The sequence below is a fragment of the Glandiceps talaboti genome, chromosome 9 (assembly GCF_964340395.1).
Source record: "Glandiceps talaboti chromosome 9, keGlaTala1.1, whole genome shotgun sequence".
NCBI classification, from domain to species: Eukaryota; Metazoa; Hemichordata; class Enteropneusta; family Spengelidae; genus Glandiceps; species Glandiceps talaboti.
Window position 1 is genome coordinate 16,146,923 of NC_135557.1, and position 72,089 is coordinate 16,219,011.

A 72,089-nucleotide genomic window follows, 5' to 3' on the forward strand; every position below is an offset into this window, starting at 1 on the left:
GTTTTGACCAAAAATGAATTTTTTAACCCACATTGCTATGGGTGCAGTCATGGTTGCTAGGGATATTTGCATACTTTTTTGAATGTTTACTCACTTGCCTAGATGATGATGATGATGATGTTATTTTAGCAAAATATACTGGCATTTTGTTGTTGCTAAGGGCATGGTCATGGGTGCTCGGGCCAATTGTGTCAAAATGTTTTCAACAAAAATCTGCAGATTAACATTTCAAGAAACGTCTCACGAGATTTCAATTTCATTGACCAAGCACTTTTTGAGAGATCCAAGTTTTGACTAAAATTCACATTTTGTCATATAAACATCCCCAAATGCATCCCCGTTATATTTCAGCCCCATCTGATCAGTAGTTTTGATATTATTGGTTTTTGACTAAAAAGACACATTTTTGGACCTAATTTACATATCACTGATGAGATCATCATGTCATGAACAATTCTAAATCCTCACATCCCTAAGAACGTTCCCACAAAATGTCACACTCATCTTCTCAATAGTGTTTTGACCAAACATGAATTTTTTAACCCACATTACACACTTGTATTGCGATCAAATTGCTTTGAACAATTTCCAAACTAGACACCACAAGTGATGTGCACACGATCGGTCTGGTGGTTTAAGTCATCCACAGACAGACAGACAGACAGACAGACTGACTGACTGACTGACTGACTGACTGACTACCTGACTGACTGACTGACTGACAGACAGACAGACAGACAGACAGACAGACGGATATACACTGCACCAAGCCTATAGCAGTACTGAACCTTATCAGTTCAGTAGTGCTCAAATACTTGTATTTAGTGTATTTAGTATTTGAACTCCAGTGTACTATTAAAGGCCAGAAAAAATAAAAAAGCTTATTATTGGGTCCGACCCACCCATACTTTTGGCATTTCAATTTTATTTCATTTTAGTTTTTAGTTTCATGGGCAATATATCATCATGAGGGCTTAATATGTCAGTAAAATGGCTTCTGGAATACTATACACACTTGGTTTCCAAAGTATAAGGTGATTTATTTACATTTTCTGAGTAATGCATATGACCATATATATTTGAGTCAATACCAAATTATATAATATCTTACACAGTGGTTTACTTGGTTCTGATCATGCATGCAAGAATTAATTGAGATTAAACTAAACTGTTTCACATCAAACATGCACTAAAGGAATGAGTACAATGTACGACATATTGTAAAAGATAAACAAGAACAATCGACCTACGTACTCAATGTGATGGCTAGGTTGTTCGTTGAACAGCTTTTTTTTCTTTCTTTTTTTCTGGCCTCAGACAAAATAAAAAAATTAATAATATGTATGTTTCCTATAACCTGACTCTAGTTTAGCAGCCGACCATAAACATTCAACATTCAACATTTAAAACAAAACATTTAGAAATTCTTTGTCTTCTTGACCTTCATTCACGTCTGTTTTCTTTCCCCAGTGATGTCGACATGTATGTATATATTTAATCAAACTACCACAGAAGGGCTATTCTGACCGACATTTCGTTTCTTTTTTTGGGTCGGAGCAATATTTTTTTTTCAAAAATGAAAACAAATCAAATCAAATCAGCGGACACGCACAATTCTTTGTTTCGCCTAATTCATAGACATAATCTCCAATAATACTTTGTCTAAGCAGACTTGGCTAATGTTTGATATTTATGGTTTCTTGGGTAACGGAAAAAATTCCTATCCTGTAAAATCCTGTAACCTGGTTTTGCTCATATCAGGTATTTGAATTTATCTAGGTTAACCTTGCTATAGTGACATTCTCGCATTACTTGAGTTTCTAAAAATAAAACACTCAAAAGGATCCGTCAATGGGTATCCAGCTAGCTGCGAATATTAAACCAAATGTATGATTTGTATGACAGAATTGATTTTGCTTGTAATGTTGACCCCTGTAAAGTATCGATTGTCATGTGGTGATCATCTGGTATAATTATAAATACAGATAATTATTAGTGAATAAGTGGTATCTGCGGTTTAGTGTACATCATATAATTGTGATAGCTAACACACACACACACACACACACACACACACACACACACACACTATCAGCTGAATATCTGCATTTAGACCATTACACCGACAGTAACCTTTCCTCCTACTAAAGTACGGGATAGTTGTTTAACACAATGGTTGGCAATTAGCCACATTCGTTGGGTTTAACACGTAAAATCGGTTTAGTATCCAGGTATGATAAGAACGTTTCATCAACACTGACCTAATTGCTTAACACCTGACATCGTGTGTTACAAGAGATAAGGCCACTGAACCGTTGTCATCAACAACCACGCATGTAAAATGGCATGTTTATCTTGCTGTTTTTAGTAATGCCTGGGTTTGACAGGTCTGAACAAACATAGGTAGGCTGAATAATGTGAACAGTTCAACGATTGTACTGGTGTTGCTCTATATCTGAGTAGATTGGGGTCATTGGAGTGACCAAATGTGAGCTAACATCACATAAAATTCACAGATGTCATCTTTCGATATACAATTGTAATCTAGACATGCATGATTACTTTGACTTCACATTCATTTTTATAGCCATGATACCCTAAGAAACCCTTGCTAACCCTATAGTGTTCTTTACACATAATAGACACTACACGAATCCGTATTCCCGAGGAGGTGAAACATTGGAATCGTGTCACACAGTACAGCCGACAGGATTCAAATGTATTCAAGCCGTGTTTTGGGTCGGCACCTGAAAATCAGCACCTTAACGGCGATCGAGATTGAAACCTTTTACTGTACTATTTATGGATATGGGTATCTAGCTAGCTGCTGAAAAGTATATATTGTCATGTGATGATCATCTGAGTGTGTATAATTATAAATACAGATAATTAGTTAATAAGTGGTATCTTCTGTTTAGTGTACATCATATAATTGTTATATAGCTACTACACACACACACACACACACACACACACTATCAGCTAAATATCTGCATTTAGACTATGGGGGCCCGTTCTGGTCACAATTATGTAGTGTGCTAGAATTAATTTAATGTAGTCTAGAATTAATTTTTATAATGACTGCAATTAATATTATGCACTCCTTGAATTGATTAAATGTGTTTTAAATTAATTTCATGTCGAATAGAATAAATTTTTATATTAACTGCAATTAATATTATGTATTCCTTGAATTAATTAAATGTGTTTTGATTAATTTTATGCATTGTAATTAATTTCATGTATTCCTTGAATTAATTAAATGTGTTTCCGATTAATTTTATATACTGGTCTTAATTTTAGGTAGTCTAGAATTAATTTTATGTATTCCTGGAATTAATTTCATGTTGTCTAGTATTAATTTTGTGTATGTGCTGAATTAATTTTGTGTATGTTGCTGAATTAATTTTATGTATGTGCCGAATTAATTTTGTGTATGTGTCGAATTAATTTTGTGTATGTGCTGAATTAATTTTGTGATGTGTCGAATTAATTTTGGCCCTACAATCCTTTGCGCGAATTAATTTTGGCCCTACAATCCTTTGCGCGAGATTTCTTATCCAAAATGGCGGCCCACAGTGGTGCTCGGTGGCTTGTCATTCGAGAAAGGAATCAAGGAGGATTCTACCAATTTTTGCTCAATCTAAAATCAGTTGTTTGAGTTTTTCTGTCTCGCCTGAATTTAGGATCGACAGACGATCTATATGAAGTTAAGTTTCGAATGTTTGATGCCACAGGGACTTTGTCTTTGCTTTTGGATGACTTAGCGAGAGGAGGGCCCAATCCAACGTAGCTGCAATGTTTTGTGAGTTTTTTCGTCTGTTTTGGTGACTTTTTAAGTGGAAGTGTTTAACCCGCACCTAACGCTACAATTCCTAGTGGAGGAATTCCAATCAGCTGATGCGATGCGGATCTGCATCGCACGTATCAATCCCTATTTTCGCCAAAATATCGACGTACCTACGGAAAATCTGACATTTCCTAACCGCAACACTTCTTAGGAATCCCCCGCAGCACAATCGACGCCCCGATCTGCCCTTTCCCCCGTCAAAAACATGCGAAACTAGACAATTTTGAAAACTTTCGCGGCTACGAGATCTCGGCAAATGTATCGAGTGATAAACGACCTTCGTTTTCAAAATTGTCAAGTTTCGCATGTTCGGCGGCCGTTTTTGACGGGGGAAAGGGCAGATCGGGGCGTCGATTGTGCTGCGGGGGATTCCTAAGAAGTGTTGCGTAAACTGTTATTCCTTTCCTAAATGGTTTTATTCTTGTCTATGACCGTCCTAATACAGAACAATGACGTTATTATAGGGATTGGCGATATTCTTATAAAATCGGTAGCGATGTCATACCCCCCCCCCCACATGCATTATTACAACACAGTGTTGTATGTATGTAGGGGGTATGACATCGCTACCGTCGTACCGATTTCATAAGAATATCGCCAATCCCTATAATAACGTCATTGTTCTGTATTAGGACCGTCATAGACAAGAATAAAACCATTTAGGAAAGGAATAACTGTTTACAAGCGACTGTGGTCCAAGTTGTATCACAGGGGACCCAGGAACCGTGTGACAAACAAAACAAAACAAACAAATAAATAAACTATCAAATAAATGACAAATGAACAAATGAACGAAAGACAAGTATAGGGACAAACAAAATAATTAAATAAACCAGCAAATAAACATATACTCATCGGGGTATACTAGATATGTTTTTTTTTCTATACAGATAGTGATGGGTACACTATAGAAAATAAACATATCTAGTATACCCCCATGAGTATCTGTTCATTTGCTGGTTTATTTAATTATTTTATTTGTCCCTATACTTTTCGTTCGTTTGCTTGTTCATTTGTCATTTATTAGATAATTTATTTAATTATTTGTTTGTTTTGTTTGTCACACGGTTCCTGGGTCGCCTATGCTTGTATCGATGTTACGGCTGTAGCAAATTAATAAGTATCCGGTATCCGAGCTACAGCAACCAGAATTTTCCCTAATTCTATCTCAGCTGATAGCATGTTGCTCAAATACTAATATAAGTCAAAGATTGATGTAAACTTAGCAGTGCTACTTGTATAATATGGGAAGGTAGTCCCGTTGGATTATCATCCACATCTGCGGCCCAAAATGAACCACTGTTTTCAATGCCTACGCTACACGCACGACCGGTCGTACGACCAGATTTCGGTCGTGGATGTTCGTTATCATATATGCATAGGGCTACAGTAATAAATACCCGGATGTTCGTTTGACCTCGGACACTAAATTTATTCTAGATCGTCTGTCGATCCTAAATTCAGGGGAGACAGAAAAACTCGAACAACTGAGCAAAAATTGGCAGAATCCTCCTTGATTCCTTTCTCGAATGACAACCCGCGTACCCGCTGAGCACCACCGACTGCGAGCTGCGGGCCGCCATTTTGAATAAGAAATCTCGCGCAAAGGATTGTAGGGGCAAAATTAATTCGACACATACACAAAATTAATTCGTGACATACACAAAATAAATTCAGCACATACACAAAATTAATTCGGGACATGCACAAAATTAATTCAGCACATACAAAAAATTAATTCAGGACAAATAAAAATAATTCGGCACATACATATAAAAATAATTCGGCACATACATAAAATTAATTCGTGACATAAATAAAAATAGTTCGGCACATACATAAAAATAATTCGGCACATACATAAAATTAATTCGGGGCATACATAAAATTAATTCAAGACTACATAAAATTAAGACCGGTGTATAAAATTAATCAAAACACATTTAAGTAATTCAAGGAATACATAATATTAATTACAGCAGTAGTTTTATTATTAGTACATAATTGTGACCTGAACGGGCCCCCATATTTAGACCATTACACCGTGTAGACAGTAACTTTTCGTCCTACTAAGGTACGGGATAGTTGTTTAACACAATGGTTGGCAATTAGCCACATTCGTTGGGTTTAACACGTAAAATCGGTTTAGTATCCAGGTATGATAAGAACGTTTCATCAACACTGACCTAATTGCTTAACACCTGACATCGTGTGTTACAAGAGATAAGGCCACTGAACCGTTGTCATCAACAACCACGCATGTAAAATGGCATGTTTATCTTGCTGTTTTAGTAATCCCTGGGTTTGACATGTCTGAACAAACATAGGTAGGCATGGCAGAATTGATTTTGCCGGTAATGTTGACTCCTGTAAAGTATAGATTGTCATGTGATCATAATCTGAGTGTGTATAATTATAAATACAGATAATTAGTTAATAAGTGGTATCTTCTGTTTAGTGTACATCATATAATTGTGATATAGCTACCACACACACACACACACACACACACACTATCAGCTGAATATCTGTATTTACACCATTACACCGACAGTAACCTTTCCTCCTACTAAAGTACGGGATAGTTGTTTAACAATGGCTGGCAATTTGCCACAGAAACTGCGTTGTGTTTGACACGTAGCGTCGGTTCAATATCCAGGTATAATCAGAACGCTTCACCAACATGCTTAAAACGGGACATCGCATGTTACAAGAGATAAGGAAACTCAACTGTTGTCAACAACAACCATGCACGTAAAGGCAATGCTTATCTTGCTGTTTTTAGTAATCCCTGGATTTCGAATATGTCTGAACAAACATAAGTAGGCTGAATAATATGACCAGTTCAACGACTGTACTGGTGTTGCTCTGTATCTGAGTAGATTGGGGGTCATTGGAGTGACCAAATGTGAGCTAACATCACAGATTCACATAAAATTCAAAGATGTCATCTTTCGTATACAATTATAATCTAGACAGATGCATGATTACTTTGACTTCACATTCATTTTTATAGCCATGATACACCAAGCAATCATTGAATAAGGCTAACAAAGTTTTCAATTTGCACTGGAGAAAATTTCATGTTTCGTAGATTGAAGTTTCTCATAACCCACTGACCCTGTATTTCTTGAATGAGAACACAAGATTTTAAGACGATGCCCTCTATGGTCGTACTAGAACTTAAACACTTAAATTCGGGACGTTTAATAAATCAAATGGTTCATAGCCTCCCTCTGACTAAATTGTTTATATATTAGAAATGTAAACAAGAACTTTGTGTAGTTATATCAGTTTAACTATGACATTATGTGACCTTTGGGTAAGCTTGGTGTGTCACGTCATGTGACCAACCTAAACAATCATGGAGATCTGTCTATTCGTACACCGGAAAACCTTCATAAAATGATGGGTTTGGCTGTCGGTTGGCTAATGAAAGAAGAAAGAAAAAGAAGAAAGTGTGTATGTACATGTAGGTGACACTTTCAATTCATAGTCGTAGTTTCAATCGTCAGAATGCCTTGGAACTGACTTAAATAGGGCACTAAGGCCTATTTTTTAAATTAAAGGTCCCATATTTCGGCGATAGCTGATAATGTTCGCCCAGCAACACGTTGTTGGCATCTTACCATCAATGACAGTAATTTTTTTTTATCTTGCCGTAGATGGCGTTGACTTAAAACAAGCGACCTCTAAGTCGAAATAACTCCGCGCTGTTCTGTTCTGTTCTGTTTTGGTTGGTTGGTTGGTTGGTTGGTTGGTTGGTTGTTTTTGTTTTTTGATACATAACAGAAGTGGACAAGGTGAACTCATATGCTGTATTTGTTAAGCATTTTCTAGAAATAGTTTAACTATACTATGCTACAATTAAGATTAACTATAAAAAAAAATTGTAGTTCGCCATTCTCGAATAACATTCCAAAAACTTCCCTACAAAACATACTATATCACATCATAATTAGCTTATGGCTTAAAAAAATTTCATTCTTGTGACCACTGCGAATTCAGCAATAATTATGATTTCCACCTGTTACTGCATTATTTACGGATAAGCGTAACCGATTAACATTTAAAGTGTCTAATTAGCATTTTAACAATTTTCAATGAATAGACTGTGGTCTGATCGAAAAAACTTATGCTTCAGTTACAAACTAGTCCACTTTTAACACCAGGCTTTCGCTTTAAACTTGTCACTACACCACCTACGTAGACTATATTGACCACTAATTAACAGATAAGTAATTGTTCCATTTTTATATATTTGTGATGAAAAGTCTGTGTGTGTGTGTGTGTATGTGTGTGTGTGTCTGTCTGTCTGTCTGTCTGTCTGTCTGTCTGTCTGTCTGTTTGTTTGTATGTGTGTGTCACCATTTTCTAAAAAAACGACTATCTCAATTCAAACGAAATTTTGTAGACATGTTCCCTAGGGTAATAGTAAGAACTTATTAGGTTTTGGTAAATATCCTGTGGATATTGATGAGCAATTAATAGTTTTCGGTAATTAGACTATATCTCAAGAATGCACACTTCAAATTCATTATAACTTAGTATATACATTTGCGATACCTATGCGCATCTGTCCTGAAAATATTATATTAGCATTTAGTTTTGATAAGATACTGGCATAATTTCTGTAGGCCACAAAAAAGAAAAAAATGTTTCTAGTCAGGAAATTGGTAAAAATGGCGCCGGTGCATGGTGACACGATTTTGCGTGCTCTTAGTATTTTTCTTTTGGTATGGTTATTCATCATTCAATCATCGGGAATCTATACCTATGAACAAGAGGAACTCCTTGTGCTCTGTACCAGCAGTGATGAGCCGAGTGAGGATGGGCTACAAACTAATATCGCTGGGACTTACTGCTAGTTTAATCGCACACTGTTCAGCTTTTATCCAACTGCAGTCCACACTCTTAATGAATCAATTTAAGTTCTCTGTTAATGCATCAATCTCGTGTTAGGAGTCCTCTACAGAAAATTGTTTTTGTAATTTTTTCATTACACGCAAAATCAATGCACATTTCATTATATATGTATCAGTATATATATGACAATAAAACACATCAAACACATATCAAATGTTGTCTAAAGTGGTGCGACTGTATCACCATTTTCATAAAAAAGGACTGGCTCAATAGAGAACTTGCAACCCGCCATGTTGAATGTTGCAGCATGGGAAATGTGATAATAAATACTGATAAATTAGTATTGTAAACAATACTGTTACATTGTTTGCAACCACGTATGGTCAATTCATAGTTTACCCTGATTATTGTGGGAGGGTTTTTCATCGGTAGCTTCAGATTAGGTGTTAAGATAACCACAGATAATCCCATAGTCCTTTGCGTCTGAGCAGGTTCAGTCTGGATTGCAAGTTCCCTATTCGAACTAAATTAAGTACACGTGTTCCGTAGGGTAGTGGCAAGAACTGATTAGGTTTCGGTAAACATACCGTAAATATTAATGAGTAATTTACTTAATGGTTTTCGGTAACTTAGGCTAGATCTCAAGAATGCACGCTTCAAATTCAACATAAAGTGGTACATACATTTGCGATACCAAAGCACACCGTTTCTGAAAATATTATTGATGTAGCATTTACTTTTAATATGTCATTGGCATATTTTCAGTAGGCCACAAAAAAAGAAAAAAAATTGTTTCTAGTCAGGAAATGTTGTCTACAGTGGTGCGACGATGTAATTTTTTTTAACATTCTCAACAAATTTTACTCAATCTACTTATCATTGCAGTTACTGTTCTTTTTATTTAGTACTTTACAGCAAGTGTGTATGTGGGGCAGATGTCATAGGCTTGTTCATGATTAGTTCTGCAGTTGTCTTCACTGAAGTGGCAATTAATGTAGGGAGAGTTACTTTTGTGTTTTCCTTTTCATCTACAGACTGAATTTGCTGGACAAACATGAAAAACAAATTGACGCGGGAAGGGAGGGGGAGTGTTTAAGTGGTGAGCGCTGACCAGAAACAATTCTTCTACGGTGAGTGCTATGCTACAACATTCTATAAAGCTTCACATTACATGTTCTGGTTGGCCAAGAGATTGCTACAGCAAGGGGCAAACAACAACCAATGCGAAAAAACTTATTGCATATATTCTGTTGTATTCCAACAATTGTCAGTAGGAACGAAAATCTCAAAACTTTGCCCTTACGGAATCAGTTTAAATCTGATTAGTGAATATATCTTTGGTTAGTTGATGAAAAAAAATGTTCCAGTTGCAGCTAGTGCAGGTTTAAGCAACTGATAGTGTGTTATCCATTATATAAATGAGCTTAATGGGAGAGCTTGATGAAGTGTTTATACCGTGTATCAGCCAGTACATGTGTTAATAGCAGATTTCCGGGTTCAAATCCATGTTATGCGATAGAGCGCCCTCTGTCAACGAACAGAGTGTAGGGGAAGATTTTTATCAAGCTCTACAGGACTGGTCGCCCTTATCTTCTTAAATGGGCTTGACTTTGGTATTTTGCGCGAATATCGTTACTGTGCCCTGCCGTATAGAGAGACTATTACAAGTTAGTATATGTATGCGCTGGTTATGTACATATTCATTTCTATAAAAATGTCCATCTTAGTTGGGTCTTATTTGTTTCCTACGATTAGGTATAGAGGAATTTTATATCAGAACTAGGTGGTCATGAAAAATTGTTGTAGTATGTTCGGGCAAACAAAACACTAAAACAATTAAATGGAAGTCACTATGCCTTGTATAAGTTGGCTGAGGTACTACACAGAAAAACAAATCGTGATCGGATATATGGATAGTCACAATTATCATTTTCAATGCAAGTCGATGGAAAATTTTAGAATCCTATGCAAAAGACATTAACAGAAGAACTGTTCAATATCTTCATGTTTCTTATACTGGCAGTAAACTGATAAATAACTTGAATCATGCTGCATGTACTGAGTTTTTGCGGAAAATGTCAAAAGATTAAGTTAATTATCGGACGTACGTTGCAATCAGGGAGTCACCTGACATTCGTTGTTACTAACTATTCATAGAGGTGCATTGTTTTGTATGATATGCTGATTAGTGTGCCACTTTGTGGCACAAGTGAAATGAAATATTCAAACGACTCACTAGGTATATTGCTTTTAAAGTGGCAACAGCTTAGTTTGTAAACTTTTTACTCAAATGAAAATACTTACATAAAACCTCCATTAAACAATTCTAGTATAATATTAAGCCGATGCATATTTTCTATGACATTGCAGTTGTTTTCTGGCATTACTAGAACAGTTGGTGCATAGTAGGAATTTACTCGGCATTTTTCATACGTATAATGAATTACGTCATTGAATCTTTTGTACGTTAGATCTTAATACCAGGTTTGAGTTCTATCAATTGCAAGTGATGATTAGGTATGCTTCGGTAAGTAGAATTCTACGAGTAACTGTTACATATGCAGCAAATTGCATCTCAAAAGGTATAAACTCAACCTGTGTCCCTTTAATGTGAAGGAATGTGAAAACGTTTGTACACGACATACACTTTCGACATCGACACAAATGCCTTCAAAGTTTGTTTATATTTAGATCATGTGATATTAAGTGAGTGCTAAATGTATGTAAAAAGATTAAAATGAAGGGGTTATTTTTCTAGCAAAATATCCATTCAAAATAATTGTTTAGAAAGAAAATTCAAATAACCTGAAACCATGACTTCCTTCATTTATAACCCATGTGATCGAAGGGACAATAGGTATTGTTCAATAAGAAACACAGTTTATTATCAAGTCGTGTTGTTTGATTTTAAAATGACGAACAGATGCTATTAATAATAGTCATAACAGAACAACTCGATTTATTGATTCCCTTAAAATGATATCGAATAAAATTGAAGGGAAATCCACACCCATTCCATATATTGGAACATTTCCAGGAAAAGTTCAAGGTAAACAACATTAAAGAATGGAGCTTTAACTTGCCATGGTGCAGTCGTTTTAAATTAATTTATGGGTGACGTTGGGTTATTATGTTATCAAAATTCAAGGAACTGAACTAAACTAATTAAGATTTAAATCGTCATACGATGACCGTACCTCTGTAGCAATGTAACATTTCCAGATTTCCCTCCCAAATTTCGTAATCGAAAGTCTTGTCCTTGTATTTAAAAATTCAAAGTCTGATATCAGTATGACTTATAGACAACGTACGAAACGATATCATATTGAATGTTACCAATTTTTTGCACGATTATACAATGAATATTACAACCAGTGGGAGTCCTCAGACATGGACAACACCCAGATACAGTGATTTTCAACGTCTGAAACAGCGATTTTAGGTGGCCATGTATCTTTACTTACAGAAATGTTCTCTGGTCTAGCTTCATCATCTATATCTATACAAGTATAATATTTTAGATCTGATGAAAATTTTACAATTCTAGCATTATAGCAATCACATACGTAAATATTGTCCTTCCGGTCTACGTCTATCCCTGTGGGGCCACTCATTTGACCATTACATGTACCACCAAACGAAAACAGAAATGTCAAATCGCTATCGAATACATTAATACAATCATTACCATAGTCAGAAGTGAGAATTTGACGTTTGCTATTTACTACTACATACCAGCATTCTGCATTATTGAACTCAACTACATTCATGACTCTGTATACGATGTCTGGTGATTCTAAATCATAGCCAAGCCTTGTTAGTTTATCACCATTAATTGTTGTTACATATAGTGAATCAGCCATAAGACATATATCGAATGGTTTGATACCCAAAGAATCATCAACCATAATTCTTGTAGTTTGACTATGTTTATCATAAATGGTAATTTTTTCGTTGTACATGTCGGTGAGAAAGTACATATTATCATTCGATATTGATACATTCAACGGGTAAAATATTTCTTTAAACTGATTGTCAAATGTAATGTTATCAATGCACTCATATTTTGAGTCTAAAATAAATAGTTGATTAGGATGGTGATCTATAACGACCAGATGACCATCACATGTCCATGTGACACCCGTAGGAAAGGAAAACTGTTTTTTCCCTCGTCCAGTTTCTTTTTCCACTACCCATGGTGTCGATAATCCTATAGGAAAATTGGAAAATACAACTTTTGTTAATCAGACATATTTAACAATGTAGACAATTATAAAACACTACAATTAGAAAGCAAAACTGGTATTGTATGTTAAACACGACTGCTACTACATACAGTTAAAAAAAATCAACAGCTTTATCACTAGGAATGTGCAGGATATGAATATCATATTATATTAGGGATGAAATAATCCGTGCACACTTTTGGTAATAATACTATATAATAATAATAATAATAATAATAATAATAATAATAATAATAATAATAATAATAATAACATATACGATTATATAAGGCTACTAAACTCCATTTGTTGACTGACATTACAAATATTCGTGTCAATGATTCTGATTAGTATACAGAATATTAATATTTTGGAATTGAATTCATATTTCCACTAACACAAATTGTGAATAAAACAGTTATCATCAAATGCATCTTATGTATTATGTTGTTTATTATATACATAGACCCTCATATTTCCATGGTGTGACGTCAACATACAGTAATATGTAATCCATACATGTCATATTACTATATACTATATACTTTGAATTATTTGTAAACATCATCAACCTGTACAGTTATGATCTATTTTATTGTTTGAAAATATGGTTTCCTTTCTATTCATGGATTGCCGAACATCATACATCATCATCAGTGTAAACAGCGAACAAATACACCTCTATCGCTTTTCGAAATTTCTTACAGCCACTAACGTATGGCAAGCCGTTTTACTTATATATTTAATGATATCAGCAATGATTTTAACACATATTTAAAGGCCCGTATTTCAATCCCGGGTCACCGCATTAGGGACTACTCCACCCAGTACACAGCGTCTTATCTGAGCGGATTAACACTCACGTCACCGTGTCCACATATCAATGACAACGATCAAACATTTACTAATCCTGTTATGACAGACACTGTTTCTGCCTGAACCAAAATCATTTATAGTAACAACGGACATCGGAATCATTTCACTGCGTTGCTAGTCGTTGTGATACTCGAACTTATTATGTACAGGCTCGCAACGAAACGGCCATATACACATTGAGCTTGAAAGTTCGGCCGACACAGTATACAGCGACTGTGCAGTGTGCGCATTATACCATAGACAATGGATGGCAGTTGTCTACTGCATATAACACTTTTGACTCGACAGAGGTGGTAATTTTGTTTCATTGTAATGTGTCATAATTATGTAACACATATAGTTTTATAAATAAAAGAATGAATTTCACGAAAAAGAACCTATTGTATGTTTGTTCAAAGATCGGAATACAAATGTACCGGGGAGACAGCTGTGTTGACGTATCACACAACAATGCACTAGCGATGGCAAAGGAACTGTCTGAAGTAAATCGCTGTTTTGTTTATCGTTCATTGCAATGTCCCGAAAGGGTTGAACGGGCCAATTTTATAACTTTACCACTGTACAGTGAATCAAAATATGGAGCTTGGACGACAGCGTATGAATATAACGGGGTGTGCTGTACGCCGGGGATGTACGTACGTGGCAGGGTGGAGCCGAAGACAATTGCACTTACAGCTACACGACTTTTGCAATTGAAACTCATGATCCAAAAAATCTGTTTCGGCACCATTTTGAATAGTATTCTGCCTTCTTTCCTTGTATATTTTTGTCCAGACGCGTTACATTATTTTCTGTTGATGCAGCATGTACTATGTGTATCATAACACGGAAAGTCGGGTTGACGTCATGCTCAGTTTAGATTGAGATGATCGTCATACTGCCACTTCCAACGACATGGTGAAAAAGAATGCTTTGTTACATGTAATCAATTCAAAATAATACGCAGATAATAGGCGGAAAAAACCCCAAAATTTACTTCTTTAAAAAAAAGATTTACAGGTTCGTTATTATTTCGGGGGAGTTTGAATTTATTGTGTGATTTGGCACGCTAGGTATGTGTAACAGGGTGTATCGGCCAGCAACGACAGTGGTATCGATATCGGTGACGAGGCCTCGGCCATCAATGACAGTGGTATCGGGGACGATCTGCAAGATCAAAACAACGACATTGCTTTGCATCAAAACGAATGTCCGCACTGCCTTTGCTACCCGTGTGTCACAACATACCGACAAGACTTGCTTGGTATGGGCCAGGAACCTTGTGACGAAAATGTTTTGGTTCGCCATCGGCTCTACCGAAAGTATTGGAATATGCTCGACCGAAGAAATGCGTGGAACGATCCACGCTACTTACATAGGAAGCAGCAACTAATGCAGGCTGATGATGTTGCCATCAGTCGTAGGGAAGTGATGCCTAAATGCGTCACTTCGCAGGTACGGTCTCTTTATCAAAATTTACCCGGTGTGCCGTACAGAGGTCATAGCTGGGCGTAAGCTCGGTCTAACCGAACGGCTGAAAAACCACAAACCAAACGGCCCTTTTCAGGGCCACCACATCCTCCAAAAAGAGTGTACCTTACCTAAACTACACGTTCATGTTTTGCGTATGTCGGTGTTGTCATTTGTTAGCAATTTTATTCTAATTTGAGATCAAAACACCTTTCTAATTGGTTTTCTACTTGAAATGGTACTCCCATTACCAAAAAATAAAACCCAAACAGAAAGACAATCACACACACACACACACACACACACACACACACACACACACACACACACAGACAAACAAACACAAAATAGTCACATTTCTACCACTGTATACTTTTGCCTTGTCGCCGGACCGTACTTCTGATTTGATCATTACCGTTACGTTATTATGGTAGGTAGAGGTAAATAATCTAGCGAATTGATTATCGAGATACTACCAACCCCCCAGGGAGTTACGCAAACGTTTACACAGTATTTGAGTGACAGCTGTTTGGACGCTTCTAACCTAACATTTCGCCACATACCACATGACAACATACATCAAATTTCGCTCCCAGATCATCATAATTTACAAAACAATTCACACAGGCACCTCTTCTACATATTTATAATTCATTTTGGGATACATTTAGAGTAAATGCTCGGGAAATAGCCGTGATTTTGACAGTTTTCTTGGAGCTCCCAGGCGATGTTAGGAGTACGAGAGGCTTTGCATAAATGAGCGTCCCTACTGTAATCCTCCTTTTATAGTCGATACGGGCCTTTAATGATATCAGTAAATGATTTGATAATATCATCAAATATTTAGTGATATCAACAAATATTTGATAATATCAAATCATTTACTGATATCATTAGAGGACATCTAATGATATCATCAAATAGAGGACATTTAATAATATCATCAATTCATTTAATGATATCACCAATTCATTTAATGATATCATCAATTCATTTCATGATATCATCAATTCATTTAGTGATATCATCAATTCATTTAATGATATCATCAACTCATTTAATGATATCAATTCATTTAATGATATCATAAATTCATTTAATGATATCTTAAATTCATTTAGTGATACCATCAATTCATTTAATGATACCATCAATTCATTTAATGATATCATCAATTCATTTCATGATATCATCAATTCATTTAGTGATATCATCAATTCATTTAATGATATCATCAACTCATTTAATGATATCAATTCATTTAATGATATCATAAATTCATTTAATGATATCTTAAATTCATTTAGTGATACCATCAATTCATTTAATGACATCAATTCATTTAATGATATCATCAATTCATTTAATGATATCTTAAATTCATTTAGTGATATCATCAATTCATTTAATGATATCATCAATTCATTTAATGATATCATCAACTCATTTAATGATATCATCAATTCATTTAGTGATATCATCAATTCATTTAGTGATATCATCAATTCATTTAATGATGTCATCAACTCATTTAATGATATCAATTCATTTAATGATATCATAAATTCATTTAATGATATCTTAAATTCATTTAGTGATACCATCAATTCATTTAATGATATCAATTCATTTAATGATATCATAAATTCATTTAATGATATCTTAAATTCATTTAGTGATATCATCAATTCATTTAATGATATCATCAATTCATTTAATGATACCATCAATTCATTTAGTAATATCAATTCATTTAATGATATCAATTCATTTAGTAATATCAATTCATTTAATGATATCAATTCATTTAATAATATCAATTCATTTAATGATATCATCAATTCATTTAATGATATCATCAATTCATTTAATGATACCATCAATTCATTTAATGATATCACCAATTCATTTAGTGATACCATCAATCCATTTAATAATATCATCAATTCATTTAGTGATATCATCAATTCATTTAATAATATTATCAATTCATTTAGTGATATCATCAATTCATTTAATGATACCATCAATTCATTTAATGATATCATCAATTCATTTAGTGATATCATCAATTCATTTAATGATATCATCAATTCATTTAATGATATCATCAATTCATTTAGTGATATCATCAATTCATTTGATGATATCATCAATTCATTTAATGATATCATCAATTCATTTAGTGATATCATCAATTCATTTAATGATACCATCAATTCATTTAGTAATATCAATTCATTTAATGATATTATCAATTCATTTAATGATATCAATTCATTTAATGATATCATAAATTAATTTAATGATATCATCAATTCATTTAATGATATCACCAATTCATTTAATGATATCATCAATTCATTTCATGATATCATCAATTCATTTAGTGATATCATCAATTCATTTAATGATATCATCAACTCATTTAATGATATCAATTCATTTAATGATATCATAAATTCATTTAATGATATCTGAAATTCATTTAGTGATACCATCAATTCATTTAATGATACCATCAATTCATTTAGTAATATCAATTCATTTAATGATATCAATTCATTTAATAATATCAATTCATTTAATGATATCATCAATTCATTTAATGATATCATCAATTCATTTAATGATACCATCAATTCATTTAATGATATCACCAATTCATTTAGTGATACCATCAATTCATTTAATAATATCATCAATTCATTTAGTGATATCATCAATTCATTTAGTGATATCATCAATTCATTTAGTGGTATCAGCAATTCATTTAATGATATCAGCAATTCATTTAATGATATCATCAATTCATTTAGTAATGTCAATTCATTTAATGATATCATCAATTCAATTAGTGATATCATCAATTCATTTAGTGATATCATCAATTCATTTAATGATATCATCAATTCATTTAATGATACCATCAATTCATTTAATAATGTCATCAATTCAATTAGTGATATCATCAATTCATTTAGTGATATCATCAATTCATTTAGTGATATCATCAATTCATTTAATGATACCATCAATTCATTTAATGATATCATCAATTCATTTAGTGATATCATCAATTCATTTAATGATATCATCAATTCATTTAATGATATCATCAATTCATTTAGTGGTATCATCAACTCATTTAGTGATATCATCAATTCATTTAGTGATATCATCAATTCATTTAATGATACCATCAATTCATTTAGTAATAGCAATTCATTTAATGATATTATCAATTCAATTAGTGATATCATCAATTCATTTAGTGATATCATCAATTCATTTAATGATATCATCAATTCATTTAATGATATCATCAATTCATTTAATGATACCATCAATTCATTTAATAATGTCATCAATTCAATTAGTGATATCATCAATTCATTTAGTGATATCATCAATTCATTTAGTGATACCATCAATTCATTTAGTGATATCATCAATTCATTTAGTGATACCATCAATTCATTTAATGATATCATCAATTCATTTAATGATATCATCAATTCATTTAATGATACCATCAATTCATTTAGTGATATCATCAATTCATTTAGTGATACCATCAATTCATTTAATGATATCATCAATTCATTTAGTGATATCATCAATTCATTTAGTGATACCATCAATTCATTTAATGATACCATCAATTCATTTAATGATATCACCAATTCATTTAGTGATACCATCAATTCATTTAATAATATCATCAATTCAGTTAGTGATATCATCAATTCAGTTAGTGATACCATCAATTCATTTAATAATATCATCAATTCATTTAATGATATCATCAATTCATTTAGTGATATCATCAATTCATTTAATGATATCATCAATTCATTTAATGATACCATCAATTCATTTAGTAATATCAATTCATTTAATGATATCATCAATTCATTTAATGATATCAATTCATTTAATGATATCATCAATTCATTTAGTGATATCATCAATTCATTTAATGATATCATCAATTCATTTAATGATATCATCAATTCATTTAATGACATCAATTCATTTAATGATATCATCAATTCATTTAATGATACCATCAATTCATTTAGTAATATCATCAATTCGTTTAATAATATCATCAATTCAATTAGTGATATCATCAATTCATTTAATAATATCATCAATTCATTTAGTGATATCATCAATTCATTTAATAATATAATCAATTCATTTAATGATATCATCAATTCATTTAATAATATCATCAATTCATTTAGTGATATCATCAATTCATTTAGTGATATCATCAATTCATTTAGTAATAGCAATTCATTTAATGATACCATCAATTCATTTAGTAATAGCAATTCATTTAATGATATCATCAATTCAATTAGTAATATCAATTCATTTAATGATATCATCAATTCAATTAGTGATATCATCAATTCATTTAGTAATAGCAATTCATTTAATGATATCATCAATTCAATTAGTAATATCAATTCATTTAATGATATCATCAATTCATTTAGTGATATCATCAATTCATTTAGTAATATCATCAATTCATTTAGTAATATCAATTCATTTAATGATATCATCAATTCAATTAGTAATATCAATTCATTTAATGATATCATCAATTCAATTAGTGATATCATCAATTCATTTAGTAATAGCAATTCATTTAATGATATCATCAATTCATTTAGTAATATCAATTCATTTAATGATATCATCAATTCATTTAGTGATATCATCAATTCATTTAGTAATAGCAATTCATTTAATGATACCATCAATTCATTTAGTAATAGCAATTCATTTAATGATATCATCAATTCATTTAGTAATATCAATTCATTTAATGATATCATCAATTCAATTAGTGATATCATCAATTCATTTAGTGATATCATCAATTCATTTAATGATATCATCAATTCATTTAATGATACCATCAATTCATTTAATAATGTCATCAATTCAATTAGTGATATCATCAATTCATTTAGTGATATCATCAATTCATTTAGTGATATCATCAATTCATTTAATGATACCATCAATTCATTTAATGATATCATCAATTCATTTAGTGATATCATCAATTCATTTAATGATATCATCAATTCATTTAATGATATCATCAATTCATTTAGTGATATCATCAACTCATTTAGTGATATCATCAATTCATTTAGTGATATCATCAATTCATTTAATGATACCATCAATTCATTTAGTAATAGCAATTCATTTAATGATATTATCAATTCAATTAGTGATATCATCAATTCATTTAGTGATATCATCAATTCATTTAATGATATCATCAATTCATTTAATGATATCATCAATTCATTTAATGATACCATCAATTCATTTAATAATGTCATCAATTCAATTAGTGATATCATCAATTCATTTAGTGATATCATCAATTCATTTAGTGATACCATCAATTCATTTAATGATATCACCAATTCATTTAGTGATACCATCAATTCATTTAATAATATCATCAATTCAGTTAGTGATATCATCAATTCATTTAGTGATACCATCAATTCATTTAATAATATCATCGATTCATTTAATGATATCATCAATTCATTTAGTGATATCATCAATTCATTTAATGATATCATCAATTCATTTAATGATACCATCAATTCATTTAGTAATATCAATTCATTTAATGATATCATCAATTCATTTAATGATATCAATTCATTTAATGATATCATCAATTCATTTAGTGATATCATCAATTCATTTAATGATATCATCAATTCATTTAATGATATCATCAATTCATTTAATGACATCAATTCATTTAATGATATCATCAATTCATTTAATGATACCATCAATTCATTTAGTAATATCATCAATTCGTTTAATAATATCATCAATTCAATTAGTGATATCATCAATTCATTTAATAATATCATCAATTCATCAATTCATTTAGTGATATCATCAATTCATTTAGTGATATCATCAATTCATTTAGTGATATCATCAATTCATTTAATGATATCATCAATTCATTTAATGATATCATCAATTCATTTAATGACATCAATTCATTTAATGATATCATAAATTCATTTAATGATATCAATTCATTTAATGATATCAATTCATTTAATGATATCATCAATTCATTTAGTGATATCATCAATTCATTTAATGATACCATCAATTCATTTAGTAATATCATCAATTCGTTTAATAATATCATCAATTCAATTAGTGATATCATCAATTCATTTAATAATATCATCAATTCATTTAGTGATATCATCAATTCATTTAATAATATCATCAATTCGTTTAATAATATCATCAATTCAATTAGTGATATCATCAATTCATTTAATAATATCATCAATTCATTTAGTGATATCATCAATTCATTTAATGATATCATCAATTCATTTAATGATATCATCAATTCATTTAATAATATCATCAATTCATTTAGTGATATCATCAATTCATTTAGTGATATCATCAATTCATTTAGTGATATCATCAATTCATTTAGTAATAGCAATTCATTTAATGATATTATCAATTCATTTAATGGTACCATCAATTTATTTAATAATATCATCAATTCATTTAATGATATCAATTCATTTAATGATATCATCAATTCATTTAGTGATATCATCAATTCATTTAATGATATCATCAATTCATTTAATGATATCATCAATTCATTTAATGACATCAATTCATTTAATGATATCATCAATTCATTTAATGATACCATCAATTCATTTAGTAATATCATCAATTCGTTTAATAATATCATCAATTCAATTAGTGATATCATCAATTCATTTAATAATATCATCAATTCATTTAGTGATATCATCAATTCATTTAATAATATCATCAATTCGTTTAATAATATCATCAATTCAATTAGTGATATCATCAATTCATTTAATAATATCATCAATTCATTTAGTGATATCATCAATTCATTTAACGATATCATCAATTCATTTAATGATATCATCAATTCATTTAATCATATTATCAATTCATTTAACGATATCATCAATTCTTTTGATGATATCATCAAATCGACCAATTTGCCGATATTATCAATTTCATTTAATGATATCAGCAAATTATTTGATTCGATGATATCATCAAATATTTGATGATATCATCAAATGCCGACCAAAAAGTAAAACGGCTTGCATTCTAACTTACCAGGCCATGGTAACAGTACAACATTGTAAAACCTCCAATTGTGATAGTTGCGCAACGCAGTGAAATTGTTGTCCGTTAAATTCAACTATAGATATAATTTTTTAATGACTTTTGACAAAGTGTTTTCAACGTTTTACATTGCCAGTGTTAGTGTTCTTAGTGTATGACTCTGAGCCGAGTTCTAGGCTTAAGCGGTGTAGGCATTTGTTCGTTACTAGACATTAGTCAGTATTTCGGTATGTCACATTGTTTCTGATGAAAGTGTTTATATTTTGTCAAAGAATTAATCACTGCTCTTGACAAACGTCCCATCGTTGGCAGAATGTTCCCTACCTGAATGTCTGTGGTGTAATTTTACTGATCTCGACATATAAGTATAGCGACGGCAGCTGTCCCAATAGCGACTACATTCTGAAAACTGAATGAACAGCTGAGCCCTGTAGCCCCATCACTTCATAAAATTAATGCTCGTTCATCGTAAGTTTGAGATTATTTTAGTTTAAAATTGTCATCACGAATTATAGTAGGTCTATGTATATAATAAATAGATAATATCCCGGTATTTCACATTCGTGCTACGTCATTTCCGACTCATGATTCCCCTATGGCTTCTGTATCGGCTCGGAGGGATACAGCCGACATGAGGGGAATCATTCATCCTCGATGACGTAGCACTCATTCGGAATACCGGGAGAGAATATACAAATAATCTTAGCCAGTTGCGTGCAGAATTCATTCATGAATTCCTAAATTATTGAAAAAGCAACTTAATTTTACCTTGAAATTCTTTCCTAACTTCTATTTTCCCAAAAGTTGGTATATCCAGAGGTTGCGTATTGTCCGGCGCCGACAGATGAGTCTTGATAGTATCTTGTGGCGTTTTTAGTTGACATTGTAATTGCTTGATCCTATCCTCCTTTGTCTTCAGTTGTATATTAAGTGAATTAATTTGTTCAGTTTGGTCTGTTTTATTTTTAGTGTATTCACTAATCTGTTTCTTTAGTTGCAGATTCAGTTGTTTCTGTGTGGATAGTGAAGAATTTGCTTGCTGTAGTTGATTTTGCGAACACCATGGGACTATATCAAACATGTTCAAACATATCGTGCTGAGGTCAGTACTCTTCCTTGACAATGATAAACTTCTACATAGTAAGGCATCGCTACTTGAATTGATACATCTTCTGCCGTGAACTTTGAAATGGTGCATCATTCCTGGGAATGAGATATAATTTTATTACTGATGTAGATTAAATGAAAGAATATTCGTGTGAGATATAAAATAACATACTTGTTTTATGAATGACAAGTTTCATGACATTAGGATTTAATTACAGCATAGTTGTTCTACTTAGTGATATAGTTGGGATTAAGTCATTTCACATTCGAATACCTTTAATATTAATTTGTTGAAAGTGCAGTGGGTATAGTGTATATAAGTCCTTTGCAGTATTACAATTATTTCAGTTGATTCGGAGCCAATCTTGGTGGTTTGCCAATTTCACATGAGTTGATGATCTATGATCGTTAGGCTCTTATTTCTATACTGTATGTTAGCTAGTAGCATGTAACCAAGTAAATGTGGAACATGGGTCGATCACCTGAAGGCTTCAGATTACCACATTCTTAAGTCAGTTTATGTGTCTCCTTAAAGGGGGTATATTACTACAATACAAGTTTAAATTAGTTTATATACATATATAAACAATTTGGTCATTGAGTGAAATGAATTAAACTTTTTGGTCTACAATTCTTCCCAAATTATGCAAATAATAAACTTGTGTATTGATTTCTTCATACCTCTAGAAGTTTCACACCACTAATAATGTAATCTTCTGTGTACACAATTTGATTGGCATTACATTTAATATTGGTCAGATAAATGCAACGACAATGTGTGTCTGGAAAACTATAGAGTCAAATCTTAATATTCCCATGATATATATAAGTATTGACTATACCTGGAATATTTAATTTTACGTTGCCAACTTTAACAACCACGTATCGTTTGATCCCAAATAAAAATAGCACATTCTGTCTTTTCCTCAGGATTTTCTTTAATGGTTCAGTCACTTTTACAGAGAGTTCCAAAATATCACAACTGTGAGTTCTGTATCTTGTACACAGCTTGGCACTGAAAAGCCGTAGAAGTTTCTTTTTATGTGATGGCTTAAATCCTTTGTTAGTATCTACTTCAAGTAACAGAATGCCATTTCCTGCCAAAAAAGAGAAAATACAGATCAATGGAATCAAGAGTTTTCCCCAACAATTGTACAAAAAAAAATATTTCTGGAGTATATTAAGTTACAGCTATCTCTCCAACTAAATTATATTAAATTTACGTTCTTTGACGTAAAAGTAAACAATCGAATTGAAAGGTTATTTTGGTAAATACAACTGGAAATGCTGCGGAATCATCCTGAATGTTTTTATTTATTGTTTGCGAAAGACAAAAATAAAAGGATACTCCTACAATGCAGTTACAATCGGACGTAAATGAATGTTTACATGGTAAGAACAAGACAGATGCAAGAAGCAATAAATGGGAAGTTGTGATCAAATTGACTCCAGTGAAAGAACGCTCCATCTCCTCTCTTTGGCTTGACGCTGCTTGGTAAATGGTTCATTGGTACACAGGTTTCATAACTAAAGATGTACAGAAAATAAATTGACAGACAGTGCTGAATGCAGGTTTTGAATTTTCAGTAAGGGTGGCCCAAACTGGTATTGTTCGAATTGGAAATGAAAGACATGCAAGTACTAGTGTCAGACACATTCGTTTGTCTCTACAATAGACTGGAGGTTTATTTAAAATCAAAGTAACCAATGTAAAGTTTATTGTAATTTTAAATCATACATTACCTGTTGAGACTGAAGGTTTGAAAATTACCAGAACAATGATAACAAAAATTAGGTTCATCAAATATAACGGATCAATCCATTGTAGAAACCCTGGCCATATTTCATCTTTATATTGTTGATTTAAACCTAAATGGAAGAGACACAACATAATTCCTGTTAATTAATTTATATATAGCTGGAGAGTAGCTGTGACACACATAAGTGAAAACACGAAGTTTTGCAAATGACTGAAATTTATGTATGTATGTATGTATGTATGTATGTATGTATGTATGTATGTATGTATGTATGTATGTATGTATGTATGTATGTATGTATGTATGTCGGATTACTTGTATGTAGGTGATTCACTGCTTGATATTATCCAAACTACAAAGTGTATTGTGATTTATACTAAATATAGGGAGTCTTCAGTATGTACAAGTGAGTGGTGAGGGCCATACATGTATGTATGTATGTATGTATGTATGTATGTATGTATGTATGTATGTATGTATTTATACATGTATGTATGTATGTATGTATGTATGTATGTATGTATGTAACTATGTATGTATGTATGTATTGTATGTATGTATGTATGTATGTATGTATGTATGTATGTATGTATGTATGTATGTATGTATGGATGTATGTATGTATGTATGTATGTATGTATGTATGGATGGATGGATGGATGGATGGATGGATGGATGGATGTATGTATGTATGTATGTATGTACATGTGTATGTATGTATTTATACATGTATGTATGTATGTATGTATGTATGTATGTATTTATGTATGTAACTATGTATGTATGTATGTATGTATTGTATGTATGTATGTATGTATGTATGTATGTGTTTATGTATGTATGTATGTATGTATGTATGTATGTATGTATGTATGTATGTATGTATGTATGTATATATGGATGTATGTATGTATGTATGTATGTATGGATGGATGGATGGATGGATGGATGGATGTATGTATGTATGTATGTGTGGACCGATTGCCTTGGTATTTGGTGGGGGACATTACTTTTTGTGTCTCGTTGGGAAATTGTTCAAAGCAAGACGATCGCATCACAGGTGTGTGATGTGGTTCACAAATGTCATTTTTAGTTTTAAAAAACTTGAAAACTACTGAGCAGATTGGTGGGAACATTCTTAGGGGTGTGTAGATTAAGATTTGTTCATGACATGATGATTCAATCAGTGATATGCAAATTATGGCTAAAAGATGAAGAAATAGATGAAGAAATATTAAGCATATAATTATCTCATCGGTGATATGCAAATTAGGTGTAAAAAATGTGAATTTTGGTCAAATATTTATATCTCACAAAGTACTTGGCCAATAAGACTGAAATTTGGTGAGATGTTTGTAGAATTGTTATTCTGTAAAGTTTATTTAATACATTTTGACACAAATTGCCGTAGCAACCATGACTACGCCCTTAGCAACCACCAAATGCCAATATATTTTGCTAAAATGATAACATCATCTGGTAGACAATTGAGTAAACGTTTAAACCGGAGGTTTTCGATCTCACAGTTCGTGGGGTGTTTGGATAACATTTGGTTAAGTTTTTCGTGGTATAAACCCTAATTGCCAAAGGTTCGTTAATTATGCAAATCAGCAATTAATTGATAGCGCTAAATTTCATTAAGAACTGCCATATCTCTGTATGATCAATATATTAGGCAAGTTTCATCAAATTTGATAAAGTCCTTCAGGATGCATAACTTTAGTTACAGACATTCATTAGTTATACAAATTAGCCCTTAAATAACTTGATACAAGTTGACGAATTTTAGTGCTTTTATATCGTTGTATGATCCATAGATGTAGCAAGTTTCATTGAATTTGGTGAAGCCGTTCTGCATATATAGCACCATTTATAAAATCATTAACTGTGCAAATTGACATTAATTATGAGAGCCCCTCCCACCAAAAACTAATCATAAACTGATAATGCCATATAGTAAATTGCAGAATATTTTCAGTACTTTTTGAGATATCAGTGGAAAAAATTATGCACAAAGACACAGACACGCAGAGACAGACAGACAGACAGCTGCGACATGAGCTCGCATACGGGAGCTAAAAATATGAAAATCTCCCTATCAATCATAACCAAGACAATAGCAACAGCCAAAAGATGGTGTATTTCACAAAGATAGCAACAGGGATTCTTAGACAAGCGAACAAACAATCAAAATGTTTAAGCAAATATGCCCAGCAACAAAACCACGTCTATAGGAACAGCCGAACTATTGCATATATTGCAAAGATAACAATAGGGATTAATAAACAATTGAACATTCAAAAAATGTATGTAAATTTGCCTAGAAACAAGACGGTGCCCATAGCAACAGCCAAATGATTATATATATTGTAAAGATAACAACAGGGAATTATAATAGACGAATGACTAAATGTTCAAAAATGTATGTCAATGTGCCTAGCAACAAGACCACGCCTATAGCAACAGCCATACGATCATGTATATCACAAAGGTACTATCTTGGATGGATAGGCAACTGGATAACCATTCAGCAATGAACACCTATACCTAGCATGGATCAGCATATGGATAAACATTTTCTTAAAGTGTATAGTTGTGCTACAATGCCATTGGCGCTATTTTTACATTGTGTCTTGCAGTTTCTTAGTAGCTATATGTATGGCTTTAACATACTCACTTTCATTATTAGCATTGGCAGAAGTAATATATGTCTTCCAATCCAAATTCAATTCTTGTTTCCATATTTCATCATGTCCTGTACAGAAGAAAAATACACACCTTTTAATCAAAAGATTAGGCAGATTCAAAACCTAAATATGTCCGTTCTTTTATTTGGAGTATTTCTGAACTTGTTAACACTCAATATGCTTCCTTTCAATGAGATACACTTCATCTGTATTGACAGTGATGTCTTCCTCTGTTACTTCATTGTCATAAATGGTTTCGGTTTCTATATATATGCCTCCATCTCCAAAATGGAAAAAGAGAACAGCTAATGCATCCCATGTCACAATTAACAGATTGTATGCATGTCTGCACAATGGAATTTACACCAATTTGGAGCCGTCAAGTAAATAATAGTGCAATTGCCTTGTAGCACCTGTATGGCAAACCTGTCGTCCTTTCACTTTCATTTGAACACATTCTATCTACACACCCTCAATGATGTCTGAACTAAAGACCCAGGTAATCAATCTGGTAGTTTTCGACTTTATGTGGCTCACGTACGTACATACAGACAGACAGACAGACATACAGACAGACACAGACAGACAGACAGACAGACAGACAGACAGACAGACAGACAGACAGACAGACAGACAGACAGACAGACAGATAAAAAGACAAAAAGACTTAAAGACACACATACATATAGCACCTCTGAACCCCTGTTTAGTTTGGTTTAAATGGCCTACTTCATTAAGTCAATTTGCATTGTAGCAAACTATCTAATTCAAAAATGTTATCCAAAAAAGCTGCCAAAAAAGACAATTCATATCAACTTGGCATGAACAGTCTGAATAGACTCTGCCCAAGGCACATGAACAGTAAATCAAACGTCAGGACAATCTGACTACCAGTTTCAGAGAAGATATCATTTTTCACCAAAATTACTAAAAAATAGCATAGAATATGATTCATATTGATTTGGAATGAACAAATCTGAACAAAGTCTCCTCAAGGCACACGTCAACGCAATCCAACAGTCAATTTTTGAGAAGAAGATGGAAATAAATAAATAAGTTGACAGACGACCGACAATGACAGAGAGTCAACCTTCCCCCACTATGACAACAATTTGAGCAGAGCTGCCGTCTGTACAATACTAATGTTAATGTTGGTGCTTCCATTCTATGGCACTGGAAACATATATAATCTGGTAACGTCCTGAATAAGGATACATATCTTGTATAGCTTGTTCATGTATCATTTAATCTTAAATTTGCATACTATCCAGTTACTTACGTTCAAGGAGAAAAGCACCAGTGTGATGAAAAGTTAACTCTTCCTTAAAAATATCTTCTTCAACGACATATTCTCTCTGATTTCTTATCTTCCCATCTCCTGTAAAGTGAAAGAACATAAACTTACACTGCTTTATTGAACGATTTGATATGTATGAACATATAAGACTGATATTGTATTAAAACCGAGACGCTTGTCAGCATATGTATTAAGAGAGTTAATAATACCAAGTCTGGTGTCACATAACTCAGAAAATCCCTGTTGGTGTAATTATTATGCAACGTTTGACATTAACAATCTAATTAACGAAATTGTACCAATATTTTATTCTGTAATATTGTATTAACTTATACAGTGTTGTCTGGAAGGGCCAAAGGAATGATCCATATCTTGTCCATCCACATTGATTAACATTTACATTTCTGACACATGGATTAGGAAGTTGAATACACACTAGCTCAATTCAAATATCAACACCAGTATTATCTAAAGTACGTAATTGTTTCTTTTTTAAGGGGGAATTGACCTTTAACTGTGACACCATATTGACGTTGAAATGTGAATACTTTCAATTATTTCAAACTTTTCGAAGGTATTCATATTTGTACATCTATTTTATGAAAGTAAGTATTCAAGTCAGTCACTGGCTTGACATTGAATTCGATTTCAATAACAAGGTTTTTGTGTGTCCCCACATGTTTAGGGGTACGGTAATGCGCTAGTTAGACACTTTCAACATTGAACATCTGCACGGTCAATGTGTAACTTCTTTATAGGGTCACCTTGCTTGTGTGTACTCCTTTTTCTAAGACACAAGCAATGACTTTGACCTCAATTGTACGATATTACTTCACCATGATGATGTTTTATTCATATAGACACCATTGAAGTCTATCAATACAGTGTTATCCTTGACGTTTTGAAGAACAGTTCTTTGACAAATTTAAGGAGATACGACATGCAAATGACACATATTTTCATTTCATCTTCCCCTAAACCTGACACACGTTTCACTGCATAAGTGGGGGACAGCTACGATATTTATTTTAGGTAGAAGTAAGTGTTAAACGGAACAAGTGCGAGGCTAAGTCAATCCTAGCTGATTCCCTTTCACCAACTGTTCATCGCGCAATTTCTCTCAAAATAAGGAAATAACATTATTTAAAGCAACCATAAATAGACCCGCTATACACCGGAATAGGGAATTCTGGGTATGCAAACAGTCGACGTGCTCAATTACGTATGTTTACGTCACGGAAAGTTTTAGCGCATGCATCTACATATGTCAGTGTCACATATACGCTCTTATGGGCACTGGGGACGTAGGCATAACTAATTGAGCACCTCCATCGATTGCTTACCCGGAATCCCTATCCCAGTGTACAATGCGTCTGTTCCTGGCTAATTTGGGATATTATTTGTCGCTTATTTTTCGAGTAATCGCGCAATGTAGAGTCTATTGCTCGTTAAAAATAGTGGTTCAGTGCTTAGGCCTAAAACATTGTTTGGTTCCGATTACGCTTAATTTTCGAATAGGTAGGGCAGATAGATTTTCTTTTTTTGTGTGTTTTTTTGTGTGGATTGTGTATTTCATGTGTGAGTGTCTAGTTCAGATAGTTATGCTTTCCGTTGTTTTCCATATTGTTTCTATGTCGTTGGTTACTTCCCATCAGAGGTATACTCACAACAGATTAGAAAAACAGTTACTATTTCTTGCGAGATTTCACAATGTTCACGAATACGTAAAGCAAATTTCAGGGTTTGCAGTGCAAAAGTAGATGGGGTCTTCTACGGCATAAGAATGAAAACAAGCTATAATTTATAATATATTGGATATTTTCACCACTCACACTATAATTTGAATAATAGACTTTGTTAAACTGATGCTATGAGATTTGCTATGATTATGAAGATGAAAATGTGTCCATTGCAAGAAACATTGATGAGCTATTATTAGTAGCTTAGATTAGTATTATTATGTTAATTAAACTTATAATATGCTACTCACTCTGTATAAAGAAATCTTCTATCTCTTTAAATTTATTTGGTTCATAGGTGACTTGTAGTTTGGGTTGTATGTTTAGTTTTGCAGATTTCTCTCTCATTTCACCAGTTATCAACAATACTTCCAACTCTTCAGCAAAACAAATGCTCTTTCTGTAAATTGCTCAAGATGTCATAAACAATTAATATTTCGAATGGAAATATTACATCACCTGATTTAATAGAAGGTCCCAATATTACAACAATAACGACGACAAACATTAGGTTTGTCACATACAGTGGGTCAATCCAGTTTATAAACCATCGCCATCGTATCCATTGATGTTGTTGATTCGTAGAGTCTACTGGCAAAGCGAAGAAATTCACTCAAACAAAACGGAAAAAATCACCAATGTTTTGTTCATTTGATGAGATGTTTCAATCTCCATGGCAGAGCGCTTCTCAAAATCTTTGCAAGCGTAACATTACATGAGCAAGTCCTAGAATGAACAGTAATGTATGATATTGCGCAAAAACAAATCTTTTCAAACTCTTATTCTTATCAAAATATGTAAGATGCAGAAAATTATATTTTTATTACATCGATCCTAAATTTTGACACCGTTTTCCCTTCATAAGTGATAAGATAGATATAAGATTTACTTTTAAAGATGCAGAAGTATTATATAGTTAGAAACTGTGTTTTTCTACGAAAAACTAATAACGTGAATGCCGGTCGTGAATGGGCTCCGTTCTACACGCGTTCCAAGCAAGAACGTCTTGACTCTGGATTTCAAAACATAATTAATATTGATATGGGAGCTAGCGCCTATGACGACATACTTACATTGATCGTAGACATGAAAGTCAGCACCATCCCTGGCTATCCAAGTTTTTGTATGTGCTTGTTCATCATAGCCTGTTAAAAGGTAAGTAAAAAGAATTAACGTACACACATGCTTTTATGCAAATTACAGACAAAAAGCAAATAGTAGTATCAGGTTTCTATGAATATATTTACTTGGCGTGAAACGTGGCACCGTAGTATCATCATTGGCATCTGTTTCTGATATCCCACTCTCAGGCGTAGTTGCTACAGTTTCCACTTTTTGCTTTTCACCTTCACCCCATATGAAAAAAGAATGAAATGAAAGCAAACCATAATTAGTCTTTTAGATTTTTTACATTCATATTTGAATAAGAGAATGCTGTGAACTTATGCAATGTGATTTGCTATATGAAAGATTATGAAAATGACAATGTATATATTGTAAAGAACATTTATGATCTATTATAACTAGCTTAAATCAGAATTATTATTCTTAATAACGCTTTATAATATGATACTCACTCTGTATAAAGAAATCTTCTATCTCTTTAAAGTTGTTTTGTTCATAGGTGACTTGTAGTTTGGGTTGTATGTTTACTTTGTCAGATTTCTCTCTCATTTCACCAGTTATCAACAATGCTTCCAACTCGTCAGCAAAACGTCTCAAACGACATTTGCTCTCAAACCTATATAAGTCAAAGAGACTGGAAAATGTAAACTTTAAAGAGAAGTCTTCCTCGTCAGTTTCAATGAGATTAGCGGAGCTGTTTAAACAAACGCCTTTCAGTTTTTCAAACAGCTCTTCATCACCGTTGATGGCGTGTATTCTATGACTTAGAGTATCATTCATATAGTCTCGTATACCCATAATACGTAGGAGTCCAAGAATGTATAGCAGACTATTATCAGTTGTGTTCTGTTGCCTTTCAATACTAGAACACTGTTGTCTTTGTTCGTACTCCTCCAATTTCTTGTTATAGTTACTTTGGTTCAAGTTTATATGTACGTGGAGATCTGTAGATAAAACATATATATAACAAGTTTTGTGAAAAGACACGACAAGACAGCTAATTTTAAATATACCAGTTTTTAATAATCTTTTCTGTAGTTAATTTGTAATTGGTATTTTACTACTACAATCGAAGACTCAATTCGATAACGAAACATACTGATATGTCCCATGCTTTACATATTTTTTTTAAACACGATAGTCAAATGTACTTACAGTCAACGAATCTAGGATCTTTCAGGCTGATATCCGATTCGATTGCTATTTCTGGCGAGGTAGGTAAATCCTTCCTTATTCGTCCATCCCCTGCAAATAAATCATATTTTCAATGGTTACTATATATTTAAGATATTCTTCAGAAAATTTAAAGCCATCATGGACTATCTATGACAGTGTCAACGGTGACAATATGTTCAGCTGTTCGTGATTAGTAGTGAACCTCAGCATTGTCCCAGGATCATATGCCCAGGGATCTCGGCGACTTGTTCTTTTGTTTTTGGTGACAATGCCAGTATATTACCACGAATCTATAACTGTTGACTGGTTACATCATTTTGCGCTGAACATGGCAAAAATGTTAAATACAGCATGGCCATATATTATGCATTTATATAGCATGAACAGGACTTTAATAGCGTGAAGTAGTAAACGAAAATAATACTTACTTTCAAGAAAAAACTTTTCAATTCTTCTAAAGTTTTCTTGATCGTAGAGAGCTTTTAGCCGAGGTGTTATATTAAATTTGCTGGAATTTTCTATTATTTCATGAGTTATCAATAACGGTTCTATATCTTTAGCAAATGCACCAGATCGACAGCTTGCTTCAAAATTGTACAAATTCAAAAGACAAGAAAAGTTTAGTTTTAGACGTAAGGATCCTTGGTCAACTTCCTCAAGATTAGCTGAATGTTTTTCGCTGATTTGAGTTATTCTTTCAACTTCTTCGTGATTGTTTACGATACCTTGTACGTTCTTCTTAATCGTTTTATTGTTGTCCTTTGCGAGGTTGTCAATTTCTTTTTTATATTGTGTCAGACTTTGAATATCGCATGGTATTGCCTTGTCTTTCGTATGTTCTTGTTGCTCTATTGTTTGACAGTGTTGTTTCCTTTGTTCAACCGCTTCCATATAAGGTTGATCGCTGTGTTCAATTTTGACTGGGAGAGCTGAAAGTGATGTAGCAAATGTATTAAAATAATTTATATAATATATTCAAGGAGCGTAATTCACGTAACTGAGGTTTATAGGTATATAGATTGATTCACAAATTGTTGCATAACCCGTATTGTTCAGTTGTTGTATCGTTTTAATGGAAAAGAATGTAAATGAAGACATTTTAAAGTGGACAAACATAACATGCAGACTGAACTGTCTAAATACAAGTGGTAGTTTATGTTGATGATAGCCCTGGTTTCTTTGGAAATCGACGCAAGAGATTTTCTTTTTGACCAATATTAACCAATACAAGCCTGGAACTATACCGCTAACAGTGTGGACGTACACATTTGAATGATGTCTCTTAGGATAAAACTTGAATTACATGTAATTTGAATTACATGTAATTGGACAATATGGTATATGACCTTGACGTTGAAGGTCTAGCTCAAAGCTTCTTTTTGTATTCAGCTTTCAAGCTAACCTCTGTAAATATAGACAAAAAAGTTCATGATTTATTGACCAATTAGCTATATGACCTTGACCATTGAGGTCAAAGTCAACGGTCAAGGTATAAAAAGAAGGTATACTTTTGTATTAGTGTAGATACTTAAATGGAGTTTTGTGGATTCAATATCTTCAGTTACTGAAATACAGAGTTCATTTATTTTGACTTGAAAATGTTCGGCAAGATCAAAGGTCAAGGCTACATCAGAAAGCCTACCATTGATAAAGCTGGGCAGACGCTTGTCTGTATGTATTAAACGTGTGGAGATAAGGCAAACTGCCCTTTTTATCTCAACTATGGTTCCCATTTTGCTATACAGGTAAGATCACTAAATTAAGGGACGGGCATATGTCTCAACTGTAATTGGTTGTAGCTATGGACATGGCCTTGTTGCTAGGGATATTGAATACATTTTTGGAGTCTTTATTAACTTGCCTACCCTTCCCACTTTTCATCTTTGCAAGATAAACCACCATTTAGCTGTTTCTATGGGCGTGGTCCTGTTGCTAGGCATATCTGCATTTTTGGCAAAGAAACCTAATTGATAGCCCTAATTTGCATATCACCGATGGGATCATGATGTCATGAATAATTCTAGATTTAAACACCTCTAAGAAGTAAGTTCATTTTGATTTGAACAATTTTCCAACCAGACACTCAAGGTAATATACCCACCAAATATCATGGCAATCTTAACAGCGGATTTTGACTTTCAGTTGTTTGCACACACATTCCCCCACACAGAGACAGACAGACATACACTTTGCTATGCCTATAGCACTACTGTGCCTTAACAGTTCAGTTGTGCTAAAATAAAAGCCATGATTCAAATATAATCGAATGTTTGAATAAAAAACTATGAATATGGAGAAACATTTCAAGGCCAAAAGTCAATGTCTAAAACAAAGCTCATATTTGATCATATGTGTGTAGGCACTTGATTGGAGTCACTATATATTACACCTCCAAAGTTATGATGCAAAGTGTGAAGTTTTACAACAAATATGGCCGCCATACGGCCATACTTGAGTCGTTTGAAAACAACTGACGTGCATATGTCTCCCATAGTATGTTACCTTTGGGCTAGGTTTTGTTGAAATCATTTGGTGCATGCTAGTGTACGCATGCACACACATGTTACCCCACTCTGGGAGATGCCCGTTGAAGGCTAATATTCAGCCAAAATGGGCCACAGTAGATGGACAAATCTAAATAGACCCAGTCATAGGAAAATTTACACCTAACATTTAACAAACTGATGAGAAATGTCATAGCTAAACTTAGATTGTCGTACCTTTTTCTGAACTATTGGTTTTCAATTTTATAATAGCAGCAAATCTGTCATGACTTTCGCAAACGTCATTACTTTTGTTAAACTCTTCCATGAGATCTCCTGCTCTCTTGAATGCAGTTACTATGTCAGCTAACATCCCCGTTATTCTTCTTGGCCATTCATGTTGTATATTATCTACCACACAGCGATGTTCATGCTCCTTGAAATATTCCTCGAAAAACCAGGCTATATGAGAATCTCTTGGGGCAAGTACTGGTATACCGACTGCTATTGCTTCAAGACCGTCAAAACTATATTCACTGAAGACGTTGGTAATCAGATACAGATCACATTGTAGAAGGCTATCAGCAAAGACTTCTGTGGTTTGGTCAGTGCATTTTGAACATTTTACTCCCGCCTCTCGAAGCGTATTGTCAATGTCTGTGTCTGATCCGCTCACTTTCCATTCAGGAGGGTGCTTGCCCATATTTTGGAAATTTTTTTGTACCTCAGAAACTGTGTTTACAAAAGTATCGTGATTGTTTAATTCGTGTCCATTGTCACTTTTTCCGTACGAAAACAACACGTGCAGTTTCTTTAGGTTGCCAAGTGTGGCGTTCTTTTGAAATAAAACCCCATCCGGTCTTGGTAGATACTCTTTATGTGGCTTTTTGCGCAACTTTTCCAATCTGAAAACATTTTCGAAATGTTCAAATATTTTCGGTCCGATTGAAAATGTTATGTTAGCTTCAGCTGCCCATGTTTCCATTTGCTTCTCTCTTGTTACAAAATCGTATGACGAATCACGTACATCCGGAATTACATGATTTATTACTACTAGGTAAGCGTTACGGAATAACGAATCTCTGATTTCAGCTGCAGCATTCGCTGTTTTCGGAGCATATCCAACTACGAACTTTATGTTTCTGAGACTACGCAAGCGTGGATAATAGCTTTCGTGGAGAATCAACCACTCTACTCGAGGTTTGTCCGTCGATGAATCCATCCGTCCCTTTTGTTTAGGTAAAATTAATGTGACATCCAAAGATTTCGCATCTTCCAAAATATCATCAGTTACGTCCGTGTCTACGATGGTAGAATAAACTTTAATTTGTTCCTCTTTTCTTCTAAGAAATTCTTTGATCAGATTTCGGTGAAATCCATTCAAACCTCTCTTGTCTGGTTCCCATGAATCAAACACAAACAATACACCATAGTGGTCAGTTGAATCACTGCAGTGATGTACCATCTGGAAGATGTTAACTAGAACGAGTAAAATACATGTTCTGGCATCCATAGTTACCAATCCTGTGAACTAAACCGAGACACAATCATGTAAGACAAATTTCTTAACAGTAACAGACAGTAATTGATTAGCTGCAATAATTTTCTTGGGTTTTTCATTTTTAATTTGTGTGTTTTAATATTATATATTTTCTCTTGATATTATATGTCGGGTTTGCAAACAAAAACAAACAATGCTACAACTCCTTACTATAGACTGAGGTTATAGCTAAAAATCTCTTTCAAATTAGTATCATGACAGTTTGGTATTCCCTAACTTCACTGCTAGTTGTAAATGCCCAATTTACACAACAAATTCACGAATCTGTTCATAACCTGTTGACAACGTTAATAATATACTTTTGAATTGTAAGAGATCCTGTATAATTCAAAGTGTGCATTTGAATATTTGCTGACACTTCGAGAATTCGTACCGTTTTGTCCCTTTTGGAGATTCAAATCATACCTTGAACGATGTATTTGTATTGACTAGTACTGGTATAGGGTATGCTCTCTTTTCCAAGCTGTAGGGAATATTCTCAACAACCCCTATTTAAAGGGAGCGACAAATCTGTTGGTCGATTTTCGAGCGAAACGTAACATTATGGACTCTCTATCTGTTCTAGTAGAGGATCGACATGGAGCGGCAAATTGATACGGCTACTGCATTACTGTATATATATTGAAATGTGTCAAGAAAATGGCTGACTGATAAATATACTGCATACTGTGCGTTGCCTAACTGAGTATGATAAAGTCATTTTATACTCATACGAATTGGTATACCAAACTCCCCTCGTCACTCATATGTAAAATAACACAATGTTTGATATTCAACGCTGTAGCTAGCCGTAGTCCTAGCAACCTTAGGAGTTAACTAGTATAATTCAACAATAGCAACGTATTCAAAATGGCGTCAACCTGTCAGTGAGTACACAAACTTAAAACATATCCCGAAGGACCCTATAACTTGGCACATTATACACATATCACATTTATTATGTACGAATGTACAACTACACAGATAATGAATATGAATAATCGAACCTTACCTAATTTATGCACAAATAATGTCAATTCCTCGAATCAAAAACTTTGGAGAATGTAGATCACTGTCCACTTATAAGCTGTGCTTTCTCTACATAATGACGTAGGCTACACTTCAATACTTCAATGAAATGTGACCCCCTCTTTGTTTGTGGTCCAGGTCACACTGAGTTGGTACACTGTTGACTACATGGTAAGCCATTTCGTACCTTATACCTATTGCTTTATAGGCATTGTCATGGCAAAATTCTCGTTGAGTATGCAGTCATATTAAACTTACTACAATTCCAAGTTAATACCTTAGGAGTTAACTAGTATAATTCAACAATAGCAACGTATTCAAAATGGCGTCAACCTGTCAGTGAGTACACAAACTTAAAACATATACCGAAGGACCCTATAACTTGGCACATTATACACATATCACATTTATTATGTACGAATGTACAACTACACAGATAATGAATATGAATAATCGAACCTTACCTAATTTATGCACAAATAATGCCAATTCCTCGAATCAAAAACTTTGGAGAACGTAGATCACTGTCCACTTATAAGCTGTGCTTTCTCTACATAATGACGTAGGCTACACTTCAATACTTCAATGAAATGTGACCCCCTCTTTGTTTGTGGTCCAGGTCACACTGAGTTGGTACACTGTTGACTACATGGTAAGCCATTTCGTACCTTATACCTATTGCTTTATAGGCATTGTCATGGCAAAATTCTCGTTGAGTATGCAGTCATATTAAACTTACTACAATTCCCAGTTAATACAAATTAATGGTTGAGAAACTGAATAGGTGTGTGTCTTTGTGATGCCATACATATGACACTGTATGGGATATGTGTAAGTCATTTTTTGCCCTACTAATCTTCTATGGTATGTATCGGTGTCTTTTTAGCTTATAATAATATCAAAGAACAGCCAAAATGATCAGACGTGCTGAATTGAGAAAATTCCTTATTTGTAGTACTATATGCTTATGATGGTAATATCTGCTAATTAATAATTAATACAAAATTTATTCTCTAAACATTTTTCATTCATTTAACTATATGCAAATAATTGTGTCACAAGTGTGTCACATGTTATGCAAATTAGTCTACTTAATAACAAAATGTAATATGTACAATTTATTTCATCTGATTTGAGCCTTGAGTTTTTGAAATAATGATATATGTCAGGTTTTAATAGTTGTGAAATATATCTCATTTAATCAAATCATTCATCAAACAAACTTTTAAATATCATATGCAAATTAGGGTAATTAATATGGATATGAATATTTAATATTTCATTAAATAACAAATCATTTATCTACATTACCATAAAGACTATGTGAATCTGATTTCTATTCATTTGGACAAACATTTTATAAAGTAAAGTTGATATGTTAATTATGCATACTCATGCAAATTGTTTTCACTAATAAAGTTCTCATAGATTGCATTACCTATTTAGTATACATCTTCCACATATCATGCCATTTAGTACAGTCTTCTACAAAAATCGAATGTTATAATATGCAAATTAGGGGATTAACAATATACATGATGTAAGCTCAAAATTAATGAGATCTCTGTTTCTGGTAAATCTCTACACCAACTTTCAACCCCCCCCCAGCCATCTCCCACTTCTGGACTCTAATTTGTTATACATATATTATATGTATTTTACAGTATTTCACAAGACACAATTGAAGTAAAAAGTGTACTTTGAACTATTCACACGAGCAGCTATATTTCAAACATTGCCTGACGATCCCCATTGTTACAGTAGAATCCCTTAGTTGTGTTATGTGGACTTTGCACGTAATGTTTGTCGTAAGAAACCTCTATATTTACAGATGTTTTTGTATATATTAATTAAATTCCGTACCTCAGGCCCGTTGCCATAGTAAACTGAATGAACGACGTATTCATTCATGTCACGTGATTACATTTTTGTTTACTCTGTCCAAGCCAACAATCGAGGATCACCTGATTCCTTTCACCTGACATACTTTGACATGAATCGTAGGCCCTTGTTATGGAGTAGCCGTGTGCTTTTGTACTACGTGAACTTTGTAGAGAGGTGATATTTTTTATCGTACCAATACGGAGAAACGATGCAATCTGGGAGTCATCTGTTGACCCGACGTTGGTTGTTATGAGCTATTCATAGCGATGCATAGTTTGCGTGTCTGCAATACTAATATCTGAGTGTTTTGTTCGGTTCTGCTGTCGCGAATATACACAAACACCTAATGCATTGTTATGATGCCAGTAGCGACCAACTCAAACTTTACTGGTCTGAGTTTGAATTAATATTGATATACAGCATTCCTAGTTCGAATTTGTATGTAACAGTTCACATCTTTGTGGCATGCCATAGCTTCTACTGTGAATAGAATGGAGAAAGGTTGTGGCAATCACCAAAAGGCGAAAATTCCGTTGATAGATTTACCTCAGACAAGGTGAAGGTCATTTGGGAATTGTTCACACCCTAACTGAGTTAACTCTTTGAAAACACGACTCGGTTTATTTGCGCCACCTAGTGCCCTAATCTATCGATGGACCACACTGGAGAAATAAGAAAGAACTCACACACAGTTTTATCTATGATTTTCCTCTAAATAAAAAAATACAACACTTGTATAGCGAAATCGCTTGTACGAAAACACTATGCTCAAATCTATAAAGTGGAGTACACTTGAGAATTACTGATAGCTGGTTGTGGCAAATAAAACTGCTCACAATGTTTGACGTACGGTCTCGTATGCCTTGCATCGAACCGCAGACTTTGGACACACTGTTGGCACTGCAACACACCCAACTCATAGGTGAGATTGTCGAGTTGTTTTTTGCCTTCCGTAATAGAAGGTTATAATTTAGGCGTGAAAAGTCTGTATGTGTATGTGTATGTGTATGTGTATCTGTATGTGTATCTGTATGTGGGTGGGTAGGTGTGACTGTCTGTGTCATCGTTCTCTCAAAAACGGTTAGCTTAATGCAAACGACTTTAATTTGGTGCACATGTTGACTTTCATTCCACATTCGTCTGTTGATAACATTTATATATGTTGTTATTTCAATTTAAAACATTAAACATTTTGTGCATTGTTTTTGTTCACAAATATCATTTTATACATTTCTATGAGCCTCATTTAATTTTCGCTTGAGTTCAATACTTTGGTGATGACTGACGTCAAATACATCATTTGTTATGTCTGGATAGTCAGAATCGTCATTTGCAAAATCCAGTGGACATTAACGTCGAAGTTTATCAGCAGTTATTGTGTTAAAAGATTTATCATTTCCAGGTCGTATCCTTCATCAGACAAGTACTCATCTTCAGATACTGAAAACACTTTTATGCACTTCTCTGATGGTTGTGACACTGCAATCTTTAACGGCCATGTTTTACTAACAGAAATAAATTCTGGTGTTTTCAGGTTGCCTACCCCAATATTACGAATGTATTGCCCATTTACTGCAAAATGAACAACACTGCCATTATACTTATCACAGACATACACATTATCTCTATTGTCGACATCTAATCCCACTGGATATTCCAACTTACTGTTGCCATATGAAATCTGGAACCGTAAATCACTATCAAACATTTTGATACAATGATTGCCACAGTCAGAAACGAGAATTTCAGACTTGCTATTTGCGACAAGGTAGTTTAACTTGGGAACTTTTTCACCTGGTGCTGTGCATGTCTTTGCCAAATTACCTGTATTTGCTACACATACTCCATCCATATTGTATTTCACCACCTTGTCCAAATCTAAAGATGTCACGTAAATTGCTCCAGCCGCAACGCATATACCACGTGGTTTTATTTGATCTTGTCCATCAATTGATGTAACAAATGTCATGGTTTCGTCACAAACAACTACTTGATGATTATGAATACCAATAATAAAGTATTTATCGTCATATACTGATATGTCCCATGGATAAAAATGACTCTCAAAGTGATCGTCTAATCTTAATGTATCAGCAATGTCATGTTCTGTATTAACAGTGTATATTTCATCCACGAAAGTGTCTGCAATGGCTAAATAACCAGTACTAGTCCAAGTAATACCCCGTGGACAGGAATGTTCAGAATGTACTTGTCCAGGTATTGTTGCCACTAACTCTATCAAAGGTAAACCTGCAAATAAACATTATAGTGCCAATAGCATTATGGCAAAGTTTACATACATTATGAAAACATATATATAACATGCACATACACACAGACAGACACACACTCATAGACAGACATACATACATACATACATACATACATACATACATACATACAGACAGACAGACATACTTACATACATACATACAGACAGACAGACAGACAGACAGAGCTGCGAGATCCATCTAAGAAGAGATAATTGAGATTACTTTACTTAATGCTATCTAAATCGACACATTGATGTTATTGATGTTTATGTGATTTCTTTTGTCTTAAATATCCCACTAAAATGTCTGTTTCTCATATTCAAATATGAACAGACTCTTCTCAAATAAAGTAATGTAAACGAAAATGTATATTATCATGTAAAACCAGACATATTCAACAATAATCACTGGTGTGGCAGGGAAATGAGAAAGAGCCATCATATTTGTATATTCATATATTTCTAATCTCATCAGATCTTTAAAAGAAATCCTAACTATTCTAGGCCTGTGTTACAAAAAAACTGATGACCTATAACATAAATGTTAGCGTGAAAATGGGATGGCTATTCCTCATCTATCGTATGGAGAATTGTTATGTGACCTTTGAGCTGTGTGAAAAGTTCAAAGGTCAGTATTTGTTCAAAAGCAAAAGCAAGTATCACTTTTGATTATATTTGGTAAATCAATAAAATGTAGTGTTTATTTTTGTTATAATACTACTTTATTTGTGTAATACTACTGTCTGCATACTGTATGTACTTACCTTCTTTCGTTACCACATCTGCAATTTGTGGATCATTTGCATGCGACTGCTTGTATTTTTGGGATAAATCACTTTCAGACACGTCTTTCCCTCTAAAATGCCGTATTATTTGTTCTATTTGATCGTTTTTAGTCTTCAGACTTTCTTTTTCCTTTTTCATGAGAGTCAGGTCCCGCTGTAATTGTTCTATTTGACTGTCTTTCATTTTCGTGTTTTCTTTTTCCTTTTTCATGAGAGTCAGGTCCCGCTGTAATTGTTCTATTTGACTGTCTTTCATTTTCGTGTTTTCTTTTTCCTTTTTCAGGTCCCGCTGTAATTGTTCTATTTGACTGTTTTTCATTTTCGTGTTTTCTTCATCCTTTTCCAGGTCCAGTCGTAATTGTTCTATTTGACTGTTTTTCATTTTCGTGTTTTCTTTTTCCTTTTCCAGGTCCAGTTGTAATTGTTCTATTTGACTGTTTTTCATTTTCGTGTTCTCTTCTTCCTTTTCAAGGTCTCGCTGTAATTGTTCTATTTGACTGTTTTTCTTTTTCGTGCTTTCTTCATCCTTTTCCAAGTCTCGCTGTAATTGTTCTATTTGACTGTTTTTCTTTTTTGTGTTTTCTTCTTCCATTTCCAGGTCAAGTCGTAATTGTTCTATTTGACTGTTTTTCTTTTTCGTGTTTTCTTCTTCCATTTCCAGGTCAAGTCGTAATTGTTCTATTTGACTGTTTTTCTTTTTCGTGTTTTCTTCTTCCATTTCCAGGTCAAGTCGTAATTGTTCTATTTGACTGTTTTTCTTTTTCATGTTTTCTTTTTCCTTTTTCAGGTCCCGTTGTAATTGTGATATTTGACTGTTTTTCATTTTCATGTTTTCTTTTTTCTTTTTCACGTCCCACTGTAATTGTTCTATTTCACTATTTTTCATTTTCATTTTTTCTTTTTTCTTTTTCAGGTTCAGCAGTAATTGTTCTATTTGACTGTTTTTCTTTTTCGTGTTTTCTTCTTCCTTTTCCAGGTCCAGTTGCAATTGTCCTATTTGAATTATTTGTCGCAAGTGGAAATGTTTCATGTAATTATCAGTAAAGTCGATTTTCTCACTTGGTGTCAGAATAAGACTATTACAGAGAGTACTTTTTGTGCTGTCCATCGTTCTTGTGCATCTTATTTTCCTGAATCCGCCTTTCATAATCTGCAAAAACCCTGAAAAAGAAATAGACCTAAAGTTAGAAGGTTTTATGATTGCTTAAAACCATAACGAAGTGGCAGAAAATGGGCGAAATTAAGCTTAGGTGCTCTTTTCGTAGTTTCTATGCTGTACACCACAAACAACCGCATGTATGTATGTACGTACGCACACACGCACATACACATACATACACATACACATACCTACCTACCTACCTACCTACATACACACATACATACACACATACATACATACATACATACATACATACATACATACATACACATAAATGGGTAAGTTGGTATTCAGAACCAAATGTACGCATCGGTATAACTAAATGTGAAACATTCATACCTGGTATGGTTAACTTTACGTTACCAATATTAACTATTGCGTATCTTTTGATTCCAAGTAAAAACAACACTTCCTGTTTTGACTTCAAAAGTTTCCGTACACGTCGAGTCATCTTTACAGAGAGCTCTAAAATGTCAAAAGTGCGAGCTTTGTATCTTTTACGTAGCTTGGCATCCAGGATCTGCAGCAATTGCCTCTCACTTGATTGTCCCCTTCGTGTAACCCTATCTATCTGAATGAATAGGATCTTATTTCCTGCAAATCAGAGAGAGAATCATTTAGTTTAAATCAAGAAATATCCTATTATTAAAATCTACAACTGTCTCTAGTAGTTGCTATAAACGTATAAGGTATCTTGTTGGTAAGAACGGGTTTCTTTAGGCTGGATATATGGTTGGTCAGCTATAATGGGTTAACAACAGCCTTGGGTATATGTAGGACAAATCTGATATGAATGTGCATATTGACGATTTTGCATCTGCTTGGAAATTCGACGTCTTTCATTTAGCAAACATCGTTGGATTACTAAACATGCAAATGATGGAAACGGCTGTTGTAGGAGATTCGGAGCAAAGACAAACTAGATTCAGTCTGATTATCAACACAATTTGGTCACATTGAATCATATAAATGACAGGGGCGTTTGCGTTGATTTCAGAAAATGTAAATGACTTATACAAGTCACCAAACGTGTATGGGATTGCATAGTTATTCACGAAGAAGATCGAAAAGGGTGGTTATTGAAAATGAGGTGGCCCCGAACTTGGTGTTTTGATTTTTGAAAATAGGTGTGTATATTATGAATACCCTTTCCCTAAACTGCCCAAGATTTCATAAGCAATTAATATTTAAAATTTAAATCATACATCACCTGGTTTGATAGATGGTGCCATTATTACAACAATAACGATGACTAAAAATAGGGTCATCAAATACAAAGGGTCGATCCAGTTTATAAACCATGGCCACAGTATCCATTGACCTTGTTGATTCGTAGAGCCTACTGAAAGAGAGGAAAAATTAATTCATCAAGAAAAGCGATAAAATTACCAATGCCTTGTTCATTCTTGAGATGTTTCAATCTCTATGGCAGAACTAAAACGCCTCTCTAAATCATTGCAAGCATAATACAATGTATTACATGAGCAAGTATTAGGATGAAGGTTATGATATTGCACATTAATCATTTCAAAGTTGTAATCTTGTCAATATATATGTGATTATAAAACCCTATACCTGAAGGAAATCAAAGGTCATGCAGATTATATTTTTATTACATCGACCCTACACTTTCCCCTTCATAACTGGTGTGATAGATAGAAGATTTATTTTTAGAAGTATTATACAGTTGGCAGTTGTGTTTTACATCGAAAAGCTAATAACACGATTGCCGGTCGTGAATTGGCTCCGTCCTATGCTCGTTGCAAGCGTGAACGTCTTGCCTCTGGATTCCAAAACATAATTAATCATATTAATACTGGAGCTTATGACGACATACTTACATTGATCGTAGATATGAAAGTCAGTGCCATCCCTGGCTATCCAAGTTTCTGCATGTGCTTGTTCATCAAACCCTGTTAAAAGTTTAAGTAAAAAATGAACATACGCACGGCTTTAACACAAATTACTAGTAAAAACAAATAGCTGTACCAGGTATCTACATAGACCATCCACCAACGTTGGTGGAGGGTCTATGGTATCTATTTATATACTTACTTAGTGTGAAATGTGGTACATTCGTATCACCATTGGCATCTCTTTCTGATATCCCACTTTCAGAGATAGTTTCAACTTTTTGCTTTTCGCCTCCATCTCCTATGAAAGAAGAATAAAAACAAACCATAATTAATTTCTCAGATATTTTTACATTCAGATTTGAATAACAGAATGCCGTGAACTTATGCTATGAGATTTGCTATGTTATGATGATGAAAATGTATCTATTGTAAGGAATATTATGATGAATTTTAACTACAGTAGATTAGAATTATTCTTAATCATACTTTATAATATGATACTCACTCTGTATAAAGAAATCTTCTATCTCTTTAAAGTTGGTTTGTTCATAGGTGACTTGTAGTTGAGGCTGTACGTGTAGTTTGTCAGATTTCTCTCTCATTTCATCAGTTATCAACAATGCTTCCAACTCTTCAGCAAACAGCCCCGAATGATATTTGCCCTCAAACTTATATAAGTCAATGAGACTAGAAAATGTCATGTTTAAAGACAAGGCTTCCCTATCAGTTTCTATGAGATTAGCGGAGCTGTTTAAACAAACGCCTTTCAATTTTTCAAACAGCTCTTCATCACCGTTGATGGCGTGTACTCTATGGCTTAGAGTATCATTCATATAGTCTCGTATACCCTTAATACGTAGGAGTCCAAGAATGTATAGCAGACTATTGTCAGTTGTGTTCCGTTGCCTTTCAATACTAGAACACTGTTGTCTTTGTTCGTACTCCTCCAATTTCTTGTTATAGTTACTTTGGTTCAAGTTGATATGTACGTGGAGATCTGTAGATAAAACATATATATAACAAATTTTGTGAAAAGACATGACAAGACAGATAATTTTAAATATACCAGTTTGTAATAATCTTTTCTGTAGTTAATTTGTAATTGTTATTTTTAATACTACAATCGAAGACATAATTCGATAACTAAACATAGTGATATATTCCATGCTTTACATAAACTATTTTGAAAACACTATAGTCAAATGTACTTACAGTCAACGAATCTAGAATCTTTCAGGCTGATATCCGATTCGATTGCTATTTCTCGTGAGGTATCTAAATCCTTCTTTATTCGTCCATCCCCTACAAATAAAGTCACATTTTTAAATGGTTACTCGATTCAAGACAGTCTTTAGACAATTTAAAGCTGTCATGGACTGTTTATATTAGCGTCAACGCCATTTTTAGCGACATATTCAGCTGTTCGAGATTAGAAGTGAACCACAGCAATGTCCCAGGATCATACATCCCATGGAAATCGGCGGTAAAGGCGAAAAACAACGAGAACGACGTCGACACATACGCATGCGTATTGTTTGATAAAATTCGAATGTTCCAGGATCATCCGTAGACAATCTCAAACGAGAATGACTTTGGATCATTTATGATAAAAAAATATTCCAGGGTTCAGATAAAATTGAATGTCCTGGCATCATTGTTAGACAATTTCAAAGTAGAATGCCCCTGGATCATTTTTTTTATACAATTGAAAGTTTCAGGATCAATTTTAGACAATGTCACATAAAAAATATTCCAGAGTCATTTGCAGATAAAATTAAATACTCTAATTGTTGTTTCTCGCCGCTGCCTCCGACGTCCATGGGACATAAGATGCTGGCACATTGTTGAGGTTCACTTCTGAGGTTCATGTGCATATTCGACTGCTTAATGTCCTGTCCGTGGTATATTGATGTATAATATGTAATTTGCCTCCCACGTTTCCTTTGTCAACATATGACCATGCGGTATTTAACATTTTGCCATGTTCAACGGAAGATCTTTCGTGATAATGTACCGGCATTAGCAAAAACAAAAACAAACAAAAAGTATGACTTAGGAGTAAAATGTGTGGCATTTTCGTACATTTTCACCTAATTAACATAAAGGGCGTGGTATATGCTAATGCAATGTCTATGGTTATGAAAGGGCAAACTGACGTAACCAGTCAATATTTTTTTGGAATAATGTACCAGGTCCGGAATTATCACCAAAAACAAAAACAAAGAAAACGTACGACTTAGGAGTAATATGTGCTTGCGTATGTCTTTTAACCCTTTCATTACCACAGACATTGTTTTAGCACGTCCATTATGTTAATTAGGATGAAAATGTATACAAACGCATCACATTTACTCATACGTCATTCGTTTTGTTTGTTTGTTTTCGTTTTTGGCGAAAATGACGGTACATTATCACGAAAAATGTTGACTGGTTACATCAATTTGCGCTGACCATGGAAAAAATGTTAAACAAAGCAGGATGTCTGAGGTCGATGACATTATACATTAGATTTGACATTGAAAATAATACACTTACTGTCAAGAAAAAACTCTTCAATTCTTCTAAAGTTTTCTTGATCGTAGAGAGCTTTTAGCCGAGGTGTTATATTAAATTTGCTGGAATTTTCTATTATTTCATGAGTTATCAGTAACGGTTCTATATCTTTAGCAAATGCACCAGATCGACAGCTTGCCTCAAAATTGTACAAATTCAAAAGACAAGAAAAGTTTAGTTTTAGACGTAAGGATCCTTGGTCAACTTCCTCAAGATTAGCTGAATGTTTTTCGCTAATTTGATTTATTCTCTCAACTTCTTCGTGATTGTTTACGATACCTTGTACGTTTTTCTTGATCGTTTTATTGTTGTCCTTTGCGAGGTTGTCAATTTCTTTTTTATATTGTGTCAGACTTTGAATGTCGCATTGTATTGCATTGTCTTTCGTATGTTCTCGTTGCTCTGTTGTTTGACAGTATTGTTTCCTTTGTTCAACCGCTTCCATATAAGGTTGATCGCTGGGTTCAATTTTGACTGGGAGAGCTGAAAGTGATGTAGCAAATGTATTAAAACAATTTACATAATATTCAAGGAGCGTAATTCACGTAAGTATAGTTCATAGGTATATAGATTGATTCACAAAATGTTGCATTATCCGTAATGTTTAGTTTTTGTATCGTTTAAAATGGAAAACAATGTAAATGAAGAAATTTTAAAGTGGACAAACATAACATGCAGACTGAACTGTCTAAATACAAGTGGTAGTTTATGTTGATGATAGCCCTGGTTTCTTTGGAAATCGGCGCAAGAGATTTTCTTTTTGACCAATATTAACCAATACAAGCCTGGAACTATACCGCTAACAGTGTGGACGTACACATTTGAATGATGTCTCTTAGGATAAAACTTGAATTACATATAATTTGAATTACATGTAATTGGACAATTTGGTATATGACCTTGAAGTTGAAGGTCTAGCTCAAAGCTTCTTTTTGTATTCAGCTTTCAAGCTAACCTCTATACATATGGACGTGGACACTTGAATGGTGACTCTAGACAAAAAAGTTCATGATTTATTGACCAATTAGCTATTTGACCTTGACTTTTGAAGTCAAAGTCAAAGGTCGAGGTATTAAATGAAGGTTTACCTTTAAAAGTATTAGTGTAGATACTTAAATGGAGCATTGTATGGATTCAATATCTTCACTTATCAGAGAAGTACAAAGATCAAAGGTCAAGGTTACATCAGAAAGATTACCGTTGATAAATTTGGGTAGACATGACGCTTTACATGTCTGTGTGTATCAAAACTTTTGAAGATAATAGGCAAAGTGTGTTTTTTATCTCAAATATGGTTGCCATTTTCAGATACAGGTGAGATCGCGAAATCAAGGGACGTGCATAAGAAAAAAAGACGTGCATCAGTAAAAATAACGCCAATAGCATTGTAGCACAACTGTATATGGCAATTGCTATGGACATGGTCTTGTTGCTAGGGATATTTGCATACATTGTTGGAATCTTTACTAACTTACCTACCCTCCCCACTTTTCATCTTTTCAATATAAACCATTAGTTAGCTGTTGCTATGGGCGTGGTACTGTTGCTCGGCATATTTGCCTACATTGTTTGAATCTTTATTCACTTACCTACCCATCCCTATTGTTATCTTTGTAATATGCATCGTCATTTCATTGTTGCTAAGGGCGTGGCCAATTGTAAAGAAACAGTTTCTACAATAACTAGAGAATAATACCTCCAGAAACATCCCCACCAAGTTCAACCCAATTCACCATGCAGATTCAAAATATAAATTTTGACCAAAATTTATATTTTTAGACCTAATTTGCATATCGCTGATGGGATCATCACGTTATGAATACAGCTTTATCTACATCCATATATGCATCTCTATGAAATGTCAACGCAATCTGCTCGGTCGTTTTGGAATGATAGATTCTTGACAAAAAGAGACATTTTTAGCCTTTATTTGCATATCACTGATGGGATCATCATGTCATGAAGAATTCTTAATCTAAACAGTACTAAAAATGTTCCCATCATATTTCAACCCAATCTGCTCAATAAATTGGGAATTATAGATTTTTGACAGGAAAGTCACATTTGTAGCCCTAATTTGCATATCACGGATGAGATTATTATATCAAGAATGATTCTTGTTATAAACACCCTGAACAAAGTTCCAACCAAACTTCAGCCTAATCTGCACAGTAGCTTTGGAATTAAAGATTTGACCCAAAAATCACATTCTTAACCCAAATTACACATGGGTGGCAAATTCATTTTGATTTGAACAATTTCCCAACTAGACACCCAAGGTAATATACCCACCAAATATCATGACAATTGTTCCAACGGTTTTTGACTTTAAGTTGTTTACACACACATCTACAAACACACACACACACACACACACACACACACACACACACACACACACACACACACACACACACATTGCCATTCCTATAACACTACTGAACCATATCAAAGTCATGATTCAGAGAAGACTTTGATGGCCAAAAGTCAAGGTTTAAAAACAAAGCTCATATTTGATAAAAGTGTGACTGTCGTACCTTTTTCTGAACTATTGGTTTTCAATGTTAAAACAGCAGCAAATTTTTTATGACTTTCGCAAACAGCATTACTTTTGTTGAAGTCTTCCTTGAGATCTCCTGCCCTTTTGAATGCAGTTACTATGTCAGTTAACACTTCCGTTATTCTCCTTGGCCATTCATGTTGTATATTATCTACCACACAGCGATGTTCATACTCCTTGAAATATTCATCGAAAAACCAGGCTATATGAGAATCTCTTGGGGCAAGTACTGGTATACCGACTGCCATTGCTTCAAGGCCGTCAAAACTATATTCACTGAAGCAGTTGGTAATCAGATACAGATGAGATTGTAGAAGACGATCAGCAAAGACGTTTGATGATTGGTCAGTGCATTTTGAACATTTTATTCCCGCCTTTCGAAGCGTATTGTCGATGTCTGTGTCTGATCCTCTCACTTTCCATTCGGGAGGGTGCTTTTTGAAATTTTTTTGTACGTCAGAAAATGTTTTTACAAAGGTATCGTGATTGTTTAATTCCTGTCCAATATCACTTTTTCCGTACGAAAACAACAAATGTAATATCTTTAGGTTGCCAAGCGTAGCGTTCTTTTGAAAGAAAAACCTACCCGGTCTTGGTAGATACTCTTTATGTGGCTTTCCGTGCAAGTGTTCCAATCTGAAAAAGTTTTCGAAATGTTCAAATATTTTCGGTCCGATTGAAAATGTTATGTTAGCTACAGCAGCCCATTTTTCCATTTGCTTTTCAAAATCGTACGACGAATCACGTATATCCGGAATTACATGAATTATTACAACTAGGTAAGCGTTACGGAATAACGATTCTCTGATTTCAGCTGCAGCATTCGCTGTTTTCGGAGCATATCCAACTACGAACTTTATGTTTCTGAGACTACGCAATTCTGGATAATAGCTTTCGTGGAGAATCAACCACTCTACTCGAGGTTTGTCCGTCGATGAATCCATCCATTCCTTCTGTTTAGGTAAAATTAGCGTGACATCCAAAGATTTCGCATCTTCCAAAATGTCATCAGTTACCTCCGTGTCTACGATGGTAGAATAAACTTTAATTTGTTCCTCTTTTCTTCTAAGAAATTCTTTGATCAGATTTCGGTGAAATCCATTCAAACCCCCCTTGTCTGGTTCCCATGAATCAAACACAAACAATACACCATAGTGATCAGTTGAATCCCTGCAGTGATGTACCAGCTGAAAGATGTTAACTAGAATGAGTAAAATACATGTTCTGGCATCCATAGTGACCAATCCTGTGAACTAAACCGAGACACAATCATTTAAAACGACATTCAAAAACATCTACCATTTGGGTGAGGGGAGGGATCTAAAGACTTTTCTTTCTTTCTTTCTTTCTCGAATACGTAATAACAATTGCGAAGTTTAAAATTCCCTAGGAAAGTTATCAAGTTTCTTTCATTTTAAAGGATTTTTAAGACAAACCAACCGAAACCACACAACATTTATAACTTCATAAGATATTAAAAACTGGTAATAAATTATATGTCAACTGGTAATATCATCATTCTGTCGCCTTCGTATATGTAATATAACTGGTTTGTTTAATTAAACATCTTATAGATAGCTCGTTATTTCACCAGAAAATTGCCTCTTGAAGCAATATATGAATACAACAATATGTTGGTAATGGTATATTCAGTATGTGCTATGATCATGTTCCAATGACAAAAGTGAAAAGTGTTGAAAAAGATGATGTCATATGTATTATTCAGTATGGTATTAGAATATGGCGAGGGCGCTATATCCTACGTAAAACTCGACTTCATCCTGTCATAATCTTATCTCAGTATTAAAACTGGCGTCGACTTGGTGATAACAGCGCAATTGTGTAACTTGGTGATTTAAAACGCACTAAATCCGCATGGTCGTTTACAATAGGGCGATATGTCAAGATAAGGTTACTTAATGGCCTTGGGGCAGTTAAAATGGTGACTACTTGTACACACGTCAATTCCATATTGGAATCTGTCCAGCACACCACTTGACCTGTCGTTGCAGGAAATATATTGCCCCAATACGTTTGACGAAAACATTTACACTGGTTTGGTTAAATGTATAATTTCAGAACATAAAAATCGAGCGATCAGTCAACCCTATCAAACACCTCCTACGCAAAGCGATTGTCACGCCGATATAGTATAATTTGCACAATTTTATTCCCCTAATGTTTTCCTCGTTCAGCCAAGGAAAATACTAGCGACTTAAGGGGCTTTTGTCACTACTCGTCTGGCTACTCGTGGTTACATCCCCTCGGTCATGAATCCCACAATAACATAATTATACCAGCGCCAGTAATATCAAAGAAAAACCGGGGAAAGCAATGGCAAATTTGAACATTTTGACTCATATTTCGAACACTGCAGAACCGGTGACGTGACATAGGACGACCATATATATATATACGAGTATATATTTCTATATTTTTGTTCAACTTCGCATGAACATGTCATAATTATTATTATTATTATTATTATTTATTTATTGGTCCTCAAGGATATGTAGTGTACAACTCACAAAAGTCCAGGCGACACAACTACACAAATACAAATACAAATACAAATACAAATACAAATACAAATACAAATACAAATACAAATACAAATACACATAGTACACAAATACAACTTAGAATTGATTTAAAAATCTGACTGCTGACGGGACAAAACTCCTGCTGTAACGAACTTTGGAGCATTTAAGACAGTGGTATCTTCGGCCAGGTGGGAGAATACCAAAATATGCATAAAGTGGATGTTTGTCGTCAACAGCAATCACACGTGCCTTGCGCAGTATTGCACGATCAGTAAGATCGGAGAGAGTAGGAGTTGGCAGGCCCACAATTTAAGCAGCAGTGAAAGAAATTTTCAGAAGTTTATTTCGATTGACAACAGACAGCAGAGGGAAATAACAGATGTTACAATAAGCTAAAAAGAGGTTAAATAATGCTACGATAGAGAAGCAGAAGCAGTTTAGTATCTATGTTGAAAGAGCGCAGCTGGCGAAGCACGTGTAAATGCTGTTGGCATTTCTTTTGGACAGCTGTAGTATGATGTGTAAATGAGAGTTTGATTGTCAAGGTTCAAACCAAGATATTTTTAAGACACCACCTCTATGCAGTGCGCTTCGTGTGTCGCGTCACCAGTTATCAGGTGGCATTCACATACACCACATAGTTTGCTGACCCTGCTCAACCTAAGCTGCTCCGAGGATTATAAATTTTCATAAGATTTCGGTGTACATTTGGATTATTATTTCGAAATACAATATTAGTATTAGAGTAAGTTTTCCAATTGTTTCAGAAAATGCTTTAATATGTTAATAAAACTAGAAGGTCGACTGCGAGCGTAACTACTGCTGTACGATATAGTGTGGTATAGGTAGAATACACCGTGTCAGTGGATGGCTTACACTCACTGCCCGTGACGGCGAAGCCGCTGCCAAATGTATGTACCTGTACAGTGTTGTTGTGCATTAACGATCGTAAATAGTATCATTTGTATGGAGTAATGACTGCAGAAACGTACATTCCATGTCTGCTAGGATGTCGTCTTATCAGAGGTACTTTGTACTGATTATCGAATCTGTTCATAAGCTGTTGACAACGTTAATAATATACTCTCGAATATTGTAAGAGCACCTGTATAATTCAAAGTGTCTGCCGCACTTGAATATTTGCCGAATTCGTACCGTTTTGTACTTTTTGGAGATTCAAATCCGACCATGAACTGTGTATTTATAGTGACTGGTATAGGGTAGGCGATATTTTCCAAGGGGTAGGGGATATTCTCAACGGCTACTGCAGTTATATATTGAAATGTCAAGAAAATGGCTGACTGATAAATATACTGCATACTGTCCGTTGCCTAACTGATAAACAGTCATTTTATACTCATACCAATTGGTAAACTAAACTCCTCTCATCACCTATATGTAAAATAACACAATGTTTGATATTTAACGCAGGAGCTAGCCGTAGTCCTAGCAACCTTAGGAATTAACTAGTAGAATTCCATAATAGTAACTTATTCAAAATGGCGTCAACTTGTCAGTGGGTACACAACCTTATATATAATATAATATAACTTATCCTGCACCACCATATAACTTGGCACACTTATAACCATATCACACTTATTATGTACGAATGTACAACTATACAGATAATGAATATGAATAATCGAATATTACCTAACATATGCACAAATGACGTCAATTCCCCGAATCAAAAACTTTGGATAATGTAGATCACTGTCCACATATGTATAATACATAAGTCATTAGGTATGCATAATGACGTAGGCTATACATACATATACTCCAATGTAATGTGACCCCGCTTTGTATGTCGTCCAGGTCACACAGGTACACTGTTGACTATACGGCTACTTAAGTTTGGTAAGCTATTTCGTACATAGTACCCATTGCTTTACAAGCATTGTCGTGGTAAAATTCTCATTGAAAATACAGTCAGATTAGACTTATCACAATTCCTAGTTAGTACAAATTAATGGTAGAGAAACAATTAATATGTATGTGTCTTTGTGATGCCATAAATGTGAAATTTATATAGAAGTGATTCGGTTAAGTCAGATTTGCCCTATTAATCTTCTATGGTATGTATCGGTGTATTTTTAGCTTATAATATGATCGAATAATACTCAACGTTTGGCATTCCCTAACTTCACTGCTAGTTGGAAATGCCCTATGTACATTTAAAAATTCACGAATCTGTTCATAAGCTGTTGACAACGTTAATAATATACTCTCGAATATTGTAAGAGCACCTGTATAATTCAAAGTGTCTGCCGCACTTGAATATTTGCCGAATTCGTACCGTTTTGTACTTTTTGGAGATTCAAATCCGACCATGAACAGTGTATTTATAGTGACTGGTATAGGGTAGGCGATATTTTCCAAGGAGTAGGGGATATTCTCAACGGCTACTGCAGTTATACATTGAAATGTCAAGAAAATGGCTGACTGATAAATATACTGCATACTGTCAGTTGCCTAACTGATAAACAGTCATTTTATACTCATACCAATTGGTAAACTAAACTCCTCTCATCACCCATATGTAAAATAACACAATGTTTGATATTTAACGCAGTAGCTAGCCGTAGTCCTAGCAACCTTAGGAGTTATCTAGTAGAATTCAACAATAGTAACTTATTCAAAATGGCGTCAACTTGTCAGTGGGTACACAACCTTATATATAATATAATATAACTTATCATGAAGCACCATATAACTTGGCACACTTATAACCATATCAGACTTATTATGTTCGAATGTACAACTATACAGATAATGAATATGAATAATCGAATCTTACCTAATATATGCACAAATAACGTCAATTCCCCGAATCAAAAACTTTGGAGAATGTAGACCACTGTCCGCATATGTATAATACATAAGTCATTAGGTATGCATAATGACGCAGGCTATACATACATATACTCCAATGTAATGTGACCCCTCTTTGTATGTCGTCCAGGTCACACAGTTACACTATTGACTATACGGCTACTCAAGTTCGGTAAGCTATTGCGTACATAGTACCTATTGCTTTACAGGCATACTCATTGAAAATACAGTCAGATTAGACCTATCACAATTCCTAGTTAGTACAAATTAATGGTAGAGAAACAATTAATATGTATGCATCTTTGTGATACCATAAATGTGAAATTGATATAGAAGTGACTCGTTTAAGTCAGATTTCGTCCTATTAAACTTCTATGGTATGTATCTGTGTATGTTTAGCATATAATAATGTGTACATCAAAGAACAGTCAAAATGATCAGACGTGCTGAATTGAGAAAACTGCTTATTTGTAGTACTATTGCTTATGATGACAATATCTGCTAATTGATAATTAATACAAAATCGTTTCTGTAAAGGTTTTCACTCATTTAACCATTGGCAAGTAATAAAAAGTGGGGCACATGTTATGCAAATTAGTTTACTTAATAACAAAATATTTACCGATAATTCATCTGATTTGAGCCTGAGGTTTTTGTAATAACGATATCAAGTGTCTTAATTTGTTCATTGCTATATTAATGCTGAATGTGTCAGGTTTTAATAGTTGTGAAATATATCTCATTTAATCAAATCCTTCATCCTTAGAGTATTAGACAAACTTTTAAATATCATATGTAAATTAGGGTAATTGATATGTATGGACTTTGATTTTAAAAACTAATCACTTATCTACATTACCACAAACCCTATGTGAACCAGATTTCTATTCATTTCATTCATACCGTTTTGTCCTTTTTGGAGATTCAAATCCGACCATGAACTGTGTATTTATAGTGACTGGTATAGGGTAGGCGATATTTTCCAAGGGGTAGGGGATATTCCCAACGGCTACTGCAGTTATATATTGAAATGTCAAGAAAATGGCTGACTGATAAATATACTGCATACTGTCCGTTGCCTAACTGATAAACAGTCATTTTATACTCATACCAATTGGTAAACTAAACTCCTCTCATCACCTATATGTAAAATAACACAATGTTCGATATTTAACGCAGGAGCTAGCCGTAGTCCTAGCAACCTTAGGAATTAACTAGTAGAATTCCATAATAGTAACTTATTCAAAATGGCGTCAATTTGTCAGTGGGTACACAACCTTATATATATAATATATAACTTATCCTGCACCACCATATAACTTGGCACACTTATAACCATATCACACTTATTATGTACGAATGTACAACTATACAGATAATGAATATGAATAATCGAATCTTACCTAACATATGCACAAATGACGTCAATTCCCCGAATCAAAAACTTTGGATAATGTAGATCACTGTCCACATATGTATAATACATAAGTCATTAGGTATGCATAATGACGTAGGCTATACATACATATACTCCAATGTAATGTGACCCCTCTTTGTATGTCGTCCAGGTTACACAGGTACACTGTCGACTATACGGCTACTTAAGTTCGGTAAGCTATTTCGTACATAGTACCCATTGCTTTACAGGCATTGTCGTGTCAAAGTTCTCATTGAAAATACAGTCAGATTAGACTTATCACAATTCCTAGTTAGTACAAATTAATGGTAGAGAAACAATTAATATGTATGTGTCTTTGTGATGCCATAAATGTTAAATTTATATAGAAGTGACTCGTTTAAGTCAGATTTTGCCCTATTAATCTTCTATGGTATGTATGTGTATGTTTAGCTTATAATAATATGTACATCAAAGAACAGTCAAAATGATCAGACGTGCTGAATTGAGAAAATAACTTATTTGTAGTACTATATGCTTATGATGGCAATATCTGCTAATTAATAATTAATACAAAATCGTTTCTGTAAAGGTTTTCACTCATTTAACCATTGGCAAGTAATAAAAAGTGGGTCACATGTTATGCAAATTAGTCAACTTAATGAGAAAATATTTACCATAATTTCATCTGATTTGAGCCTCCGGTTTTTGTAATAATGATATCAGGTGTCTTAATTTGTTCATTGCTATATTAATGCTGAATGTGTCAGGTTTTAATAGTTGTGAAATATATCTCATTTAATCAAATCCTTCATCCTTAGAGTATTAGCCAAACTTTTAAATATCATATGTAAATTAGGGTAATTGATATGTATGGATTTAATTTTAAAAAACCTATCACTTCTCTACATTACAACAAACCCTATGTGAACCAGATTTCAATTCATTTGTACAAACAGTTTATAAAGTAAAGTTGGTAGAAAATGTTAATTTTCATACTTATGCAAATTGTGTTCACTAATTTGGATAGTTGGATAGTTTTTCATCACAAAATAAGAACTGCGTGATATTAGGTGACATGAATATTGATGTCAGTTCAAATTCAAATATTACAACTGAGTACACAACTCTTCTACAGTCATACAACTTTAAACAAATCATCAACACTCCGACAAGGGTCAACAATGATAGCAGCACTACAATAGACCACCTGCTTACAAACATTACACATAATTATTTAGAGTGTGGTTGCATTGCTACTGACATTACTGACCACTTTTCAACTTTTGTAATTCTAAATAACATGAAACACATTTTAAATGCAAATGATGTAGTTCACAGCTTTAATTTTTCTCGCTACAATCGTGAATCATTCCTAGCTGATTTGAATTGCGTAACCTGGCAATCTGTTTATGACAGTTCAAACGCCGACGAAGCATATAACATGTTCTATGAAAAATACATTAGTGTCGCCTCCAAGCACGCTCCAATCACTGCCAAAAAAAGCCGGAAAAAATCATTGAATCAACCATGGGTATCAAAGGGAATCCGTAATTCAATCAAGATGAAACACAAATTATTTTCAAAAGCTAAAAAGTCTCCAATGAATAATATCATACAGAATCATTATAAGACCTACAGAAATGTCTTAACCAGGGTAATGAGATCAGCTAAGAAACGGTATTTTTCTTACAAGTTCACCTCTGTAGCGGGTAATTCTTCAAAAACATGGCAGGTTATTAATGAAGTCTTAAATAGAAATGTTAACAAGAGTACTACACCAAGTAAACTTAAGTCCCCTGTTATGGATGAATTCATAACCGACAACAAAGGAATTGCTGAAACCTTTTGTAAATATTTTACTGATATTGGTCCAAATTTAGCTTCAAAAATATCATGCAATGTCGATTTTGAAAAATACCTAACAGGAAATTATAGCAACTCATTCTTTTTTCGTCCAGTTATTGCTGAGGATGTTGCCGAAGAACTATTATCTTTAAATACAAGCAAATCCGTTGGTTATGACTTCATTCATCCATTGTTGGTCAAACACGCTGTAGATCACATATCTCAACCTCTTTCCCATATAATCAATCTCTCTTTTTCCGATGGTATGTTCCCTGAGGCACTCAAGAACGCAAAAGTCACCCCACTGTACAAAAAAGGGTCCCGATTCAACGTAGGAAACTACAGGCCGATATCTGTACTTTCAATATTCAGCAAAATTTTTGAAACTATTGTAAACAAACAGATTATCTCCTTTCTTGAAAAGTATGACATACTCTCTGCCACTCAATATGGCTTTAGAAAAAAGTACAGCACCAAACTGGCTCTTGTCAACATCATTAAGGAAATAACAGAAAGTCTGAATAGCGGCAATACTACCATTGGCGTCTTCATAGATCTTAAAAAAGCCTTTGACACTATAGACCATGATATTCTATTACGCAAATTAGAAATGTACGGGGTCAGAGGTCACCCTTTAAAATGGTTTCGAAGCTATCTAAACAAACGTCCTCAAACTGTAACTATTCATAATGTTTCATCGAATTCCCAACAAATTAAATGCGGAGTGCCTCAAGGATCTATCCTTGGTCCTACTCTTTTCCTTCTTTACATAAATGACATAAGCAATTCTACAGACTACTTTCAATTTAGGTTATTCGCAGATGACACAAATTTATTCAGATCAACTCACATGAATGCCATAAATCTTGACATTATCAATGCAGAATTCAGTAAGGTAGTTACTTGGTGTTTGGCTAACAAACTTACAGTAAATGAAGAGAAAACTAATTTCATGCTAATAAGTACGCCTCAACGTCAAATAACATTGCAAGGTAGTATCTCTGTCAATAACACACAAATAGAGCGAGTTTCCTCAACTAGTTATCTTGGTGTAAATATTGATTCTTCACTTTCTTGGAATTGTCATATTAACAACATACTAAAAGTTGTAACCCCAAAGATCGGAATCATTTCAAAAATTAGACATTTTGTTCCCAAGTCAATACTAATTACCATTTACAACACATTCATTTTACCGCACTTAACATATTGCATAGAAATCTGGGGCAACACTTACTTAACTATTCTGCATCCACTTTTCCGTCTTCAAAAGAAACTCGTTCGTCTTATAACTTTCTCTGACTTCCATGCTCACTCCGCACCACTATTCCGAAAACTTGACATTCTTAACATCTTTCAACTATGTGAATTCTACTCCTGTATATTTGCTTTTGACCTGATGAATAACCACTACCCCCATGATATAGAGACATACTTCCAGTATCCCGTAACAACATATTCAACACGTCAAGCATATCAGGGTAATTTTCGTATACCACTAACCCGTTTAAGAATTACTCAACACAACTTCCAATACGCCATAACTAAGCACTGGAACTCATTACCGCCATCCCTCAAATGTATAAATTCAAGAAAATCATTCAAAGAAGAACTAAGAAATCACATCGTATCTAAGACCTAAGGGCTTGTTTGTTTTGTATGTAACTTAGTGTGTATATTGCTTACAGAAAACTTGTTTTCAGATGTTTTTGTTTTATTTTTATTTTCTGTTTTGTAGTTTATATGTTGTGTGTCTGGGCCATTGGATTAAGACTAGTTCCACTGAACTATTTCCATGGCCCTCACCAGGGAGGGTGACCATGCAATACTAAATTATATTTTTTGTCATGTACATTTTCCCAGTCTAAGTTCTGTCATTCTTTTTGGTGAAAATAAAAATGAGTTACAATAATTAATTCCCCAAGATTGCCTATTCAGTATACATCTTCCACATATTATATCTTTTAGTACAATCCTCGACATATAAGGAAAAAATTGAATGTTTATAAATAATATGCAAATTCGGGGATTATCAATATATATGATATAAGCTCGAAACTAATCAGATCTCTGTATTGTCTCGTTAAATCTCTATAGAAAATTTCATTTCAGAGAGATGCTTTGTATTTCACTTCCCCCCCCCCCCCCACTCCCCAATCTCCCACCTCTGGACGCTAATTTGGTGAAATATGTGAAGATATCTCTGCATTATCTATCAGATGTTTAATTACCTATAATATATTCATTACCTTCACAGAGTACACATTGGTTGAAACTGAATGCCTCAAACGCCTTCCTATTGCAAATGAAAGAATAAATACACAGCTCGATAAAATTAACTATGTTGGCGTCACTCTATGTTTCGATCCCCTCACACGCACTGTTAGGTATGACAGTATGTCACGTGAGTATACTTTGTTTACGCTTACCAAACCCAATCAGGATAAGGTAATCGTTTTCAACAGAAATCGTAAATCGTTGTTCTTGAATGATCGTGATCTTTTCAAATACACAATGTATGCAAAGTGACTTAAGACGTACTGAATAACAAGTGTGTTTACCAAAGAGTAAAGTAACGACTGAACATTTATAGCCTGATTAATTATAAGTTATTTAATTTTCTCACTGTGACAATGAAAACTAATTTCATTGCTGGTTTACATCTAGGTGTTCTTGAAGAAAGATGGATAACTCAGGGTGGGGAGTAATGACTGCAGAAACGTACATACCGTGTCTGCTAGGATGTCGTCTTATCAGAGGTACTTTGTACTGCACCTGATTATCGACCATACACTGTAAATAAATGTCTACCTGAGAATCTACCCTCAAAGGGTCACCACAGTATGGTAACAAACTCAAACCACCGACATCTGAACGTTTTCAATACTTAAATAGGGTGTAAACTATCATCGGAAGGATGACAACTGACGATCATAATTTCTTAAAAGTAACAGACAGTAATTAATTAGCTGTAATAATTACGATTTTGTTGGGTTTTTCATTTTTAATATTTTTTTTTTCTCTTGATATTATATGTCGGGTTTGCAAACAACAACAGACAATGCTACAGCTCCTTAATATAGACTGATACTAATAAAGTCTCATTGAAATTATATAGGGGATTTTATGGCAAATTTCACCTTAAATCATGACAGTTTGGCATTCCCTAACTTCACTGCTAGTACTTATAAATGCCCAATTTACATTTAAAAATTCACGAATCTGTTCATAAGCTGTTGACAACGTTAATGATATAATCTTGAATATTGTAAGAGATCCTGTATAATTCGAAGTGGCTGCCGCACTTGAATATTTGCCGAATTCGTACCGTTTTGTACTTTTTGGAGATTCAAATCCGATCATGAACAGTGTATTTATAGTGACTGGTATAGGGTAGGCGATATTTTCCAAGGGGTAGGGGATATTCCCAACGGCTACTGCAGTTATATATTGAAATGTGTCAAAGAAAATTGCTGACTGATAAATATACTGCATACTGTCCGTTGCCTAACTGATAAACAGTCATTTTATACTCATACCAATTGGTAAACTAAACTCCTCTCATCACCTATATGTAAAATAACACAATGTTTGATATTCAACGCAGTAGCTAGCCGTAGTCCTAGCAACCTTAGGAGTTAACTAGTAGAATTCAACAATAGTAACTTATTGAAAATGGCGCCAACTTGTCAGTGGGTACACAACCTTATATATAATATAATATAACTTATCCTGAAGCACCATATAACTTGGCACACTTATAACCATACCAGACTTATTATGTACGAATGTACAACTATACAGATAATGAATATGAATAATCGAATCTTACCTAACATACGCACAAATAACGTCAATTCCCCGAATCAAAAACTTTGGAGAATGTAGATCACTGTCCACATATGTATAATACATAAGACATTAGGTATGCATAATGACGTAGGCTATACATACATATACTCCAATGTAATGTGACCCCGCTTTGTATGTCGTCCAGGTTACACAGGTACACTGTTGACTGTACGGCTACTTAAGTTCGGTAAGCTATTTCGTACATAGTACCCACTGCTTTACAGGCATTGTCGTGGTAAAGTTCTCATTGAAAATACAGTCAGATTAGACTTGTCACAATTCCTAGTTAGTACAAATTAATGGCAGAGAAACAATTAATATGTATGCATCTTTGTGATACCATAAATGTGAAATTGATATAGAAGTGACTCGTTTAAGTCAGATATCGACCTATTAAACTTCTATGGTATGTATCTGTGTATGTTTAGCATATAATAATGTGTACATCAAAGAACAGTCAAAATGATCAGACGTGCTGAATTGAGAAAACTGCTTATTTGTAGTACTATTGCTTATGATGACAATATCTGCTAATTGATAATTAATACAAAATCGTTTCTGTAAAGGTTTTCACTCATTTAACCATTGGCAAGTAATAAAAAGTGGGTCACATGTTATGCAAATTTTTCTACTTAATAACAACATATTTACCAATAATTCATCTGATTTGAGAGTGCGGTTTTTGTAATAATGATATCAGGTGTCTTAATTTGTTCATTGCTATATTAATGCTGAATGTGTCAGGTTTTAATAGTTGTGAAATATATCTCATTTAATCAAATCCTTCATCCTTAGAGTATTAGACAAACTTTTAAATATCATATGTAAATTAGGGTAATTGATATGTATGGATTTAATTTTAAAAAACCTATCACTTCTCTACATTACAACAAACCCTATGTGAACCAGATTTCAATTCATTTGTACAAACAGTTTATAAAGTAAAGTTGGTAGAAAATGTTAATTATGCATACTTATGCAAATTGTGTTCACTAATTAATTCCTCATAGATTGTCTATTCAGTATACATCTTCCACATATTATGCCATTTAGTAGAATACTCTACATATAAGGAAAACATCGAGTGTTTATAAATAATATGCAAATTCGGGGACTATCGATATATATGATATAAGCTCGAAACTAATCAGGTCTCTGTATTGTCTCGTTAAATCTCGATTTCTAGTATAACAACTTTCATTTCAGACAGACGCTTTGTATTTCACCCCCCCCCCACTCCCCCACCTCTGGACGATAATTTGGTGAAATATGTGAAGATATCTCTGCATTATATATCAGATGTTTAATTACCTGTAATATATTCACTATCTTCACAGAGTACACATGGGTGGAAATTGAATGTCTCAAACACATTCCTATTCAAAACGAAAGAATAAATACACAGCTCGATAGGATTAAATATGTTGGTGTCATCGTATGTTCTGACCTCACACGCACTCTTCGGTGTGACAGTATGTCACGTGAGTACAATTTGTTTATGTTTTATGCTGACCAAACCCAATTAGGATAACGTAATCGTTTTCAACAGAAATTATAAATCGTTGTTCTTGAATGATCGTGTTGTTTCTTAATCCGTGACTTTTATACAGTAATTGTATGATATATCGCACAGTTATCGAGAAATACATTGAATTCATTAACTCATGGACTGACAGCCACAACCACGTACGCTGTCACCTTTGACCCATCCTTTGACCCGACCATTCACAGCATTGAGCAATAAGTATGTAATGCTCGAGTGCTTTGGCGGACGTGCACAAATGCCAGTGTCTTGTATCACTAGTACTCCAGTAAAAATATGTGTTTTGGTGGTCAATCTACTATCACGTTAAACTGGGATTCTGTTCTGATAGTGTATGTGTGTGTGTGTGTGTGTGTGTGTGTGTGTGTGTGTGTGTGTGTGTGACCATTGCTTTTCGTGTCAATATAATGGACAAAGTTTGTACAATGTATTTTACAGTATTTCACAAGACACAATTTGAAGTAAAAAGTGTACTTTGAACTATTCACTCACACAGCTATATTTCAAACATTGCCTGACGATCCCCATTGCTAGAGTAGAATGCGAGAGGACGTGAAGTAGTTTTGCACAGGACACAAGTTTCTGACCGTGAAACAAATGTATACAAAGTTATCTGTTGTTTGATTATGTGGACGTCAAAGTGTGTGGTATGTGTATGTAAAATAATTAAAACGATATCATATTCGAGAAAATTATTTATATTGATAGAAAATTTTAATCACTTGTAACCATGGCAACTGTAATTTATCTGACTATAACTGCAGGTACAATAGTCTATGTTACACGGCAAACATAGTATGGACGGTTTTTTCTTCTTTTTCGTTTTCGGTTGCCTAAAACTATTAAGGGGCTAGGGTCAATAGTTTCGTGTTGGATAAGAAACTTAATTGCATAAGCTAAGCTTCAGTCCCATCCCAGCCTCTTCTAACTCAATTGGCCAAAATTGATAATTGTTTCTGACTACGATCAATTTCAAATAAACATGTAGAAAAAATACAAGGCTTGTACTTAGTTGACTACTCTTTTATTGAAACTTTAATGGTTCTTGTAAAAAGTTGACAACTAAAGTATTTCCAATAATAAATTAAAGTGTTCACATGGATAACGATTTGGTATTTATTTGGAATTTTAACTTTATGAAACAATTATACCATGGCGTCATACTTGAATAATCAATGTGAAACAACGTTGACGAAGTCCTTGTTTGTACCTCAATACATTGCAAAAGATTCATACAATGTGTAAAACGATTTTGCACATGTTGAGAATCTACTACAATTTATTGAGTTACAAACAAGGACTTCGTCAACCTTGTTGCACATTGATTATTCAAGTAGGAAGCCATGATAAAATTGTTTTATTAATTAAAAATCAAAACTAAATATCCAACCCTCATCCATGTGGCCACTTGTATAGTTCGGATGTGGGATATGACCATAATGTACGGCCTAAAAAAGCATGTTCATGGACGGCATTAAAAGTATATCATATGGCGGTTGTTCAAAAACAAAAAGAAGAATTATTAGAAGTTACTGTGGTAAAATGAATTTTGAGGATTTATCATTTTGACCACGTTTCCAAAATATAGTATTCATGCCATTCGCCTCATTCACCTCAAAATTCTTCCCTTTTAAATGTGAATTTAGTTGAACAAAAGACGCTTCTATTAAAAGTAGGACTGTTTTCGAAGGATGGGAAGTTAAATGGATCAAAGGCTCTCCACCCCCAAAACTATAAGCAATATGATTGGTTCCCTTATAATGATGGTAAATGGAAATTGAAAGAATATTGTATTCGGACATATTTCAGCACAGAAATCTATATGCGATGAAATGTTATATGTAAAGCAATCGTTGTCACAACATCACAACATCAAAGCCTGAAGAATAACTTCAAATGCGTTGAACTTTATTCGACATTTACTAGTTGAACCATGATGTTATGACACTACAGGAAAATGTCACATGGTAACCGTAACTCATATAGTAATGTTATATTTCAAAAGAAGTGTGCTAACGATTATTTTATGTCCCTTGTATTTTAAACATACAATATGCACAGATCAGGTCAGTATGGCACATAGTCAATTCATAATATCATTTCTGTATTAAATTGAATGGTATCTACACAATGTATGATTACAATCAGTAGGACTCCTCAGTCATGGACAAAACCCACATACATTGATTTCGTAAGTCTGAAACAGCGATCTTAGGTGGCCATGTATCTTTACTTACAGAAATATTGTCTGGTTTTGCCTTTTCATCAATATCGATACACGTGTAACATTTGAGATCTGATGAAAATTTAACAATTCTGCCACTAACGTAATCGCAGACGTAAACATTGTCCCTCCGGTCTACGTCTATCCCTGTGGGGCCATTCATTTGACCTTTGCCAGCACTATTGAATGGAAACTGAAAGTTGAAATCGCTATCGTATACTTTAATATACGTATTGGCTTTGTCAGATACTTTATTCTTGCTATTTTACCGCTACATAAACACACTCATTGTTGTTGAAACGTAATACTTCCTTGGCTGTATATCCTGAGTGTGATTTACAATCTCTATCAAAGCTATATTTATTCAACTTATCAGAATTATTGTAAGTATTTTTCTTCATGCATGTGGAAAATACTTGTGACTTAAGACTTTTCACTACTTGTATAGCGACTCATAGTGACATAGTCCCCTTAGGTCACTCGTATTGTCCTTGGCTGAACTAAGAAAAATATTGGGGATTAATATCTAATTGTTCCATATGAACCATAGTCTATTATCAAGTCGTTTTGTTTGATTTTAAAATGACAATAATCATAACATAACTGTATAATGAAGTCCATGCAATTATGATAGCAACTGTAAACCTGATTTAAAAATTGAGGAAATGCACATTCCATATATATATATATATATATATATATATATATATATATATATATATATATATATATATATATATATATATATATATATATATATATATATATATATATATATAGGTAGTACTGGAACTCTTTCTTGGTTGTAACTCGGAGTTTCACGCATAGTGCGATCATCAGACAATTCACTGATGATCGCACTATGCGTGAAACTCCGAGTTACAACCAAGAAAGAGTTCCAGTACTACCAAAACTATTACGCTCTGCCACTGCGGTATAGAGCACTGTCTTAGCAGATTGATACTCACCAAGTTATATATATATATATATATATATATATATATATATATATATATATATATATATATATATATATATATATATATATATATATATATATATATTGGTAAAGATGTTTTTCGAACATCAACGAATGAAGCTTTAACTTGTACTCTTGTTTTGAATAAGTTGAATTTTACTTTAGCTGAGAAGTTGGACTATGATGTTATCAAAATTCAGGGAAAAGAACAAAACCAATTACTGTTTAAATTGTCATATTGTGAAGGTACCTCTGAAGTAACGTCATGTGAAATGGTTTCTCTCACAAGGAGTTTGTTGACAATCATTATTAAAACTCTTTCCTTTCGGTTTTAAAGACTTAAAAGTCACGGATCAGTATGACTTATCAATGTACACAAGAATCCTGCATTGAACTGAATGGTATCAATACTTTGCACGTTTACAATCAGTAGGACTCCTCAGATTGGGACAACACCCAGATACACTTATTTTCACTGTCTGAAATAGCGAGTTTAGGTGGCCATGTATCTTTACTTACAGAAATGTTCTCTGGGATAGCTTCATCATCTATATCTATACAAGTATAATAGTTTAGATCTGATGAAAATTTTACAATTCTGGCATTATTGTAATCACAGACGTAAACATTGTCCCTCCGGTCTACGTCTAGCCCTGTGGGGCCATTCATTTGACCTTTGCCAGCACTATTGAATGAAAACTGAAAGTTCAAGTCGCTATTATACACATTAATACACGAGTTAACATGGTCAGACACGAGAACTTGATTCTTGCTATTTACCGCAACATAAACACACTCGTTGTTTTTGAAACATAATACTTTGTTGACTTTGTATCCTGAGCTTAGTTTAAAATCGCAATCAAGACTATATTTAATCAACTTATCAGAATAATCGTAAGTTGTTACATAAACTGAATCGAACGTGACGTATATACCGGACGGTATTATACTTTGATGTTCCACTATCAATCTGACTCTTTTACTATTTACATCATAAATGATAATTTGGTTGTTGGTCTTATCAGTGATAAAGTACCTGTTATCATTCGATACTGATACATTTAAAGGGCAAAAGGGGTTGGCAAAACGATTGTCAAATCTTATCTTAGAAATACATTCATAAGTTGAGTTTAGGACAATCAGTTGATTAGTTACGGTATCTGCAACGACCAGGTGACCGGTACTTGTCCAAGTGACACCGTGAGGAAAGGAAAATTGTGCGTCCCCTCGTCCAGTTTCTTTTTCCACCAACCATTTTAAAGATAATCCTAATCCTACAGGAAGATTGAAAATACAACTTGATCAGACATATAAATGTGGAGAATTATAAAACAGCACAATTAGAAAAGACAGATTATTATTATTGAATGTTAAGAACTGCTTACTGCTACTGCATACAGTTGAAATCCCATAGCTTTATCACAAGGAGCATAATCGATATGAATATTACATTAGGTATGAAATAGTATATGCCCAAATTTAGTTATAAAGCAATAAAATGTATTTTGTACTATCAAAAGGTTGATTTATTTACCGATACAGATATTTGCACAACTAATACTGCAATTGCATATAAAGATAACCTGAGCCAACCATATACCGCATTGATTCATGGAAGTGTAAGCGATTAAGAAAGTTACTAGTTTTACCTTCTTTCCTGACTGTCACTTCCCCAGAAGTTGGTATATCCAGAGGTTGCTTATTGTCCGGTAAATCGGTAGGTTCAGTCTTGACAGTATGTTGTTGTGTTTTCAGTTGGTTTTGTAAATGCCCAATCTTCTTCTCTTTTGTCTTTAATTGTATCTTTAGTGAATTAATTTGCTGATTTTGGTTTGTTTCAATTGTAGCTTTATCACAGATCTGTTTAATGTATTTACTAATCTGTTTCTTTTGTTGTAGAACCAGCTGTTTATGTGTGGATAGTGAAGAAATTGCTACCTGTAGTGGTCCGTGCGAACACATCTGTCCTACACCAAACCAGTTCAAATATATTGTGCTGAGGTCAGTGTTTTTCCTTGACAATGGTAAACTTCTACAGAGTAACGAATTGTTCCTTGTATTGATAAATCTTTTACAGTGAATCTTTCTGCCGTGAACTTTGATATTGCGCATTAACCCTGGAGAAGAGAGACAATTAATGTTAGATATAAAACACGTTTGTGCTATGAATGACAATTTCATGAAATGTTTAGGCAATTGCAGGATATGCGTTGCACTTATGCAAGAATTATGATGATCCTTTCGGGGATGTATATAGTTCAGATTATGTTATCTAACGTCGAATAACTTTGATATCAATTTGCTGAAAGTTGAAAATATATGTTTATTATGAATGTACACGTACGTCCTCTACAGTTTTACAATTATAATTTCAGTTAATCTACAGTCAATCTTAGTGCCTTGCCCTTCATTGATGAGTTGGTGACCTTTGATTTTTTGCAGTCATTGTTAAACTACACGACAACTAGTACAGATACCCAAGTAAATAAAGCAATTAAGTTTACTTCAAAGACTTAGTATAGGTCAATCACCTGACGGTTTGAGATTGCCACTACACATTCTCACATGTCTCAATAAGGGGTTTATTACTAGAATATATTAAATGGACGCCTATATATGTACATATATATGGGCAATTGTTTAATTAGGAGATGTAAACTCTTGTCTACAAATTGTTTCCAAACATATTGAGATGAATTATATGCAAATAATACACTTATGATAGGTTTATGTTTAGCTCATTCGTAACATAACAGTGTCGTCTTCTGTGTCCATTATTACAATTAAAACTAAGGAAAGCTGAAACAAAATGTTGTCTAGCTCAACAAAAGTCTTACTAACAGAACTAATCTACATTATATCGTCTTGTTTGACAAATATCACTGTTGGTAAGATATTTGTTGAAACAGACAAAGTTTGGTTTCAGGTTTTGTGACTTTAGATGGACTTTTAGATAGACTGGCATTAATGTGATTATTGGTCTGACCAATGCAACGACAACGAACTGTAGAGTCAGTCAAATGTTCAAATAAGAATTATTTATACCTGAAATGTTCAATTTCACATCACCAACTTTGAAAAGAACGTATCGTTGGATACCAAATAAAAATAGTACTTCCTGTCTTGCCCTCAGGATTTTCTTTAACTGTTCAGTCACTTCTACAGAGAGTTCCAAAATATCACAACTATGAGTTCTGTGTCTTTTACGTAGCTTGGCATTCAGGAGCTGCAGCAGTTTCCTTTTATGTGATGGTCTAAACCTTTTGTTAGTATCCACTTCAAGTAACAGAATGACATTTCCTGCAAAAAAAAGAGAAACAGATCAATGAATCAAAAGTGATTGTCACTCAACAACTG

The 72,089-nt window shown here is 33.8% G+C and overlaps 2 protein-coding genes across 4 annotated transcripts in view; both read right to left on the bottom strand.

Moving 5' to 3' along the window:
- Positions 1-11,675: 11,675 nt before the first annotated feature.
- LOC144440077 (uncharacterized) lies at positions 11,676-43,421 on the bottom strand. 3 transcript variants are annotated; one of them, XM_078129325.1, is made up of 14 exons: positions 43,358-43,421; positions 36,106-37,399; positions 33,814-34,314; positions 33,365-33,454; positions 32,662-33,153; positions 32,332-32,430; positions 32,158-32,229; positions 31,544-31,672; positions 29,328-29,426; positions 28,039-28,116; positions 25,345-25,470; positions 24,444-24,698; positions 23,263-23,697; positions 11,676-12,926 (listed from the first exon to the last, which is right to left on the bottom strand). In XM_078129325.1, exons 2-14 carry the CDS (start codon positions 37,379-37,381, stop codon positions 12,082-12,084), a joined length of 4,497 nt encoding a protein of 1,498 aa, XP_077985451.1. In that variant the 5' UTR covers positions 37,382-37,399; positions 43,358-43,421; the 3' UTR covers positions 11,676-12,081. The 3 variants fall into 3 exon arrangements, with proteins under 3 accessions (XP_077985451.1, XP_077985449.1, XP_077985452.1); XM_078129323.1 differs by lacking the exon at positions 43,358-43,421 and adding an exon at positions 42,146-42,236; XM_078129326.1 differs by lacking the exons at positions 32,332-32,430; positions 43,358-43,421 and adding an exon at positions 42,146-42,236.
- Positions 43,422-68,903: 25,482 nt separating this feature from the next.
- Positions 68,904-72,089, bottom strand: part of LOC144440318 (uncharacterized) — a 3,757-nt gene continuing 571 nt past the window's right edge. The window contains exons 2-4 of the mRNA XM_078129676.1: positions 71,778-72,032; positions 70,382-70,849; positions 68,904-70,006 (exon numbers count right to left, since the gene is read on the bottom strand). Coding sequence (XP_077985802.1) covers positions 69,159-70,006; positions 70,382-70,849; positions 71,778-72,032 — 1,571 coding nt within the window. The 3' untranslated portion in view covers positions 68,904-69,158. The remainder of the gene's footprint in view (positions 70,007-70,381; positions 70,850-71,777; positions 72,033-72,089) is intronic.

Excerpts from the sequence above, each read along its gene's own strand:
- LOC144440077 (XM_078129325.1), bottom strand. The coding sequence starts at position 37,381 with ATGGATGCCAGAACATGTATTTTACTCGTTCTAGTTAACATCTTCCAG. Across the intron at positions 32,230-32,331 it reads GGTGCCACGTTTCACGCCAA|GCTATGATGAACAAGCACAT; the intron begins GTAAATATATTC and ends ACCTTTTAACAG. Across the intron at positions 25,471-28,038 it reads TGCCAATGCTAATAATGAAA|GTTTAAATCAACAATATAAA; the intron begins GTGAGTATGTTA and ends TCTTCCATTTAG.